Source organism: Chiloscyllium plagiosum, unplaced genomic scaffold (assembly GCF_037043375.1).
Source record: "Chiloscyllium plagiosum isolate Xiang-an unplaced genomic scaffold, Cpla_swu_hap1 HiC_scaffold_29, whole genome shotgun sequence".
NCBI classification, from domain to species: Eukaryota; Metazoa; Chordata; class Chondrichthyes; order Orectolobiformes; family Hemiscylliidae; genus Chiloscyllium; species Chiloscyllium plagiosum.
Window position 1 is genome coordinate 71,043,773 of NW_028270167.1, and position 72,089 is coordinate 71,115,861.

The window sequence follows — 72,089 nt, forward strand, 5'->3', positions numbered from 1 at the left end:
GTTCTGTCTCCACAGAGGAAGCAACAGAAAATCTTTTGGAAATGGGTTGTAGGTTTGCTCGCTGAGCTGTAGGTTTGGTATCCAGACGTTTCATTGCCTGGCTAGGTAACATCATCAGTGACGACCGCCAAGTGAAGCGAAGCTATTGTCTCCTGCTTTCTGTTTGCATGTTTGTCCTGGATAGGGTTCCTGGGATTTGCGGTGATGTAATTTCCTGTTCGTTTTCTGAGGAGTTGATAGATGGTATTTAGATCTATGCGTTTATTTATGGCGTTGTGGTTGGAGTGCCAGGCCTCTAGGAATTCTCTGGCATGTCTTTGCTTAGCCTGTCCCAGGATAGATGTGTTGTCCCAGTCGAAATGGTATTTTGTTTGATCCGTGCGTAGGGCTACGAGGGAGAGAGCGTCGTATCTTTTTGTGGCGAGCTGGTGTTCGTGTATCCTGGTGGCTAACTTTCTTCCTGTTTGTCCGAGGTACTGTTTGTGGCAGTCTTTGCATGGAAATTTGTAGATGATGTTGGTTTTGTCCATGGGTTGTACTGAGTCTTTTAAGTTTGTTAGCTTTTGTTTGAGAGTGTTGGTGGGTTTTTGTGTTATCAGGATTCTGAGAGGTCTTAGTAGTCTCGCTATCATTTCTGAGACTTCTTTGATGTATGGTAAGGTGGTTAGGGTTTCTGGCTGTGTTTGGTCTGCTTGTCGTGGTTTGTTCTTGAGGAATCTGCGGACTGTATTTTTTGAGTATCCGTCCTTTTTGAATACTTTGTATAGGTGGTTCTCCTCTGTTTTCCGAAGTTTGTCTGTGCTGCAGTGTGTGGTGGCTCATTGGAATAGTGTTCTGATACAGCTTTGTGTGTGCGTGTTGGGATGGTTGCTGGTGTAGTTAAGTATTTGGTCAGTGTTTATCGGTTTTCTGTTCACGCAGGTTTGTAGTTCTCTGTTGTTCTTTCGTTTGACTGTGACGTCCAGGAATGCGAGTTTGTTGTCGGTTTATTCCCTTTGAGAGAACTTCATGCCTGTGAGGGTGTTGATGATGCTACATGTCTCTTCTATCTTGTTTCCTTTTGTGATGACAAAGTGTCATCTACGTAGCGGATCCAGATTTTTGGTTTGATGGTTGCTAGGGCTATTTGTTCTCGTCTTTTGGAAATTTTAGAGTACAGGGTGACCGGCGAAAGTGAGGAACTTCAAAAAACTAGAGATATGCATGTGTATGTATTGGAAGAGTTCATGGAAATGAAGGTTGGTAAGCTGCTGGACAAGATGAGTGATGAATTTAGAGGGCTACAGAGATAGCGTTGGAGAGTTGAGCTCGATGGATAACACTTTTTGGACCAGGTAGAGACACTCTTATCTAATATTTTGGGAGGCTGATTAGCTTCAATCTTGAGGTGCTCAATGATCTCTTTCTGCACTGTCAATTCCTTAATTCTATGAGGGAGGAAAACGTTCATCAAAACACTTTAGATGATGGAAAAGCATCCTATAGACTGCAAAGTAACCTGTCTGAACGCAAAGTGGAAAAGCAGAAAGACAACAGATCGATAATCTGACGTCGGGTATGAGGGAAATATTCGCATTTTTTTGTAATTAACGATATCCAGACCCTTGGTGAATAATGATATGATTTAGCAGAGTCAGCCGAGATTCATGAAGGGAAATTATTTTTGCTAAAAATACTGGAGTTTATAGAGGATTTTGGTTGTGTCATCGACGAATGCGAAGCACTGGGATTGGTGCATTTTAATCTGAGAAGACATTTTCACATGGTTGCGCACAGGTGAGTGAAGAAAGTAAGCCTGGAGGGTAAGGGGGAATATACTAAATGCATTTAGAATTGAATGATGGAGAGAATACTGAGAGCAGAGCCCTGTTCTGTTCTGAAGGCTACTACTCATTGGTATCGCATGCACGAGTCGTTGAAACACCACGATTCACAACGCAAATAAATGATTTGAACAACAAATGATGTGACCATCGTATACAGTCCTTTTCGTTTTGTATTTCTTCGAAGGTGAGAAGTAGGGAAGCGCTTTTCTCGAAACGAACCTTGATGCCCTTGGTTATAAGTCACTAACAGAATTCATGCAGGCCATCTATGAATCAGTACAGTGAATTATATGCTATCCTTCATTACAAAATGAATCGAGGTAGGAGTAAAGGCACCTTCGTACAGCTGTAGAGAGTTCTTGAAGCAGTGTTTGGGGTATTCTGGACAGAGGTTCGCTCCTTTATAAGCAAAAGTCTCCACATCACAGAGACAGTGCAAAGGATTTTCACCAGACTAATCCCTGGGTTGATGGTACTGTGAGGAGAATGTGAAGGAACTAAGTGTTCAATTTGTAGCACTCTGACAGAATAAGAGATGATGGTATTAAATGTTGAAGATTATGGACTAACACTCATTATGTCGAGTGAAAGACATTGATAGCATAAGAAATTGCATTTTCGCGATAATGACTTGCCTGATAGTTTACGTATCTCTGTGGGGTCCCCATATTAGGGGAGACAGAGCTCCAGGCTCTGAATACACTCTCACTATCTCAATGTGCAGTTGGCTTGTGACTCTTCACTGAACATCATGTTGTTCATAAATCTGTCAGCAGGCATAATGCCTTATTGCTGAAAGAGGTAGCAAGTCCCACCAGCTTCTGACCACCAAACAGAACACCAGCCTGTCCTATTGGAGATGGAAGTTGCCTCCTTGAAGACTCGGCACAAAACACCAACTGTCATTCCTCACCATCAGCAAACCACTATAAAGTACCACGTGTGTACCATTAACACTGGAGCCAGGAGGAACAACATGGGGCAGTCTGTCCATCTAGTCTTTGCTTCGTGGTTTGTCATGTTGGGGCGTTGATATCATCCTGCTATTTGAGGGTCCTGAAAGACTGAAGCCTCCTGATCTAATTAAAGAAGCTCAAGGACATGATTTGGCTACCGCTGGTTCCTGTTTAATAGCTCAACATTTTGACTAGTTTCTTTCTCTTCCTGTTTAAACAGCAGGAGGGAGAAAATGGACTATCCCTCTTATCTAATATTTTGGGAGGCTGATAAGCTTCAATCTTGAGGAGCTCAATGATTTCCTTAATTTTTCTGGGGAAATATGCACTGTCTAGCAGTACTATTACATGTATTTTATTCACACTTTAACAGCACAAGCCTGAATGTTGTCCAATCTTGCCGCACATGAACATACACCACTTCAGGAGATGAGGGGGGCACATTGTTGTGAACATTGTGCAATCTTCAGTGGCTATCCGCACTTCTGATCTTATGATGGGCGTAACATATTGATGAAGCAGCTGAAGATGTTTATGTCGATTAATCTATCCTGAGGATCGCCTGCAGAAATGTCCCATGTCTGAGATGGTAGATGTCCACGAACCACAAACATTTCCTTCGTGCTCTAAATCACTCCAACCAGTGGGGAGATTATTCCTGGTTGCCATTAAGTTCAATTTTCTTCAAGTTTCTTTATACCAACCTCGGTTAACTCTTGCTTGATATAAGAACCTGACACTCTTTCCTTGTGTGCATATATTTTATTCATGTCAATAGGTCACGGTGTACGTGCGGTGAGTGTTTCGTTTTTACAGAGGGTAGTGACGGACGGGACATCTCCTCTCCAGAGAGTTAGGGGAGATCGATCACTGCGAATTTTGGAAGACAGGTATTGGTAGATGTTTGACATGTCAGGCAGTTCAGGAGTTGGGGCCGAAAGCAGATCAGCCATGGTCTGATTGAAGGGAAAGTTAGGCTTTAGAGGCTGAGTGACCTATACCTGCTTCTCATGTTCTTTCATTCTGTTATTAGTGGTTTCACTGTTTTTATTTTCCCAGAAGTCCTGTGAAGGAATTTTGCAGTCAGAGAGACCGAACGATTTTGAGTATTGTCTGGGTGCGGCAGCAGGCATGTATTCATAGTGAATCTGGGTGTACAACGTGGCTAATAAATGTAGGCAGGGGAACTTCTGCAAGAAGAAACGAAACGAGGGGAATGTTTCACTGTAACACCTACTCTTCCCCCAAGAACGTTTTCCAATTCATATCAAACCATGCTTTACTGTGAGCAGGGGCTGAATTTTCTCCGCTTTTTTTCTGTGCATCAGTTACAAGGAGAAAGTGGTCTTCAACTGCTCCTGTCTAGCAATTTTGAGGAGCTGACTGAAATGAGGTGACGTAGAACTGAGGAGCAGGAGTTGTTCTATGTTCCACCTGTCACAAAGATTGTGGCTGATCAAATTGTGGCTTCACTTTCCCATCTGTATTTCATTATATCATCGAGTCACTTTTCCGAAAAATATTTAACTAACGCACAGCTTTGAATAAATGTACACACACAGGTATCATAGACTTGTGGAGAAGAGAATTCCCATCAAACGGCCCTTTGAGAATTTCTCCTGATTCCTCTTCCTACTGTAGTTGGAGAGTCACTGTTTCCTTTTCTAGTCCCACTTCTCCATAGATCCCAACAAATTCGATATGTGACCAAATGTGTCTTGTGGTAGTTGATATCGGTCTCAGACTGGGTCAGGTTCAATGTTACTAGCAAGTCATGCAGATTGTTAATTTTTTTAAAAAATAAGTTCTAAAACAAAGTTTTCGAGCTACGATGGAAAGATAAATGAGAAACAGTTTGGACATCAATAATATGTGCATCAATATTTATTTTTCTGAGAAACAGAAATGTGCACAATCCTGCAAAATATTAGTTCAGAAGATCTTCCTCCAAATAATAATAAATTTTATGACAAAAACAAAATTGCGATTGTCTCAGTTGTTATTCTACCTCTGAAGTTATTCTGTTCACACACGCTACTAGCATTGGGGTGTCTTCCTGGAATAGTTTGATTTAGCTGAATTTCCTTTGGTGCAGGCAGTAGATATATTCCATTGAATCCTCAACAGGGATCCTACACAAGTGAAAAATATGTCTGATTGGATTTCGGCTCTCGTACGTTGCTGTTACGTGAAAATCAACCTGAACCATGTACAGTCTCGTTGAAGGTTCCCCTCACTGCATGACTCCATCATTGGTCTCTTCTCAAATTAGGAGTGATTCATAGTTTAAAATGAAAATGCCTGTTTACATGTGCCTGCATGAATTTATTCACAATAAATGCATGTTTTCATAGTACCTGTCATAAAATTAATGTATTGTTTTCTTAAAATTGAGTCCTTAGTTTAATTTTCTCATCCATCGGCGATGCTTCTGATGCACTCTCTTCAGGTTAGAAGGTTCAATACGAATATGTTCCACTTTCATACCTGAACTGTCCTAGACTTGTGTAGGCCACGAGGGATGTAGATATGGTAAACAGCTAAAGTTATTTTCAGAGGCTATAAACTCGAGGGCATAAATTAAGGTGATAGGAGCAAGATTTTCATGCAGAGGGTAGTGTGCGTATGGAAAGAGCTGCCAGAGGAAGTGGTAGCGTTGGATACTTTTACAAACTTTATGAGGCATTTGGATGGATATATGAATACGAAGGGTTTAGACGATAATGTGCCGAATGCGGCAAATTAAATTACATCAGATTGAAATATCTGGTCTGTGCAGATGAGCTGGACCGAATGGACTATTTACTAGCTGTATGACTCTATGCATCCATCAGGCCTTCATTTTAGTAACGAGTAAAGTGCAACATCTTTGAAAAGCTTCTAAATCAATTGCATATTTTTCGAACAGTATAGGGGTTCAGAACTACACACAATGCATTAGTTTATAATCTAAGCATTGCCATTAACAAATGCAATAAAACATCCCCATGATTATTCCTGATTGCCCTTTGTATGAAACAGCATCATTGCATATACTTTCTTAATCACTTCCTAAACCTCCTGACTAAGTTTAAGTGATTCTTGTACTGCAACATACAAATCCCTGAGTACCACAGAATATTCCTTTTTTTTTCTCCGTTTAAGCATTTTAATATAGTTTTGTACGTCCGTCACAGCACGAATCGTTGTTATGCCTTTACTTCCGAAGATTTTCTCACTAACCTCCCCTGTCTTTTTTTTACCCATTACAGAGTCTCCATATCCAATTAAATGACTATCTTAGCGAATAAACTAATTGAGCTCTAATCCAATAAATCCCCTCATCCACGTCATGGGTATAGATTATAAATAGTTGATAGCCTCACACTGATTCCTGAGGCACTCCACTACGTCACCACTTCACATCATGAAAATAAACATTTATAGTGAATATTTCCTCCCTTAGTATTCACCAGGGCTCACCTGTTGCAGGGCAACTGAGTAGAAACTTTGGTTCCCCCCACCCCCACCCCATTGTATTATACTCTGTAATACAATTGAAGGGCTGAATTATTTCAATCTATTCTTGTGTAAATCAAGAATAGATTGAAATATTGAGAACACCACATATTGCGCAATCCTAAAGAGAAAGCTGTATCTCCATCCCTTTCTGAAATGGGAATGCCTTATTCTCAAAGATTGTTCCCTTCAAACCATACATTGCCCTTTTGAAACACAACAATTAGGAACAGATATAGACCATTCAGCTCCTCAAACCTGACCACACTCACATTAATGCACTTCACTCAACTGATTTCCAAATTTAGCCTCCACTTAATTCACAGAAAGACAATTCTGTACACCATAAGTTCGTATGCGAATGATAAACTGGAGCAGAATTAGGCTATTAGACTCATCATTGCCGAAATGTTTCTCCAAGTTATTCACCTGCCTTCTCCGACTGACCATTGATTGCCTATTAATTGTTGTGTACTCTTAGTCTTACCAGATCATCGGGTCTGCTCTTTTATTAGCGAGTAACGACTGATGGTGATTTCACCTGAGGGCCACCAGACCGCAGGTGAGGGAAATGAAGGCGAAGGAGGGTCCTTCATGTGGAACTCAAACCAGTAATGGGAATTGATCCCACAGTGTTGGCGTCATTCTGCTCTTAAAACAACAATTCAACCAACTGAACTAAATTAATACATATACCTTGTGTGTTTGTGGGTGCGCAATGGGGTGAGCGGGGGGGGGGGGGGTGTTCATATGTTTGTGTGTCTGCGCCCATATTTGTGTGTATCTCTTTGTGCATGTGCTCTGTGTATTTGTGTCAGTGTCTCTGCTTGTGTGCACTTCTGTCTGCATCTCTGCAGTCTTGTTTTCCGAGTAATTCCACCTGTCTCTCTGTCTGTCCGTTTTTTAATATATTCGTACGACAGTACACTCTGCTGGCGACCCCACACGATTGCATGAGTGGAAGCTTTTCTTCGAGAAGACACCAAATGATGTGAATCTCGAACATTGAACAGGTGTTTGGTTTTCCAAATAGTATATTTGGAAGCACAGAGCAGTTTTGCCGATAGTAAGCGATGTTGTTCCTGCGATATTCTGACCACTATTGAGCCTTTTTTTAGACTTTTCGATACTTTCTAGTACAATGTTTAAGCATTAGAAACATTACAATTTACTGAGTGTGCAATAAATTATCTCATCCCCTGAAAACATGGTTCAGTCGGAGGTGCACAGTTCTATTCTGACAGATCCAAGTCTATTTGCAATTCTTCCGTATGTGCGTGTGTTTGTGCACGCGCACGCGCTGTCAAATTGGATGGTGCTGTGACCTGCAATCCTCCCTCTCTGCATCCCAGACTGAATCATTGAGGCTTATCACCCTCTGCCCTTGTCTCTGTGTGCGACGTTGAATCTCTTTTAGCATCACCGAGTCTACCAGACCTGCACCGACACACAGACTCACGCAGAGACGAATACACATATAAATGTACCTACACTTAAACACGTTGAAACAGATGCACAAACAGTAATACAGAAACACAGGCATACACAATAATGCCTTAACATTTATACCGACGTAGGGAATCTGTAAGTATATCTTTTGATCTTCGGTTATTTTCTCACTATTTCACTCGCTGTGCCGTGGTTTCTCAGCATTACTCTTACTCAGATGTTTGAGCTTGTCAGTCTGTCTGTTCTTTTGCGTGGAGCACGATATAGTACAATTTCCATGCTTGCAGATATGTGACAGATGAGGATCAAAGCAGAGCAGTGGAAGTTGGTGCACTTTGGTAGGAATGACTTTGAAAGACAACATAAAACAAACTGTATCTTTTTCGACTAGGTCCAAGAGCACAGGGTCCTGGGTTTATATGAGCACAGATTATTGGAGATTCCAGGACAGTTAGGGAGAGCAGTAAATACCACAGATACGTTTCAGTTTCTGAGCTGTTTACAGTAGGATGCGCAAGAGAGTTACAACGTGCTTCCTTCCTGGGAGTTGTTGGAGACAATATGTTATGAGCACACCCTCGTGCCCACTGAGACAGGAAGTATTCCATCTGTACCAACTCGACACACAAGGTAGATGGCATGAGGGCCACACCTTCTGAGGTATTCCGTGGGTAAACGGAACTGCCAGTGGGTTTAAAGTGAGAATTCTCCCTCAATGAACATTGCTTCTGACTCAATTGTAGGGCGTGGATATCTCCGAATCTCCACGCGAGGCATCCTAGTCCTCTCCAAATTGTACCAGGGTCCCCTCCACATGGTGGCAGGAAGGGGGTGAGGACACAGATATCGGGCACTCCTACACTTGGCTTGGCACTTTCCGTCTTATTCCATGCTCTTTCTCCTGGAATGGGAGATAGGAAAGTAGGGAGTGAGGGTGGGAGTGGGTGGCCGTGCTATTTGTGTTGGCATATGAATTGGCATAGTGTCGGTACGTAGTCAGTTCGCAGTGTTGAATCCATGCAGTATTATTAATGTGGGAGGATAGCAGAAGGTTGTTGGGGGATTGAAGAGAAAGAGAGAAAAAGAGAGAAAGATAGGAAAGATGCTGTATGCAATGCAGAGTGCTGGAGAATGAGTTGTTCACGGGACAGGTGCTATAACAGATATACAGTGAGCATGAGGGAGCAGACCGAATACGTTGGAGGTTGTTGATGATAGTCTTGTATTGCTGGGTGTTTCTTTCGACTGCAGATACTGCACTAGGCTGGGTGGAAAGCTCAGACCATGCTTGGTGGGTCTGGTGGTGTGGCCCCCTATGGGAAGAGAATGGTCTTCTTCTATGCTAGCCCATCCACCAGGATTTCTGTGCCCCCGTCGACAAAACTTTGTGTTATTGCCGCTTATCTGGAATGCTCACGGTAAACTGTGCAGGATAGCTCCCAACTGAGAAACCTCCATTGTCCTTTAAAGGATAGCGCTAGAGCCAGGAATTGCGGGATATTCAGGAGCATCCGGGAGATGGTGAGAATCATCAGCCATTATGGGTAGGAGATGTGAACTGTCATTGAATGAGAAGGACACCATGGAGTGTGTATGTAGTTACTGAAGTGAGTTCAAAAGGAAACTAGCGAGGCCTCCTGCAGACGATTCCCTGTCACACTCAATGAAAATATGACTGAGATAAAGTATTGTTAGATTCAACCCAAAGAAACTTAGACTTTTCTGAGCCCACCCCCCGTTTCAAAGCTGCAGCTGCTTGTCCATTACTCGCTGTCACAGAGAAGGAGCTAAACGTGACTTAACTTTGGGGGTTGGGGGGGGGGGGGGGGAGGGGGGGTCACTATTTCTGGCAAGTCATCATAAATCTATGAGTTTTAAAATAGAGGTGGAAACGGGCGAACTGGATCTGAAAGGTAAAGTTCGAAATTGGAGGAAGGTCAAATTTGATGATAATCGGCACGAACTTTGAAAATACGATTGGACCTTATAGTGGCAGGTAAGTGGCCAGCTGGGAACGGGGACGCCTACAAAAACGAGATGTCAAGAGTTCCGAGTCAGTATGCTCCTGTTAGTGTGAAGGGTAAAGGTGGGAGGTGTGAGAAATGCCGGATGACTCGAGAAGTTGAGGCTCTGTTCCTGGATAAGTGGGAATCAAATGTCAGATATAGACAGCAGGAATCCATTTTTTTTCAATGTTCAGTCATGGGATGAAGGTGTCATTGGGTAGGCAGAATTTATTGGCCATCTCTAATTTCACATAGGGCAGTTTAGAGTTTAACAAATTGCCGTGTGTCTGGAGTCACATGTAGACCAGACAAGGTAAGTATTGCAGTTTGCTTCCTTAAAGGACATTTGTGTATCTGATGGATTTTCCAAACAATTGAAAATAGATTAATCATCGTCATTAGACTCTTAATTCCAGATTTAAAGTGAATCGCCAGAGGAGTCTAAAGGCAGTAGGAATGCACATCGGAAGGAAATCAGGAGGGCAAACAGGGTACATGAAGTACCTATTGCAAGTAAAGTTAAGGAGAATCCAAAGGCATTCCAGAAATGCGTTAAAGAGAAAATAGCAACTCGGGAGATCAACAACGTTGCCGATGTGCAGAACTGCAAGAAATGAAGGAGGTATTAAAAAAGCACATTGTATCATATTGACTGTGCAGGAGGATATTGACGCTAGAGAATTCCGAAATAATCAATGACATCTTGGAAAGTGTCTGGATTACAAAGGGTTTCCTAAAACGTATAAAGTTGGAAAAATCTCCAGGACCTGATCAGATGTACCCTTGAAGTCGTGGAAAGATAGGGAACTGAATGCTGGGCCCGATGCTGACATATATAAATCATGGATAGCCACAGGTCAGGTGTTTGAAGACTGGAGGTTGGCTAAAGTGGTGTCATTACTAAAAGAATATAAAAAGGGTGATAAGTAAAAGCGGTGAGCCTGACGCCAGTGGTGGACAAGTTGTTGGGGGACGATTATGAGGCACAGGATTTGCATCGATTTTGAAAGGCATGGACCGATTAGGAATAGTCAACGCAGATTTAAACATGGGAAATCCTGTCTCGCTAACTTGACTGAGATTTCTGAACAAGTGACTAAGATGCTTCATTGAGGCAGAGAAATGTACATTGTTGAAATGGACCTCAGTAAGAGATTTGACAACTTTCCACATGGTAGACCAGTTAACAAGATTAGTATGGAATACAGGGAGAACTAGCGATTTAATTAGAAAATTGATTTGAAGGTAGGAGTTGAAGGTTGTCGTGTAGAGTTGTTTTTGGATTGCTAGGCCGTGAGCAGAGGTGTGCCACAAGGATTGGTGCTGGTTCCACTAGTTTGCATTGCTTATATAAATGTATTGGATGTGATCATAGGAGGAACAGTTGGTAAAGTTGAAGATATCACCAAAATTTATGGTGTAGTGGACAGGGAAGAAGGTTACCTCAGAATACAACAGAATCTTGATTACATGGGCCAATAGGCTGAGAAGTGGCAGATGGTGTTTACTATACACAAATGTGAAGTGCTATATTTGGAGAGGCAAATCATTGCAAGACTTATACACTCAATGAGTAGATCCTGCGTCGATAAACAAAGAGACATGGGATTGCAGGTTCATAGCTCCTTGAAAATGCAGTCACAGTTAGACAGGATTGTGAAAGGCTTTGGTATGTTTGTCGTTATTGGTCAGGGCTTTGACTATAGGAATCGGGACGTCATGTACAGGACAGTAGTTCCATCACTTTTCAAATACTGCATTCAATTCTAGCTCTCCTGTGGGAAAGAGCTGTGAAACTTGAAGAGGTTAGAAAATATTTACAAGAATGTTGCTGGGACTTGAGCTTTAGAGAGAGGTTGATTAGTTTGGGGCTACGTTGCTTGGACCGTAAGGGGCATGGACAGGGTGAATATTAAAGGTCTTTTCCCCAAAACTAGAGGATTACAATCTAAGGTGAGGGGGTAAAACAATTAAAAGGGACCTAAGGAACAACTTTTTCATGCAGTGGGTGGTGTGTGGTTGGAATGAACTGCCACAGGACGTGGTGGAGGAGGGTAAAATTACAACAATTAAAAGGCATTTGTATAGGTATATGACTACAAACGGTTTAGAGCGATATTGGCAAAATGCTGGTAAGTGTCACTAGATTGTTTTAGGATATCTGTTCAGCAGGGATCAGTTGGATAGAAGGATTTATTTCAATGTTATACATCTCCATGACTCTCTGACTCTGTCTGAGCTCACACCAAAATTCTGTTTATGCATCATTACTGGAAATACTGCAAAATTCTGTTGAAATGTCTTATTTCCAGCATACTGAAACCTGTGAACACATCCTTCGACAATGCTCTCTCCCAGTGTCTCTCCCGCTGTCTACTTTCCAAACCCTCACATTTGTTGTTAATCAAACTGACATTCAGTTTTAATATAAATAACTGTCCTGTAGCATTCCATGGCCTTTAGTGATGCTTACCCTAGTGATTCCACTTTTAAGAAGCTGAGGAAAATTTTATTTTTTAAAAATATAGCTTGCGGTTTCTTTGTTTTACACAGTGCTTCATATTGGACAGTGGGATTTCAGCAGCTTTCAGACACGTCTTTGTAACTTGTGCTGAGCCTATTTACTGAAAGCCCGTGATAACCACTCTTTGCTGGTCATTTGCTCAGTTGCATGACGAATCGCTTCAACTGTGTTTGATTCAGAGTAGGATTCTAACTTGTCATTCAGTGACATCTAATTTACTTGGGTTATTGAAAATTTACTAGAAATGCTGGGGATTGTTTCCTTGGAAGTTGTGTTTTAAGCTGCTGTGTACATTCAAGATGCTTAGACCATTTGGTGACCCACTCTGGAGAAGTTATAAAGTGATGAGGTTGAAAGCATGAAGTTGAAAGAATACTTTTAAGAGAAAGTTGAAAAGCTGTCATGTGGCTGACTGCAGGCACAAAGTGTCCTGAATAATTTGAAAATGAAACATTTTGGCTGTTGTGTAAGAAACCTTGTTGCCTTGTTGTTTTCATAGCATTTCGAATTCAACCAGCCTGTTTAAATTATGCCCCAATAATGTCCCAATACTCTAAAAGGCAATCGAATTTGAATTTTACTGTTTTGACAGTATTAAACCAATGAGACGATCCAGTGTTTTGGGGTATAAACGCCAACATTACCGACAGTTAGCAATAAAAAGAGCACCTTCTGCCATTGAACGACTGCAACTCTCTCTAAAAGGAACCTTTTTACCCATATATATTAAAAAAATCTGTAGCAGAAGGCCGAAGACGACCCGGGGCCTGCAGAGGAGGATCAACACTGCTACCTGGTTTTGAAAATTATAGGCTGTAAATTTAATAGGGGCTATATTGGATCAGTATATTGTTACAGAGTAGAAGTTAGCTAAATATTTAATACAAAGGAGGCTCGGAGTTGGAATATTTTCTTATTTAATGATCACTTTTGGAGTTAAAGAATAGCATTTTAAGTTTTTTCGTTAAACAGTCGTATTTTGATTCGTACTCTGTCACCCACGCTTTAACAGATTACGAGGCAAGATGAGCTTTGCTGTATGCGTGGTTTAATTAGCAGAAGCTTTTACCGCCGTGTTGCAACAACGGAATGGATGACAGTTGGTGAGGGAGAGACCATAAATCTTTCAATCATTTTAATCCTTGTATTTGTGAATAGTGCCAGATCAGTGCAGGGTTGTTTTTGCCCCAACCTGTTTATAAAACAAGACAGAGATAAAACAACAGACCAGCTGTATAAAATGTCTGATGGGGCCATGTCTCGAGGCCACAAATCAACGTAAAATGTTTCTTGTTCACTGACTTTGTGCAATGCTGCTCCAAGTTTTAATCCCCAGTTATTAAGGCCTTTCAGAACATTGAGACATCTTTCAGAGCACCGAGACTGCTTCACAGGAACTCGGAGAAACCAATCTGACACCATGTGCCTGTAACAGAGGAGGTGATTCAGCCCACACAGGCCTCATACCACTTAAAGAGGTGGAAAGCTAAAATTTGGCACATTTGACAAAAGGAATGGGTCAAAACGTAGAGAAGTGGTGCTGCAGCTGTACGAGGTGTTAATGAAATGACACCTGGAGTAAATAGTGTTGTTTGTTTTTCTGTAACTGAGAAGGATGAGAGCTCCAGCAAATACTGTTTACTGGCTGTTCATCATTCATGGATTGCTGCGTCATGTAATGCCTCGGCCTGCTACACACGATTAGGAGAAGACCATTCAGCCGATTGAGCCTGTTACAGACGAATAGGATAAGGCCATTCCATCCAGACCGAGTAAATGTTCCCTTTTATTATGATATAAAAATTCTGTAAAGAAGGGGTTAACTGAACCCATTTGTTCAGTCATGATTTGAAGACGCTGGTGTTGGACTGGGGTGTACAAAGTTAAAAATCACCAAGTTATAGTCCATCAGAATTTATAGCAAACGTTTACAGTGTGATGTAATTAGAAATATTTATTGAAAAAGATCCAGATTATTTATTTCATATGTAAATCGCAAAAACATTTAAAAAGAAACATTCTCTGTTTATAACACGGTGCTTAGTATCTCCATGTTGATTACCCAAACCTTTGCCTATTGTTGACATTTAAAATGATTTCCTTCGTGTGTATTCTATCTCAAAAAACGGTTTTCATATCGATAACCAAAAACACACCCACACAAATGCACATAATGTATTACCTTATACTGGTGCAAATGAGATACAGAACCACACATTTATGGGAGTTCATTTACTGTCACTCGATGGATTGCATATCCCTCCATGCAACGCATTTCTCAAATGCAAGCATATGAGTGATATATGGCAATAGTTTGCAATGTTCCCCATGCTGGGCAGATAGCCCAATTTATGGGGTACTGCAGTAGAACGGTCTGCACAGCTCTCCATTCTGGCTGGTACCTTGCCCCGTTAATGGTGTCTGGGGAGGTTCTATGAGGCAAATTCAAAATTTGATGTGACAAACCATTTCTACTGATCTGACAATGTCTTTATTGAATTTTCTCATCCTTGTGATTGGGCCAACCATTGTCTCACTTCTCCACTTAGTTCTACTCTCCTGTCTCTTTATCCATAAGTTCACAACATGTTAGCCGTTAATTAATCACTTGTCTTTCTGTGTCTTTCCCTGATATTGGCATTTGACTCCCCATTGTGCCGAGTGTTTAGATTAGATTAGATTACATTACATTACAGTGTGGAAACAGGCCCTTCGGCCCAACAAGTCCACACCGACCCGCCGAAGCGCAACCCACCCATACCCCTACATTTACCCCTTACCTAACACTACGGGCAATTTAGCATGGCCAATTCACCTGACCTGCACATCTTTGGACTGTGGGAGGAAACCGGAGCACCCGGAGGAAACCCACGCAGACTCCACACAGTCAGTCGCCTGAGGCAGGAATTGAACCCGGGTCTCTGGCGCTGTGAGGCAGCAGTGCTAACCACTGTGCCACCGTGCCGCCCATGTTGGCATGTTGAACATCAGAAAACAATGAAATGGTGTGTGTCGGGTCGTTGTTCACTTCCCAGTGTGTCCCATATGGTGCTCCATGTTGGACATAGGGCATTCAGCAGCTTTGATTTATGTCTTTGTATCTTGGTCTGTGCCTGTCCACGGACCGCCTGTTTATCCCTCTCAGCTGATTGTGCTGTCAGTAACACGAAGAAGTCCCTCGAGTATTATTCTAAAGCGCCAAGCATTTATCTTGCAGATTAGGGACTTCTGGCTGTTTCCTGTTAATGAAAAGTTAGTGCAGGTGCTGGGGATGTTATGTTGGAGGTTGTACTGTGAGCAGCCTCAGGTACTCAGGGAGACAAGCAGAATCTATAAGGAGAGTCACGACGCTCTGTCTTCCCTTCTTGTGGATCGTTTCACGGAACATCTCTCGGTCACCCGCACCCACCAACCCCACCGCCCTGTTGCTGAAGACTTCAGCGCCCGCTCCCTCTACATCAACGACATACAGGTCCAGCCAACCGTTGCTACTCGACGCCTGGATGAAGAATGCCTCATATTTCGCCTTGGGACCCTACAAACACACGGGATCAATGTTGATTTTAACAGCTTCCTCATTTCCTCTCCCCCTACATTATCCTAGTCCCAAGACTCCATCTCGACACCGCCCACCAGAACTGTCCATCCCTCCTCCCTCAGATCTATCACCTTCTCCTTCACCTTAAAACACATATCGCCTTCTCAGCTACCTTTCCCCCAACCCCCAACCCCGTCCCATTTATCTCTCAGCTTTGTTCCACAAGCCTCATTCCTGCTGAAGGGCTGATGTCTGAATCATTGGTTCTCCTGCTTTTCGGTTGCTCCCTGACCTGCTGTGCCTTTCCAGCAACACATTCTCGACAACACAATGATGTTTGTGAATAAATAGTTTGCGAGAAACTTTTTGTGTTGAAAGTAATAGTTATAGACAAAGTTAACATGACTGTCCGATGCAGTTTCGAGAAACAATGAATACAGTGCATTTGAGATTTTAGGAAAATTTTTCATAAAGTCCCAAGCCAAGAGTGCAAAATCAAACCGTGTGGTAATGGGGCTAATACATGAACATGATTTTAGAATGGGCGAGCTGACAGGAAGCAGTGCATCGATTTGAAGGTATCCTTTTTTGTATCAGAAGCATCATGGGATACCACAGACAGTGGTACTTCGGCCACAGCTATTGCCAGTACATCTCAAACATTTGTTTGAGAGGATCAAATGCAATATTTTCAAGTCTGCTGATGACACTAACCGATGTTGGATGATAGTGGGTGAAGAGGATGTAAGAAAGCTCCAAGGTGATTGAGACAAGTGGAGTGACTGGGTAAATACGTGGCAGATGAAGAGCATTGTGTGTAGATCTGATGTTGTGCTCTTTGGTGGCAAAAATAGAATGGCAAAATACCATTTGAAAAGTCATTGGTGAAAGAATGTTGTTAGAATAAGATGAATTATGATCATTTTCCTGTTTTCTGCTGCAAACCCCTCCGAGGACCATGCAGGATAGTGAGTTCTGAAGCCAGAAGTCAATACTGGGAATGGCATTGGCACGCTGACCAGTGTATATAGACCCACATGGGTAGCTGTAGCACAGAAAAGGATCTGGATCTCTTTTCACTACAGTCAGCGAAAGCAATATTGCAGGAACAGAAAGCAGTTAAGAAGAGAAATGTTGTGTTGCACTTCATTTCCAGGCGATTTGAGTCCAGCCGTGGGGGTATCTCACTGCAACAGTACAGGGGCTTGGTGATACCTCCTTTCGAACATTGTGGAGGATTGTGTGAAGTTTTGGACTACGTAACTAACAAACGACAAACCAGACATTGAGGGAGAGCAGCGAAGTACAGCCAGGCTGATTTCTGGGATGACAGGATTGTGTGGGAGTAGAATATGGGGCGAATGAGCCTGTATTCCTTGGGGTTTAGGAAAATGAGTGGAGATCTCAGTGACATATATAATTCTTTGACAGGGTGAGACCGATTGGAATCTGGGATGATAATTCCCCTGGCTAGGACGTCTAAAACAAGTGCCCACAGGATTAGGTACAGACAGGTCACTCTGCATTGAGATGACAATAAATGTCTGTGCTCAGAGACTGGTAAACCTGGGGTCTCTCTCGCACATATGTCTGTGGAAGTCAAGACACTGAATATAAATGAGGATTTCTATACACGAGAGGGAGAGAACAGGTGTATGTTGTGGAGATAGAGCATCAGCCATTATTTTTGGATTATGGTAGAAAACTCAATGAACCAAAGGGATCAATCAAATGTCAATTTTTACAGTTTTATAATAGTTAATCATATGAAGGAATATGCACATTGTGTGGGCAAAGTGTATTGATGAGATATTCTCAAATGAACTAGAATGGGTAGAGGCTCAATGTGTTGAATGACCTACTCCTTTCCCGATGCTTCTGTTCAGTCTGTGGGAAAGCTCGGAAAATGTTGTCACAAGCAGCCATGTGTTCGCAGGGAGGGCTCTGAAGGTCTACAGGACTGTGTACTCGGATGCTTGTTTCCAATTCTGAGCCTGGTGATGGGTGTGCTATCCTGTCTATCTTTGAAGACCCCAGAGCAATGTGGTACAATTGATGGTCTTGCTTGGTCCTTTCAGAGACTATTGAAGAGTTCAGCATATGTCTGTGTGTCTGACGTCATATTTAGGCCAGACCAGGAAAGCACGCGAGATTTGCTTCCTGAAAGTACATTGGGGAATAAAGTGGTGATTCCAGTCGACGCTGAATTCAGGGTCACTGTTACTGACACTAGACTTTAGATCTCGGTATTTTATTAATTGTTTTTAACTTCCATCAGCTGTCAGAGCATTAGCCTGGCCTGGATTAGTAATCCAATAACATTTCCACAACAGCACCATCTCAACCTGGGAACCTATCAGAAAACACACTGAGCAGGTTATTTCAGAGCAGCTTGACAGCTCTGTCAAAAAGAACTCCCACCAATATTATTGTCTTGATGGGACTGAAGCGGTGGTATTGGTCAAATTGTAATTATTCTCCTCTTAGTGGATGGGACACAGCTAAATAACTTTCCACGTTGTAAGGGAGTTGTGAGAGTTGAAGCTGGAATGAAACAGTTTTCCCAGAGACAACATGCAACAGAAGTTTTCAGTCCTATTCCAGGAATGGTGTCACAGCCCATTGTCTTTGTTATACCTATTATGTTCCGCTGTTTCTTCACGTTAGATGCAGTGAATCAAATTGGTTGAAAACGCGAATCTTTGATTCTATAGGTATCAAGGCGAGGGTGAGGTGGATCATAGACTGAACACTTCTGGCTGATGATAGTGCAAATACTGCATGCTTTGCTTTTATCCTGATGCGCAGGGCTATTCCATTCCTAAAAATGGGATATTTGTGGAGGCATCTCCTCCAGTAAGCTGTTTATATTTCCATCACCATTTACGAATGTATGGGGCAGGACTGAAGAGTTTCGATCTGATCTGTTGGTCTTGAAAGCATTTCACCTTCTCTTTCAGATGTTAGTTCTGCTGTTTGGAATGCAACCAGTCCAGTCCAATAACATTAACAGATTGTGATCAGGTTTCAGTCCACACGTTTCTAACCAGCATGTGTAACACACTCATCGCTGAATCATAGATCGGCTCGTTGGTAATGGTAGACTGAGGGAGTATACCGGGCAAAAGGCTTGAGGTCGTGGTTCAATACCATTTTGCTGCTGCTGCTGCTGCTGTGGCTTGGTTACTACATCAATGTTAAAAATGTTATTTTCAACGTAAGAGGAGCGCGATCTTTGAAGTGGATATTGTCCTAGAAATGAGCTGAGAGCAGCAAAGCATTGGTGATGAAAGAGATTTATAATGTCATAGGGTCTTAGATTCACACAATATGCAAAGAGACCCTTCTGCCCAACGTGTCCATGCTCACCAGGTTTCTTAACGTGAACTAATCCTATTTGTCTGCATCTGGCATATAGCCTTCCAAATCTTTCCTACTCATGTATCCATTGAATAGTATTTTAAATGTTGTAATTGTATTTCCCTGTACTGCCTTTTCTGGCAGCTTATTACATATACATAGCAGTCTGTGCGAAACAACTAATTCTTCGATGAGTTTCACATCTCTCCCCTCTTACCCTAAACGTGTACCTTTGATTTTGGACACCCCTTCCCTGGGGAAAACACCTTGGCTATTCACCCTATCCATGTCCATCATTATTATAACACTTTGCAAGTTCACCACTCAGCCTGCTATGCAAAAGGGAAAAAATTCCCAGACTATGAAAGGCACTGATCTCGGGATTACTACCGGTACCACATGCTAGCCAGCATACAAATGAAAGAATAGACAGGATGAACACGTGGCTTGGGGATGGTGTAGGAGGTTCAGGTTTGTTGGACATTTGGACCGGTTCTGGGGAAAGTGGGACTATTAAAAATTGGATGGACTACATCTGAACCAGACTGGAACTAACGTCCTTCGGGAAGTTCTGCTACTGCTGTTGGTGAGGATTTAAACTAATGTGACAGGGGGCTGGAAACTGGAATTGCAGAGAAGAAGACAACAAGGTGGAAACTGGAGACTATAAGAATCATGAAGTTAACTTTAGTCAGGGAAAGAGTAGGCAGAGAGCAGATGAACGCAAATAACTGGTGGCCTCAAGTGCATATCCTTTAATGCGAGGAGTATAGTGGGGAAGGCAAATGAATGTAGGGCTTGTTGGCGCCTGGAATTATGTCGTTATTACAGTCACAGAGACTTGGTTGAAAGGAGAGCCTGATTCGCAACTAAATGTTCCAGAATATAAACGCTTCAGACAGGGCAGGGAGAGACGTAAAAAGGGTGGAGAGGAGTTGCATTGCTGGTCAGGGATGATATCACGGCTCTGCAAAAGGTGGGAATTATGGTGGGCTTTAGGAGTGAAGCATTATGGGTGGAACTGAGAAATAAAAAGGTTGCAGTTACATTGTTGGGGCTGTATTACAGGCCTCCCAACAGTGAGTGTGCGGTAGAAGGACAAATACGTGAACAGATTATGGAAAGATGTCGAGCCAACAGTGTCGTGGTGATAAGATATTTTAATTTTCCCAACATTGACTGGCAGACAATTAGTGTCTGAGGTCTGGATAGAATAGAATTTATAAGAAGGGGCTAGGAGAGTTTTCTGGAACAGTATGTCAATAGTCCAACGAGGGAAGAGGCCATATTGGACTTGGTGTTGGGGAATGATCCAGGCGAAGGGGTAGAAGTTGTGTTGGCGGATTTTTTGGGAACAGTGACCACAATTATGGAGGTTTTAGTATACTCAAAGACAAAGATTAGAGTGGTCCTAAGGGAAGAGTCGTAAACTGGGCCAAGGCCAATTGTATCAAAATTAGGCAGGAGCTGGGAAATGCGGATTGGGACCAGCTATTTGAAGGGAAGTCCACATTTCATATGTGGGAGGCATTCAAAGGTAGTGTAAAGATAGTTATGGAGAGGCATGCCCTGTTGAAAGCAAAGGATAGGAAAGGCAATATTCGTGAACCGTGGATGACAGGAGAAGTGGTACGAGTAGCCAAGAGGAAAAGGGAAGCGTACATAATGTCCAGGTAGCTAATAACAGAACGGGCCTTGATGGAATATCGGGAGAGTAGGACCATTCTTAAACGAGGAATTAAGCGGACTAATAAGATTGAAGAATTCATTGGCTGGCAGGCTTTGGAAAAATTCAGATGTAGCAAAGTTGTTGTTATGGGTGATTTCAACTTCCCCAAAATCAACTGGAATCTCCTTAGATAAGATTGTTTGGATGGAGCCGTTTTTGTCAAGTTTGTTCAGGAGGATTACCTTATTCTGTATGTAGACAGGCCAACGAAGGGAGAGGCTATTTTGGATTCGGTGCTCGGAAATGAGCCAGGACCGGTGTCAGTTCTCGCGGTGAGAAAACACTTTGGTGACAGTTATCATAATTGCCTCACATTTATCAAAGCCTTGGAGAGGGAAAGCAGCAGTTACATGTAGGGAAGATATTTAATTGGGGAAAAGGAAATAATGACGCTATCAGACAGGACTTGGGAAGTACAACATGGGAGCTATTGTTCCACCGAAGTGGCACAGCAGACATGTGAAGACTGTTTAAGGAGAAGTTGTTGCGAGTGATGCAAACATTTGTTCCTCTGAGATGTGTAAGAAGGGGTAAGATTAAGGAACCTTGGATGACGAGACCAGATGAACTTCCCATCCATAGGAAGAAGGCAGATTACATGGAGGATCACAGGCTTACTAGAAACGAGCTCAGAAATGGACTGACGAGAGTCAGGAGTGGGTATGAAAAAGGCATTTAACTCATACGTGAGGAATAAGAGAATGATCAGGGATAAAGTAGGGCCGATCAGGGACAGCGTAGGGAACTTGTGCGTGGAGTCTGATCAGACAGGGGAAGCCCTAAGTGAGTCTTTTGTTTCGATCATGACGAAGGAAATGGAGCTTGTTTCGAATGGGAGCTTTGAAGAACTCGTAGACAAGCTTGATCCGATCAAAATCTATGATGCTGAAGTGCTGGAAGCTTTGGCAAACATTAAGATTGGTGAGTCTCCAGGGCAAGGCCAAATTTATCCGAAGCTACTCTGGGAAGAGAGAAATGAGGTTGTTCCACTTTTCAAGAAAGGTAATAGGGAAATCCCTGGCAAATACAGACTAGTTAGCCTTATGGCAATGGTCAGCAAAGTTTTGGAAAGCATTCTGAGGGATAGGATTTATGACTATTTGGAAAAGCATAGCGTGACTAAAGGCAGTCAGCATGACCTTTTGAGGGGCAGGTCATGCCTCACAGATTTTATTGTGTTCTTTGGGAAAGTGTAAGGCAGATTGACAAAGGTCGAGCAGTAAATGTGGCATTTGATAAGGTTCCCCATGATAGCCTCACTCATAAAGTCAGGAATTATGGAAACAGGGAGACTTGGCTATCTGGATTCAGAATTGAATGGATGACAGAAGGCAGAGAGTGCATGTTGGTGGAAAGAATTCTGCCTGGAGGTCAGTGTTGAGTGGATCCCCCAGAGCTCGGTTCTTGGGCCTTTGCTCTTTGTACTTTTTATAAATGAGTTGGATGCGGAGGTTGAGGGGTTGGTGAGTAAATTTTGCAGAAGACACAAAGGTTGGAGTTCCGTTTATAGTATCAAGGGATACTGCAGCTACAGCGTGACATCGGCAAAATGTAGTGCTTGGGTGAAAATGACAAATGGAGTTCAACCAGAACAATATGAAGTGATACATTTAGGAAGATCGAACTCGAAAGCTGAATATAGGATTACAGACAAGATTTTTCGCAGTGTTGAGGAACAGAGAGATCTTGGTGTTCAATTAGATAGATCCCTCATAGTTGCTACCCAAGTGGATACGAGTGTTAAAGAGCATATGGTGTTTTGGCTTTCATTAACAGGGAGATCGAGGTTAATACTACGAGGTTTTGTTACAGCTCTACAAGTCACTGGTGAGACCACACATGCAATATTGTGTCCAGTTCTGGTTCCCCTATTGAAGGAAAGGTACAGAGGCTTTGGAGACGGTGCAAAAGAGGTTTACCAGGATGCTGCCTTGTGAGGGTTTGCCTTGTGAAGAGAGGTTGACCAAGCGCGGACATTTTCCTCTGGAGAGGAGGAAGAGACGTGACCTGATCGAGGTATGCAAGGTAATAGAAGGAATAGATAGAGTCAAAAGCCTGAGACCTTTCCCCAGTGCAGGATTGACTGGTACGAGGGCTCGTAGTTGTTAAGATATTAGGAGAAAGGGAAAGAGGGGATGTCAGAGGAAGGTTCCTGACGCAGAGAGTTGTGAATGCATGGAATGCGTTGTCAATGGTGATGGTGGAAGCAGAGTAATTAGGGACATTTAAGCGACTGCTGGACATGCACATGGATAGCAGACAGCTGAAGGGTGTGTAGCTTAAGTTATTTGATTTTACACTGGGATTAATGCTCGGTACCACGTCCTGGACCAAAAGGCCTACTTTTCTATTTTCAATGTCCCATTAAAAGTGGTAATGAAATAACTTTAGTGAGCGCAATTAATGAGAATCCCAAAGCCTTTTGTTAAGATATAAGAAGCAAGCGGGTAACTGGAGAAACGATTGGTCCACTAAAGGATAAGGAAGGAAGGCTGCATTTTGAACCTGAGAAGATGTGTGAAACTCTGAATAATTACTTGGCATCAGTGTTCACTGAGGAGAGGGACATGATGAATTTCTAAATTAGAGATAGAAGTTTGATTACTCTGGATCACGTTCACATAAGTAGTTAAGATACTTATGTTTGGTGGGATAGAGTTTATTAAGGTCGACAAATCCACAGATCCGGGTGGGATCTATCCCAGGTTGCTGAGGGAGGCAAGAGAGAAAATACCTAGGCGCTGACAGCTATCTTTGTAACATCCTTAAACTCAGGTGAAGTGCTGGAGGATTGGAGAATTTGCTCGTGTTGCCCTCCTGTACAAAAGGGGGTGTAGGAACATTTCGGTTAACTACAGACCAGTGAGCCTGACGTCAGTGGTAGGAAAGTTGCTGCAGAAGGTTCTTAGGGGTAAAATCTATTTATATTTGAAACAGAATGGACTTAGCAGTGATAGGCAAAATGGTTTTGTACGGGGTGATCGTGCCTTACCAACTTACTCGAATTCTTCGAGTAAGTCAACGCCTTGATATATGAAGGAAGGGCTGTAGATGTCATTTACATAGACTTTGACAAGGCGATTGGTAAGGTTTCCATGGTAAACCAACGGAGAAAGTGAAGTCACATAGTGTGCAGAGTGCTCTAGGTATGTGGATAAAGAACTGGTTGAAAAACCAGAGACCGAGAGTAGTAGTTGAAAGGAGTTTCTCAAAATGGAGAAACGTGACGAGTGGTGTTCCACAGGGATCAGTACTGTCGCCAGTGCTGTTTGTGATGTACATAAATGATCTGGAAAAGGGCACTGTTGGTATAATCAGCAAGTTTGCAGATGACACGAAGATTGGTGGAGGAGCAAATAATATAGGACACTGTTAAAGAATACAGGCGAATATAGATAGACTGGTGGGTTGGATGAGAAGTGGTGGATGGAGTTTAATCCAGGCAAATGTGAGATGATGCATTTTGGGAAGTGTAATTTTAGAGCGAATTATAAATTAAACGGAATAGCATTGTGAAAAGTTGATGAGCAGAGAGATCGGGGAGTGCAAGTCCATTGTACCCTGAACGTCGCTCACAGGTGGATGGATTGGTCAAGAAGGCATATAGTATGCTTGCCTTCATCGGACGGGGTATTGAGTATAAGAACTGCCATGTCTGTTAAAATTGTACAAGACATTGGTTCGGCCGCATTTGGAATACTGTGTACATTTCTGGACTAAACCTTACAAAAAAGATGTGGAGGCTTTGGAGAGGGTGCAGGCAAGGCTTATGAGGATTTTGTCTAGTAGGGAAGGTGCTAGCTATGAAGAGCGGTTGAGTAGGTTAGGATTGTTTTCATTTGAAAAAAGGAGATTGAGGCGAGACCTTATAAGGTCTACAAAATCAAAAAAGGTATAGACAGGGTAGATCGAGATAAGCGTTTTCCTAGAGTGAAGGATTCAGTAATGAGAGGTCACGCTTTCAAGATGAGAGGTGAAAGGTTTAAGGGGGCTACTCGCGGCAAATATCTTACACAGAGGGTGGTAGGTGTCTGGAACTCGTTGCCAGCAGAGTTAGTAGAGGCAGGCACGTTAGATTCATTTCAGATGCGTCTCAACAGATAAATGAGTACATGGGGAGCAGAGGGATACAGATGCTTAGGAATTGGGCGACAGGTTTACACGGTGGATTTGGATCGGCTCAGGCTTGGAGCGCAAAGGCGTCCAGGGCTGTAAATTTTCTTTGTTCTCTTTGTTCTATCCAGGCTACTCTGACACCTCAAGATCTCCAGTCACTTTCTCATCATTGCAAATATTTTGCCCCCTTTCTGGTTTATAACATTCTTCGTATATCAGGGCAACACGAATTGTACACAGGACTACAAATTGGTCCTTACTGTCCTCTTGTACAGGCACAGCATCATGTCCCAATTACTATATTCACTGCTCTGACTGATGAAGGTAATCGTACCTATTGCCTTCCACACCACCCTGTCCACGTGTAAGTCCAGCTCTGATTATTCTAAAAAAAGGCAACACCTCATATTTAACGGCAGGAAGCTCCACCTGCCCATCCTCGTCCTACTGGCGCAGTTAATCATGATCTCATTTTCCTTTTAAATGACCTTCTTCACTGCCATTTTACCAGTAATTTGGTGTCATCTACAATGTTACCATCCATCATTTGTATATTCTCATCCAAATAATTTCTCAAAATAACAAACAACTACGGCCCCAGCACTGGTCCTGTGGCACACCGCTAGTCACAACAAATCTCTCCCTGCACCATCTGTCTCCTACTTTAATTTAGAAACAGTTCCTGATCCCCTGTGATCTAACCTTATTAACCAGGCTACCATGTGGCATCTTGTTGGGTCTCACGAAGGTTCACGTAGAAAAACCTATGCTTGAAAAGGTCCTGGGTGTTTATCTAACATTGTGCATTTTCTAAATTCTGGCACTTCCTTTTCTGTAATGTAGCCGCATTCCAAAACATCACTGCATCGATTTATTTCCCTAATTTCCCCAGCTTCCATGTCTTCCTCCAGAGTAAATGCTGACGCGACATTTTCATGGGGTATCTCGCCCATTGAGCAGGGAGTGGTTCTAAGGCATCGGAGTGGGCTGAGGTCGATTCTTTGTGAGTAGTGAGAACCCAGAATAGTCAGAGACAGATATCCTGTGTTGTTGAACCGTTAACTGTGTTTCTGTGCTCCCACTTTTACCAGATTGTCAATAATGCCTTAGATTTTAACTGTTTCTTCTTTACTTTTCTGCTTTATATCAAGATTCTGTATTTTTTTGAGGGGTGAGGAGAATTTTGTGCCTAAGCTTGCGTCATATATGGCGACTTGTACAGTTTTCCCTGTCCTCATGTGACAATAAACCTCATAAACTTAATCCATCTCATATGGGTCCACACAAAGATGGCTGTGTAAGTTTTTAGGAGCGCTATTCTCTCTCTAGATTTTCTTTGCCCTCAATACAATAATATAATCTCTTTGAATTCTCCTTAACCTTAACAGCTGTCTCATGCCCCGTTTTAACCTCCTGATTTCCCTCGTAAGAATATTCCAACACACATTACGCTCAAGGGATTCCATTGATCCCTGCTGCCAATACGTGACATATACTTGCTTGTTTCCCCCTGACCAGACACTCAATAACCGCCATGCCCTGATCCCTATTCCTGCTAACATTGCTGTTCACACGAACAGCACCATGCTATCCCTGAACTCTCACTATCTCGCTTTGAAAGACTCCAACTTGCCAGATGTCCTTTTAACCGCGAACAGCTTCTCCAATCAGCTTTTGAACCTTTCTGCCAAATATTATCACAATTGGCTTTGCCCTCATTTAAGATGTTAACTTGTGGACTAGGCTCATCCTTTTCCAGAACTATTGTCAAACTAATGGAATTACAGTCTCCCATTTTAACAGCTGAACCGCATGCTCTGCCTTAATTCCCAAGAGGAGATAAAGGTGATGTCAAGACCAGATCAGCCATGAACTTACTGAATGGCAAGGCAGCGACTAGGGACTGAATGTCTGCATATGTTTGTGTGTTTGTGTGTGTGTGTGTGTGTGTGTTTGTGTGTGTGTGTTTGTGTGTGTGTGTGTGTTTGTTTTTTCCTGTGTCGACGTGTGCGTGCTTTAGTGTGTTGATGTGTCTATCTCTGCATCTGCGTCTCTGAGCAATTGAGTTTCTGTTGTTTTGCGAGTGAATCCATTGAAATGAGGATCAAAATGCGTCTCCTCATTCTCTCACTCTCTCTCTTTGGCTCTCCATTTTGTGTTCTAAGTGATGTCATGCCCGCCTCTGCTGTACGCCCCGTGCCACTGCACAAACAGCAGCTTTGTTTGGAAAAGCCATCAAACATAATGAATCCCTCACATTTGAATTGAATTGGCTTCAATGTCACGTACACTTTAATGAATGCAGTGGCAACATTGCAATGGCTTCACTTATGGCGCCATCTCAGGTACAAGAAATCTACGTATAGATTCTTACGTATTTTGTCCAAAAATGAAAGAATGAGAACTGAAAGTCCAGAGGAAGAGTAAAAGGGAAAAAATTGAACAAACACGAATTACAGTCCCTGACACACCAGTCTGTGCCAGCAAAGAGTCTCCAGACTGCACCGGGCCCATTCTCCACACTGGGACGGGCCCCGTTTCCAGACTGCACTGGCGCCAGTATCCGGAGTGCATCGAGCCCAGTTTCCAGACTGTTACAGACCTAGTATTTTGTAAATATGGGACCCAGTCTCCAGAATTCCACAGGCCGAGTCGCCAGACAGTGCCGGGCCCAGTCTCCAGACCACACCGGGGCAAGTGTCCAGACTGCATCGACCCCAGTCTCCTGGCCAAACCGTGCTCAGTCTCCAGGCCGCAATGGGACCAGTTCCCAGGCTGCACCGGTCCGAGTATCCAGACTGTACCAGAACTAGTGAACGGACTACACCGCCCTAGTCTCCATAGTTCCCCAGGCCCACGACACACAACACTAGGCCCAGTCTCCAGGCGGCCCCTGGCACAGTCTCCACACTATACCAGGCTCAGTCTCCAGACAGCACCAGGCCCAGTCTCCAGACTGCATCGGGCCCATTCTCCAGGCCGCACCAAGTTCAATATCTAGTTTGTAGTCGGCCCAGTATCAAGGCCACACTGTGCTTTCTCGAGGCCTCCCATCCCCGCGACAGCCCCCTGTCTGTGACTCACTTCCTCCATTCCCATCGGAGGAATTTTAAAATTTTATAAGTTTGTGAAGAAGAATTCTCTCCAGAAAACAGAACAATAAAGGTAGATATAAAGAGTGGGCAGAGCAGAGAAGCTCCGGATGGAACATTCTGACTCTACCACCATCTTTAGGATGTTTGTTTCCTTTTTCGAAGAATGACTTTGGAGACTCAACCCAGTTTTTTTCCAATTCCTTGCAATGCTGTCTCTTAGTAAAAGGTTATGGGCATGTCTATTGCTGGCCCATATGCTGACATTGGGTTTATTTTAGGACTTTACAATACATTCTCACTAGAAATTGGAAAGGATATCAAAAAATATTGAAAGTTAGAGAAAGTGGTTGAAAATCCATCTCAACCTTTTCCACTGTGCTTCACTGAGAGTAGCCTGAATACACTTGTACAGCTGTGGTCTGCGTAGCTCGTGACGCACGACAGATATCTCGCCCGGGTTTATAGAGCAATGCACTGCTGTGGTCTGCATAGCTGCCAGTGTTGGACAGATATCTGGTGTGTCTGGATGAATGCACTGCTGTGGTGGGGATAGCTCCCAACGATACACGCATATCTAGTCCGAGTTTATAGATTAATGCACTGGCGTGGTCGGCACATCTTTCCGCACTCGGCAGACTGCTGGGTTAGACTGAGCAGAGCTCGAACTTCACATTGTGCTGAACAGATATCTCCTCTGAGTTAATGGTTCTCTGTGTTGGATTGAGAATAAGTTCTCACTAACTATTTCAGCTGATCTGGCAATGCATTTAGTTCTCATTCTTGTGATTGGATCCTCCGTCCCTCCCTCAATTAATGTTGCACTGTGACCATGAACATTACATCATGATCGTGAAAGCCCACTGTGCTGGCCTCTTCATTCAGAAGCAGTAAACCATTCGCATTGTCCTCGAGTCTCCACGTCAAAAGAAAGGATGGCCAACGGGATAAAGGTCGTCCCCTTGACACACAGCACAAAACATACATTCCCAGCACTCCCAACCGCTTTCCAAGCCAAGAGCAACTGGGCTACTGAGAACATCAGGGAGCAGACCTTCAAGGAGATGGAGCAACACTTCCCATTTGTGAACGACAGTGTGAATCCTCCAGTACACATGGATCACGAAGTCTGTAATCTCTCCACATTTATAGATATATAGCTTGTTATTCTTCCTGTAAAAGTAACAGGTTCACAGTTACCCACGTTATATTCCAGGTGCCAAATTGTCATCCATTGTTTATCCAATTAGAGATACTGCACCGCGTCCTGCCATCTTAATTTCCTGCCTATCTTAGTTGGAATACTTTTGTTAAATCTTTCGAAAAGGTTGATATTAGTGGTAAATAACTGAGGCCCAAGCACAGGTCACTGCGTCACTGCAGTCGTTAATTTCTGTCAAACTGATATAGACTTATTTATCCCTAATTTAGCCCAGCTCCCATCTCAGTAACCAGTTCTTCCAGTATTCCTATGTAGCAGCTTTGCAAGGCTGAATATTCCCTTCCATGTCCCATGTAACAGGTATTAGAGATTAAAGGTCTGGTTCAATTGCTGAGTAAAAGACTCAAACGGCTGAATGGCTTCATTCTGTTCCTGTTTAAATTTTCTCATGGTCTGAATGGCTTCTTTTAGTATCGGTGTAGTTGTGAATGGTGCTCATAATTTTGGAACCATCAGTGAGCAGCTCACTTCTGATTTTATGATGGAGGGAAGGCCATTAATACTGCAGCTATAGCTAGCCCACAGTGCCTCATGGAGGTGTAGTTTGCATTTGCTCTGTCCAACAGAGGTATGTCCTACTGCACAGGAGGGAGTGCCACATAATACAGTGGGGCGGTATCTTCAATATGAGCTGAGATTTTCCCTTCACCAGGACCGTGTGCTGACTGTTCCTACAGATAATGTTGGGACAGATCCATCTGTGACAATTGTTTTGGTTGAAATGTTTTCCTCTTGTTGGTTCCCCCATCACTTTCCCCCAATCTGGCTGCTATGTATTTGAGGCCTCTCCCTGCTCAGTCAGTGGTGGTTTATGGCGACACACTTGGTGATAGACTTTGAAGTCCCACATCGAGACTAACCATTGTGTCCTTGGCACCCTCAGTGCTTTCTCTGATTTGTTTTCGACATTGAGGGGAACTGTGTTATCACTGAGGAATACTGTGGAGGGCAGTAGGTGTCTATCATCAGTCGCTTTCCTTGACCATTTCCGACCTGTTACCATGAGATTTCCCGGGTTCTGGAATCAATGTTGGGGAATTCCAAGGTATCTCCTTTCCCGACTGTATCCCACTGGTGTGTCTGTCATGTCGGATGGACAGATATCCCTCGTGTTGGTGATGAGGCTTCTTGAAACATTACCCATCAAGCCTGATTCTGTGAGTATGACGGTGTCATACTGTTTCCCGACGGCGTCAGTATGAGAAAGAAAGGCAGAAGTAAAGAAGGGAATAATGATTTTAAAAAGTTGATGAAAGGTACTCTATTGTAAAATATTTTATATTCTCAAAAAGGATTAAGAAATATATATGACTTAATGCCATTGGAGAAACATGGTGATTGGGCGACCAACACTGAGAACTGAACATCCACCTGATTTTAGATTAAGGGGTGTTATACAAAACTAAAGATGAGGTAGGGTAGATCTCCTAACAAAGAATGACATCTGTTTGATTGAAAAGGAGGATCTTAAATGCATTGATCAGGGTATTGCGTGGATGAATTGAGAGCATTGAATAATAATGAGAGATTAAGTAGATTGGGACTATCCTCATGGGTTCTTAGAAGAATGATTGTGGATTTATGCTAACATAACATTGTGAAGGGAGTAGATACGGTAATAGTAGGGAGGATCTTCTCACTGTTGGGTGATACTAGCACCGAGGGGAATTCCTGAAAATGAATGGGAGCAGATTTTGAACAGAGTTGTGGAGGAAAATCTTCACTTGAATCTGTAGAATACCGTGTTGAGTGATGTACTTGAGGCTAGTTTTCTGAATGCTTTTAAAGCAAAGCTAGATTTTGGAACAGTAAAGGAATCAAGGTTAATGGTGAGAGGGCGGGTAAGTGGAGCTGAGTCTATGAAAAGATCCGCCGTGATGTTATTGCAGTGCAGGCTTGAAGGGTTAGATGGCCGACTCCTGCTCCAATTCCTTATGACCTTATGGATTCATCTTATCAATTAATGTTTTTATGCAAAGTGCCAGTTGATTTGGGTTTGGGAGAGATTTCTAACATGAGGCTGAGGGGATCTCACCAAACTCACAAATTAATTGGTGTTTGAGTCCTCACTATGAGAATCACATCGGCCTTCCCCCACTTCTTATTGCACACCATTCCCACCACGGGAGAGCCTGGAATTACCCAGCATCCCAAGGAACCTGTGCATTCTTTGAAACCCCATAGTGCACTATGACAAGCACAGTCATGTGGAGATAACCTGCACAGCCCCTGATATTGAGCCTGTACGTGACATATCTGCCCTCCCCAAACCTTTGGGCATGGGTATGAGCTCCTCTCGGGTGAGAAGGGTCACAGGCAGGACCTCTCCTTCCCCTATGTCCAGCAGTGAGGGCCATGACAACAGAATATGCCTGCCTATAGTCTGAATTTGCTCCCAAGATTAGAGCAGGTATCGGGAGCAACGTACATAATTGTAGGGAGATCATTGTGATTCTCCACTCAGCCAGCACAGGGCGAGCCCCGGGAAGAATCTCACCATTCCCCTTGAGAATGACAAGCACGATGCAGTGAACTGATCTTAACATCAAGGAAGGCCTCAGGGAACATCTCACTGAATCTATAATTAATCTCACCACAACCCACTGCGCTCAGAATATAAAGAAACATTTTGTCTCGAGTTTGGAAATAGCAAGAAGAAACAAACACTGGTGGGAGTTATCGCTCAAAGTGAAATCTGCAAATTGTGTACATATTGTAAGCAGGGCGTTAGATATGCAAGACATTGCTGGCAAAACTCAGCAGGACTCGTAACACCTGAAGGAAGAAAGCAGAGTGAACATTTCAAATCTGAGGACGCTGCATTAGAAGAACTTTTGTTTCGGATATCCAGCATATGCACCCTGTTTTATTTTTCAATCGTCAATTATTGTGCATACCACAGTAGTAATGGTTGACTTAATCTAGGAAGGGGGAGGAGTGAGGGCAGAAGTGCAAGACATGGGTCAGGTTCAGCTGAAGGCCCTGTCCATCAAAGTTTTGGAGGGGTAATGTAAATCCTCGTGCTAGAGAAAAGGTGAGCATGCTGAAAGTACTCCACTGGAACTGCGATCAGCTGAACAGATGTGAAGGTTCCAGAGAAAGTAGGAGAATGCAATCCCTCTACGCTGGTCACGGGAGTAGAATGTGGCTCACTGGTTAGCACTGCTGGCTCACGGCACCAAGGGCCTAACTTTGATTCTGACCTTGGGTGACTGCATGTGTGGTGTTTGCACATTCTCCCTGGGTCTGTGTGGGTTTCAACACTATTTTTGGCTTTCGTCCCACAGTCCAACATGTGCAGTGACCTTGCTAAACTGCTGCGCAGTATCCTGGGTTGTGGTGGATTGGCTGTGGGAAATGTCAGGTTCGTGGGGTAATACATGGGTATATTAGTCGAGATGCTGTTTAGCAGGTCAGTGTGCACACAATGTGCCAAATGGCCTGTTTCTACACTACAGAGCTTCCTTGATTTATATTTTGGTGTATGTGGCTGGCAATATATCCCAAGATCCTACCTATAACTTCTGCTCCCAGTTGCCTCATCAAACCATTACACCTTAAGTTTGTCGAATATAAATTCCATTAGCAAGTCCTCGACATTTTGGCTCATCTAATCAGGGTCCCGTTGTACTCTGAGTTAACCATCTTCTCTGTTCACTAAATCACCAATGTTGGTATTACCTGCAAACCCACGACGCACTCCTACCTTATTCACATCCAAATCATTTATGTTCATTACAAAATCTATTAGATCGTTATGGTACTCAGCAGAAAACAGGCATCCAGTGCAAAACAAAAACTCTCCACAAACATTTCCTTCATCTCTTACCTTCGGGTCAATTACCTCCGACTCTCCCTGTATTTCATGTAATCTGATAAGTGCTACCCAGTTTACCATGAGGAATCTTTTTCAACACCTTACTGAAGACCATATGGACAACCCATACTTCCGCCGATTCAACAATGTACTTCGTCACATCTTCATAAATCTAAATCAAATTAGTGAAATATGATTTCCCACACACAAAGCCATATTGACTATCTTGCTCAGTCCTTGCCTTTCCAAAAACAAGTTTCTCAAAATCCCCTGGAGCAAATTACCTACCAATGACATCTGGCAGACCGGTCTACAGTTCCTGGCTTTTCTTTCCCAGTTGCTCTTAAAACTCGCACAGTATAAGCCACCCTGCCGTCTGCTGGCAGCTTACCTGTGACTGTCCATGATACAAGTATCTCAGCGAGAGGCTGAACAATTACTTTCCGAGCTTCCCAATGGGTTCTGTGAAACACCTGATTAGGTTAGAGAACATCGAACAGTACAGGCCATTTAACCCTCGATATTGTGCAGGTCTTTCATGCTTCTCTAAAACCAAACTAACCTGCGTGTCTTTCATTGTACTACGTTCCGCGTGCATATCCAGGAGTGGCTTTAACGACAGGGAGTTCCAACTCTATTTTGATTTAATCCCTGCCCTCCCCTTCATGGTTTGATCACGCAGCATTGCCCTTTGCTGTGAAGGGCACTGCTGGTCACTGGCCACTTGGGTGTTTCTTTTCTTCCTAGTCGTGGAAATGGAATAAAGATTTGTACACCTTGTGTCTTCCACTGTCTCACACCTCCACACGCACAAAAAAGAACAGGGGTGTCAGTGGTTCTGTCACCCTGAGAGCTGCCTCTGAGAGAGCTCGATCAGTGTCAAGTACTCTGTCTGGTGATGGGATGCCGGCCTCTGTGGAGTTATTTCATTAGCATCAAGAATAAAGCACATTCCCGAAACTTCATTCTGTTACGGCACGGGGGAATACCCCTGCAAAAAAGGGGAAAAAAAGACAGGGAGTCATTCACCTTAATGCATTTTAAGATGGACAGCTCCTCATCTTCTGTCATAGGAACGCTTGTCAAGATATCATTGTTCATTTCCTCAAGTTATCTGCATCACATATCCTTCTCCACAGTACATACGAACGAGAAATATTTATTTAGTGTCCCCCCAAATCCTGTGGTTCCACATGTTGGTCGCCTTGCTGAACCTTCCGAGGGCCTAGTCTCTCCCAGTTACTCGTTTGACCTTAATATGTTCGCAGAAACTCTTTGGATCATTGCTTCCCATATTTTCCAAAATAATATTATGTCGCCATGTTTCCTTCCTGACTTCCCTCTTGAGTATTATCCTACTGCCCTTGTACTGCTCGATGGATTCAGTGGAGCTTTGCTACCTACACCGATCATATGCGTATTTCTTTTTGTTGACCAGAACGTCCATCCTTTTAGCCATCCAGCATTCTCTACACCTACCAGCCTTACCCTCCTCACGAAAAGAAATATACTGTCGCTATACTCTTTAATCTCATTTGTGAAGGCCTCCAACCTCCATGCCGATAGCTTCTCTCAAGCATCTTTTCAAAGTGCCAGCCTAAAACGTACAAAGTTGTCCTTACTCAAGCTTTAACATTTATGTCAGGACTAATTTCTCCATAAGTATTTTAAAACTTATATTTACTGCATAACAGACTAAAGAGGTAGAATGGTTTCCTCCTGTTCCTCTGTGACAGAGTCAAGGAGCTGAATGGCCTCTTTCTGTCGCTCTGTAACAGACTCGAGAAGCTGAATTACCCTGGTATAACAGGCAAGAGAGGCTGATGGCCTTCTCCTCTCCTTCTGCAAATGGCACATGGGGACAGAATTGCTTCCTCCTGTTCCTAAGCAGCAAATCAAATGCTTTGGATGATTCCTCGAGATTTTCGAACGATTGGTAAAAGGGCACTTAACAATAGGAACGAAATTACAAAAGGCAACGGGGAATAAATCTTGTTACCCTATTTTATGGTCTCGAGAAAATGCCCACCAGGCATTTTGTGCAGGTGGTCTGTTATTTTATCTCTGTCAGATACAATCCTGCAGTGTTCTGACAGTGCTCCTACATACAGGGAGGAAAGATTTAAAATATTGAAAATTTATGGTCAGCCAACCTCATCCATTCCATCCAGATCGAGGAAATGTTCCTTTCGTTGTGGTACGTAAAGTGATATAAGGAAGGGGCTAATTTCACCTATTCCTTTGGTGACTGTGATCAATGTCAATCTCCAAATAATCTAAGCATTCCAGTGGAGGGTTTCCATCTTTTAACCATAAGTCGGCTCCATTCAATGTGTTAACCCATCGGATGAGCGGAAGCATCACCAACAGTACTAACAGGAATTCGCAGCTTCACAGAGAGGGCGGCTGGAGAGATCACAATCTGAGAACGTTAGACTAGGATGTTACAACAATTGAACAGAATCTGAGAATATAAAACGGAAACTTTCAACAATGGACAGAAGTTTATCCTGGGATATTTGGCTTCCTTCCACATATCATGATCGAAGGTCATTATCATGTTGGATCGAATATGCACTTTACATTATTCAATATTTTGATTATGCAGTCCGAGCTTTCTTTGGTGTCTCTGGTAAGTCTCACAGTTTAGTCATTGATTCTATAAACTATGTTTGACTCTAACACTGTTCTTTTCAATGACACTACCATCCTTGCCGCTCTTAGTGTTCCTGCTGAGACACTGAAATCAGATATTCACTTTGCATACCAGTACTAACTGCATCCGTGAACTTGATAATTCACTATCTCCTTCATTGCTTCGCGAGTGTTACTATGGGTCTCTACGTTGACCTGTTCAATTTCAACTGTGAAACATGTTTCATTGTATCGCGTCCCTTGATATTTAAATATTGGGAGCATAGAGCACTGTTTTCTATTCTGATTACAAACTTAATTTCCTTCCTTTGACTCCATCCCATCCCTGACCAATATCTGAAGCTGAAACAGATAAATGACAACTGTAGTGATCCCTTTGGCCCTGACTTGATTCCTGATACCATAAACTGCCCACTCCTAATTGTAATTACTGACACATATAGGATATACTTCACTGGCTCATCCCATCTGCTATTTGAACTTTACGCTATGATAGACTGTCTTAATAAAGTCAATAATCAGCTGCTAGTACTCCCAACTTCAAACCTGCAGATGTAAATCTGTGTCGATTCCATGCGGCTCTTATCTGAATCTCAAAAAAATCCCCATTGTTCTGTCATTCCTTTGCTCACTGAACTATGTTGTTATTGGCTCTGGCAATGCCTTTACTTTAATACTCTCATACATATCCTCACATCTGTCCATGAACTGTTTCTCACTCCCTCTCTGTCCATCATCCCAATCCCGGCAGTTATTTATATTTAAACTAATATTCTCCATACGTGCTCTATCTTAGACAATGATTTTCACATCTGTTATCGCCTCAGTCGTACACACACAGAAACATATTTTTTTGGGAGCCCCATTTATCGTCATTTACAATATGGACTACAAACCTTCCCATGCGTAATAGATATATATTGCACATATAGTAGGAATATATTGTCCAAGGTTTTCAATATTCCCCATGCTGGGCAGAGAGTCTAGCTTACTAAGAATTGCACGAGCATAGTGTGCACTGCTCTCCATGCTAAGCTATCAACCTATCTCAGTTAAGACCGTCTGTGTTTGTTCTGTGAGGCATGGCCTTTATTCAATGTTCTCATTCTTGTGATTGGATCTATCAAGGTCTCACTCTTCCAATTAGACGTACTCCCCTGTGTCTTCCTCCATATTTCAACATGTTCTGTTTCTATCTTAATTGTCTCTTTCTATCTTTAACGCGAATCTTTCTGTTCCTCTGTATCGTACCCTGACCTTGGGTGTTTGGCTTCTGAATATATCGAGTGCTGGCATCGTGAGGCTCAGAAACAATGACATGAGGTTTGTCAGGCTGTTGTTCAATTCCCGGTGTTGGTCGTGTGGTGCTCCATGTTGGATAGGGTGCGCAGCAGCTTCACTCACGTTTTTGAAGGTTGGTCAGTAGTTGTCCACCGCAAGCCCCTGTTTGTCTTCTCAGCTGCCAATGTGGTCAGTAACATGAGGAAGCCCCTGGCGTAGTATTTTAAAGAAACAGGCATTTACCTTGTGACTGGTGGGCTTCAGCCTGATTCCTGTTATTGAAAAGTTAGTAGTTGTGTTGGGGATGATTTGCTGGAGGTTGTGCTGTAAGCTGTCTCAGACATTCAGGGAGACCTGAGGACTTGATGATCCAATTCTGGATTAAGCATGAAGACTGTAATTACAGCATCTGGATGTGAAACTTGAACAACAAAGGGAGCAGAGGCTGCAGAGAATGGAAGCTCTGAAATTACAGAGTGAGTATGGGGAAAGGTATCTGCTATATCTGTCTGTGTTTTAATGTAGACATACATAATCTGACTTTCCCCTTACACACACTCACAGTCTCTCTCTCCCTCTCTCTCTCTCACACACACACACACACACACACACACGCATATCCCTCCAACCCCTCCCACTGACACACTCCACCCCCGCTACACTCTCACGCACATACATGTAAATCTGCAGTGTGGATTTGGATTTGCAGGCTTGCTTTTGCAGCTGCATTCTAATTTGTTCAAAAAGCACGCAATTTGTCAGCAGTCAATGTCGACTTTATAAACTCCTATGTAGGAAATAAAGCCAGTCTGATGCCAGGTTAAGACACAGACAGACTGTAAACAAGACCTCACGCTTAAAATACATTGTCAGACCGGAGGTGTCACGCCCTTTGGATTGATAATACTTGAAGTTATCTCCAGGCATTGACTTGAAGAAAATTGTTGGATTCTCATCATCAAAGAAAAATCTGTCCCTCCATTCTAAATATTGAAATGTTTAAGAGCTATATCAGATGTGTTCATGTCATGTGCATGAATTGTATGAGGTCTTGGCGTTTTCCTTATCAATTCTGTGTTAAGGCCTGCCTCTCTGACTAACACCTGATGAAGGAGCAGGACTCTGAAAGCTAGCATTTTCAAATAAACCCGTTCAGTTTTATACTGGTGTCGTGTGATTTTTGACCTTGTCCAAACTAGTCCAATAACAGCACCTCCACATCATGGTTTTTTTTTATTGGTCAGCCAATCCTCTCTCCAAGAAATAAAATTTTCTTAACCCTCTGTGCTCTTACCTTGCATTTGAATCTTTTATGATGCACGTTATGCAATGCCTTCTGGAAGGGCATATATAATACATCTATCGGATCCCTCTTATCCACCATGCTTGTCACATTAAAAGAAACTCAGCTAAATGATTCAAGAACAATTTATCCATTAAAAAATCATTTTGTTTAGGATGGATTAAGGGCTGATTTTGATAATCACCTTACTAACAGAATCTACCAATTTGACTTCAATTCCAATAATTTGCTCACTACTTTTCATTCCCTTCTGAAATTGGTTATTCAAAGTTCTTCCCTTTCTATAATCTCCACATTCCCTTTCAATTCCTGTGTAACAGGCACAAGCCGGCAAAAAGTACAGCTCCAATTGCCGTGAAAGTGGCATGAGTGATTGATTGGACTCATTCTGTTCCTACTTTACACACTCGAGTGTTGAATGGGTTTCTTGGTGTTCCTACATTATAGTCTTGACACGCTGAATGTCGTCTTGCTGTTCCTATATCATGGTCTCAAAGTGCTGTATTTCCTTCTCCTGTTCCTCACCAAGCTACTCAAGACATGAATGCTTTCTGCGTTTTCTTCATGAGAGGACTGGGGACATATGGAAACTTGCTGCAGCAGTGCACCGTTTCAAGTGGCTGAAGTGTCTCCTCATGTTTCTTCATAACAGGCTCATAACTGAACAGTCTCCTCCTATATCCCTGAAATCGCAACAACCGTGTGATTGGACTTCTCCGGTTCCCATAGAACATAAATGTGGATGAATTGTCCCCTCCTCTTCACATAAAAAAAAAACTCAAACGGTTTCATGCCAGTCGGCTATTCTTGTGCAATTGACTCAATTAGCTGAATAGCCTTAACCTCGTGTGAAAATTTCCAATCACTTTGTGGCCTCATCCAGTTCTTGTGTTGCAGCATTTAGAAGGTTGAATAGCCTCATCCTGTTGTTGTGTAACACAGTTTAGGTTCTGCATGGTCTATTATGGGTCCTGTGTTGGAGTGTGAAGGTCCTGATTGGCCTCTTCCTGAAACTCTCTATCAGGATCCAGACACGAAACATTCTCCTTCTACATCTGCTGTAACATTTTCGAATAATCTCCTTCTGCTGTTCCAGGTTCGAGAAGTGAAACGGATTCCTGAATTTGCTGTATAATTGTTTTCCATTGCTGAGTCCTAAAACAAGACCATTGTCATTCTTGCAAACATTAAGGGGTATTGGATCAACCTGCTCACCCCTCCCTCCTAGGTTAACGTGACGCTGTGGCTTAGTTTATTGAAATTCCTCCTTAATAAACAGGTAGATCTGAGGTTAAGAACGTAGCAGCGTCTGCACCTCACATGTGCTATTCCTTGTTAAACCTCTCTCAAATACCATGTTGCTGTTCCATCAGGTTGTTGATACAACTTCATGGTGCAGAAGGTGACGGTTACTTGTTGAACGTGTGTCGTGGAAATTAAATCGACATTGCTCAAATGCTAGCAAGAGGAATGCAAAAGCTTTACTGTAACCTCTGCAGGGGGCCCAATACACTTTGCAAGATGCTGCATGTAAGGGGCGGAACAAATTGCACATATTATGTTTATACTACATTTCACTTATCCTTATCACACGCTCAAGGACAAAAACTGGGAACATTCGGCTTTTGGTATGATTGCGTAGGTTTCCCTGACTCCTGTTGAATCTGACTGCTTTCCAAGACTTGCAAGGTGAAGTTGTCTGCTTGCAGAATCGAGCAATGTCAAGCTGTCTACTTAACATTTTAGCATGTTAGTTTTATCGAAATATTAGATTTAGCAAAGTATTCTCTTTCAGATTTCACAGCAAATATTAATTTGGCTAATTTTCCATTACATCTCCCCCCCTTTTGGTATTTTACAGCAATGACAAAAGCAACAACAACAGAAAACTAAACAAAGCTAGATAACTATACATCAAAATTGCTTAGGTAGCACCAAGCTTTTCCTCAGACACCATCTAACTTTTACACAGCTATGTGTTAGTATCATCACTTGCCCTTGTGTGCTCTGTACAGACGTTTTCACACGTCATTCTCGTCAACGTCACGGTATGGTGTGGTCCTCGCAATCGGATCCTCTGTTGAGGGGCCACTGAATGTTTTACTATTTGGAATCCCACTGCACTCATAAGCAAACGGCATAGCCAGGTACACAAACAGGGTCCTATACAAAGCATTATGAGTATCGCCAGTCCTACAAGTAGTAGAATGTGTAGGATCCAATATCCCCAATCCTCCCCAAAGGGAGGGTAGCCATTTGTGCAAATACACGTTTCTCCACTGCCTTTCACCATATGGAAGGCTGTGGTCGGAAGCGTGTCAGCCTTGGGACTGCAGTTGGCCTTGAGTTCGGGGGGTGGCGCGAGGTTTGCCATAATTTCTCCCCTTATCAGGGGCAGGGTAGTCACCGCCACGGAAACACAAAGCTCGCATTTCTCGCCAGGCTCTCTGCAATTCGTTCAGCAGTCCACCGTTGGGCAGTGTAGCCAGCAATGGCTGGAGTGTATCAAAGTAGCCAACGTCTAATTTCCTGTGTTGTATTAGGGCCAAAGCATATGCTCTGTTCCCTTCACATCTAGCAATGTTCCTTCGCATCTCCGAACCTATTGGCGTCGCATTTACGCCATTAACCTCCTGCAGGGCCAATTCCACTACCGAGTTAGCGGACGACTCCCTCCGGTTAGGGCGTAACATTAATGCCCTCTGCCCTGCTTGGGGTTAGGTCCATGATTTGGTTTGTGTAGTTGCCATGCCCCGGTGCTACTATCTTCTGGAGGACCTTCTGCACTGCATCTCGGGGCGGGGATGTGGGGAGTGACTAAGCCACTATATTCACCTGCCTATCGATCTCAGAGAAGGTTCTATCCATTTCACCAGACTCCCTCATCGCTCTTCTGAAAATTGAATATTATCACCCGTGCCCAGGCACCTCCTACCTAGTTCTCGGTCATGTGTCCCTGCAGCCGTGGTAGCTACTTCTAATTGCCAGTCACTGGCGCCACCAGAATCCCTGCATAAATATTTATTATCCACAATATTGTCATACTGGTTTGTAAACGGCCATGGGTCGCATGTGAAAGTTCTTCTTGCACCATCAGTAAGGATTACCATCTGCGTCTGTGTCCCTGACGCCAGTCATACAAGGGCGATTGCAAAGAGTGCGAGCTGGGGCATTCCCATAAGCGTACGACGTTTCTAATTACTATTTGCATGTAATTGGTTCCTGTGCTGTCCGATGTCTCCTCAGGCCCAGTTGCACGTTTGCAATGGCTGGCGTGTATCCACGTCGCTCTTTCGGCCATCTTAACAGCTGTCTGTGTCGTGAGGAACACTTGAAACGGTCCCAGCCAACCCCGTCACTTTCAGTTTTTCTTCCTGAAGCCTTTCTCCAGGTTCTAGATCATGCAGCTTTCTTTCTGCTGGTTGAGCTAGTGCTGCTTTCACTTCATTCCGCATTTGAAACAAAAGTGTAGAGAGTTTCATACAGTAACAGAGCATTTCACCCTCACAGTGGTCTGTTATCTGTCTTACCGTGGGTCTTGTTCTAATTCCTGTATTGGTAGCCTACCAAACAAAATCTCAAACGGGCTAAAATTAGCTCTCCCTCTTCTCCTAGATCTCAAATACATTAACATAATTGGAAGTGCCTTTGTCCTTTTAACCCATAGTTCCTCACAGCATTTTGTCAAATTATTTTTTAGGGTAGCATTTTCTCTTTCCACTGCCCCACCGCTCGCTGGGTGATAGGCACAGTGTTGCTTAATCTTTATTCCCAAATAATCAATGATTTGTTGTCGGGCATTATTGACAAATGGAGTCCCATTCTCACTACTAAGCCTTTCAGGATTGCCCCATCTCGGAATTATTAAAGTTAGCAAATCATTGGCTACTGCACTGGCATAATGTTTAGAAGTGGGGAACGCTTCCACCCATGTGGAAAACATATCAACATATACCAGATAATACCCTTTCCCTTCGCGGAGTGTTAGTTCAATAAAATCCATCTGGAAATGTTCGAAGAGTCTTTGGGGTTGGGGGTGTGCTGCCTGACTCATCTGCACTCTCCTCTACACATTATTAGTAGCACAGATAACACATCGTTCACAATATTTCTGGGAGTAATGATTAAACCCCTTCGTGTAACATTGTGCCGAAATACTGACATGCATCCCCCTTTGACACATGGTCCTTACCGTGTGTTAGTTTGGCATAGAATGGAAGTAATGATCGTGGTAGGCAAGGTTTACCATTGGGGCCACACCATCCCTCTTCCCTCACGATGGGCCCTGCTTTTGTCCACTCTCGCTTTTCTTCCAGCGAGGCCCGTGACTGTAACTCCCGTACGTCTGTTGTTGGGGTACAATTTTTTTCATAAACATATCAAACTGTTCACTGCTGCGTTGCCGTCCTCACAGCTGAACCTGCACTTGCATTGCATTGAGAAGTAAAATCGTTATTTTTTCGTGTGGGCTTCATATGTACACACATCGATTGATTTAGGCAATACAACCGCTTCCACGAGGTCAGAAATCAGGTCACGTTATGTGACGATCTTTCTGGTGGAGCTCAAGAAGCCCCTGTGTTTGCACGGGTTTGCAAAATTATGTACCTCCCGGAATGCGTATCTGCAATCGGTGTACACATTCACGGTCTTCCTTTAGCCAATTTACATGCCTCAGTCAAGATAATCAGCACTGCCAGAGCTGACAGGTGAGAAGTGAGTAATCCCGCTTTGACTTCCTCGTCGGTAGTCACTACAGCATTCCGATTACAATTCTGGCTTGTCTCCTTACTCCTGAATGCTGACTAATCCACAAAAACCTCCATATGCGGATTCTGAAGTGGTGAATCCTGCAAATGTGGTCTAGGGCGGAAAGTTAATTAGTCACAGCGACACAAGCATGTGGGTCTCCGCCTCCTGATGTGGGGAGAAGGCTAGCCGGGCGAAGGGCGTTACATCTCTTTATTATAATGTTAGGCATCTCCAATAACGCAGTATTGTATCCGAGCCAATGTGCTTCCGACATGTGTGCTGTCTCTAGCTCGGAAAGCAGTCAGGATACTGCATTTGGGATCAGTAGGGTTAATTCACCAGAACCGACTATGTCCCTGGATGCTACAACAGCCTTTTCAGCTGCAGTCATGGCTCGCAGGCATTTCGGCAATCCTGCTGCTACGGGGTCCAGCTTAGCCGAAACATAAGCTACCAGCCTCAATTTTCCCCCATGATCGTGCAACAGCACAGATGTCATGCAGCCACGCTTCTCATCTGCAGTTTTTACATAAGCCTTGTTTGGATTCGGAATCCCCAGTGTAGGTGTAGTTTGGAGCGCCTTTTTAATTCAACAAATGTACTTTCGGTTTCTGGGGTCCATTGCAACGGACTCAGGCTCTTAAAACTTTTCTCATCGGCTATGTCGCTTAGGGGCGTCTCAGGGGGTGCGGATTGTGGAATAAACATTCTACAGTAGGAGCACATGCCTAAAAAGGATAGCACTTGTTTCTTCGTGTGAGACTTAGGAATTTGCTGGATTGCTTGAACTCTGTCTTGATCAATGGCCTTCCCTTGTTCAGATATTAAGTGACCTAAGAGCTTCATCTGTTTTGCACAAATTGTAGCTTTGTGAGACGAGCTTTCTGCCCTTAACTCGCTAGATGGCAGAACAATACAAGTGCATCCTTTTCACATTGTTCCTCTGTCAGTGCTGCTATTATACTGCAGAAGCGCTGACCCCAGGCTTGAAACTAGAGTCGCCAGACTCCTGCGTAAAACTTCATTACATATGGTGCGGGACTCATAGTAACCTTGACAAAGTCACGTGAAGCTATATGATTTCTCTTTGAATGAAAAAGCGAATCAGAATTGACTATCTGCGTGTACCGGTACATGAAAAAGGCATTGCTAAATCCACAACAGAGAACCACTTACTGTCCGGTGTAACTTGAGTTACTATTGTACAGGGATTGGGAACAGTTGGGGCGTGCGGGACAACAGCGTTATTGACAGCCTGCAAGTCTTGACCAAACCTCCATTCCTTCAGTTCAACTGGAATGTTTGCCTTTTTGACCGGAAAAATGGGGGTCCTCAACGGTGAGTTTTCACAGTGGATTATGACTCCAGCCATTGGGAGAGATTTAAAGACTGGGGTAATTCTTTCTATGGCCTCGGGTTTTAACGGTTATTCTGCCCTGCAACACGATAGTCGGACTTCAGGGTTATTCTTAGGGGTTCACAGCTTCGTATGTTTGCCTTTTGCCCACAACACAGTAGAAGCCGTTTTTAATCTTGGGTCCGAAACTTCTATCTTAGGGAAACGCTAGTCTACCCTCCAACGCTCTTCAGGACTAATGGGGGTTATTTGGACTGTGCGATCTGCCTGAGTGAGCCAATTTATTTTCTTCCTATATGTCTGCATATCTGCATTGAACCAGGTACCCACATCGTCCCTGAAGACCCAAACTTTGTGCCTTTAGCACCCATGGTCCTAATTCCTGCCACCTGTCGCTGGAAGTCTTCATCAATAACACGTGAGGAAAAAGAGCCTTACACATCAAAAAGGAATTGTGTGCTTGCCGTTACAGATACTTTAGGTAAGTTCATACTGACTGCACATCTGTGATCATTCCAATAAATTTCGCACAATAACAAATGATCTGGTTTAACGAATCTCCTGAACCAATCCTTTCCATATGATTCGTCAGGACCATCGTGATGTATCTGTGCTGTGCAGTGCAGCATGTCCCCAGCAAGAACATCGGTGTTAATAGGATTAACATGGTCACTTATTTCCAGGGCGAGTGAATCACTCACTGACCTTATCTCTCTTTGGCTTAATCGCTACTCATAGATATATATCAAGGGTCGTGGGTCGTATTTTACAGCCTGCACGGGTAGGTATTCCCTTTGAATTACGTGCAAACACTTGGGGTCCTGAGGAAATCCAAGCCAGACTCACTATGAGATCCCGAGCCATCAAATGTAAAAGGACAGAATTCAGATACCAAAAATGAGCGTTGGAATGCTTACCCAGTACTCGGTTCACAAATTTGGGGAGACGAAAATTTCTCTCATATCACGATTTCTGATGCACCCATTATGTTCAGTGGCCTTCCACTCATCTTTATTTCCGTCGTTTCTCTGAATTGGCTTAATTTAAGGACTGAATATGTTGCCCCTGTATCTACCAAAAAGGTAACTGGTGTGCCTTCCACATATAACACGGAGGTAGGCATCGACATATACGCATCAGAGTTATAGTGAACAAAGAGTCCGCACTTCGCAGTCTCAGTGCTCAATATGGCCTTCGGATTTGTTTCAGTGCCTGTACGTTTAGCAGTAGAGATTAGCATAAGGGAGCCTTCGTTGCCAAGCATAAGGGAAAGAAGCTTACCTGTACCTTGTGGGCTGCCCACCTTCACCTCAGCATTCCCCTGTCAATTACCCTGCTGTCCAGCCTCCAGAGCCAATTGGGATTGTCTGGACCGACACTGTCTCGCCCAGTAGTCCATTGCTCCGCAAACAAAGTACCCGCCAGAGCCACCTCTGCCAGCGTCTCTTCCATGACCCCTTCGTCTTCCTCTTCCGCGACCTACACATCTGTCTCTCTCCCTGCAGCTCCTCCCTCCAACGGTTGACCATTCGCATCATAGTATGCAAAGGTTTATGTGCTTGTTGTTCCATCTTTAGTTTCTGCTTATCCATCGCTTGGACCAGCATGTTTTTCAGCATAAATCAAATGTTGTTCTGTCAAATTCAGCTTTCTAGTGTCCCAGGTGTCTTTTACATTTTTGACTGTTTCGTCTTTGATTCCATTGATGACGATGTTCCTCAGGTGTGCTTCATACGGTGTACTTTCTGCTGTCATCATGTCCTCGGGTGGTCTCTGTCAACCATGGGCGTTATGGACTTCATTGAGGCGCGTAGGGCACTGGGAGACTGTCTCACCTTCTTGTTGTTTACACATTGCAACTTTGGTCACGTCCATTCGCACTGGGAATGTCTCCCAACAGGCGGCTGTCGGCGTGGAGCAAGAGCATTTAAGTCTCTGTTCTCTTACGCTTGCAGGTTAGTTGATTTGGCATGGACGTTTACGGCTGACCATTTATACTTGATTTTGGTGACATCGGCACCAATGTTTTTCCCAGGAGATGTCTCATCGCATGTGACCTGGGACGGAACTCGACACCGAACTTTGTTACTTTTTCAGTGAGGAGAAAGTGAGGTCTGCAGATGCTGGAGATCAAAGTTGAAACTTTATTGCTGGAACAGCACAGCAGGTCAGGCAGCATCCAGGGAACAGGAGATTCGACGTTTCGGGCACAGGCCCTTCTTCAGGAATGAGCAGAGAGTGTTCAGCAGGAGAAGATAAAAGGTAGGGAGGAGGGACTTGGAGGAGGGGCGTTGGAAATGTGATAGGTGGAAAGAGGTCAAGGTGAGGGTGATAGGTCGGAGTAGGATGGAGGCGGAGAGGTCAAGAAGAAGACTGCAGGTCAGGAAGGCGGTGCCGGGCTGGAGGGATTCGGCTGAGACAAGGTGGGGGGACAGTCTCCCAGTGCCCTACGCGCCTCAATGAAGTCCATAACGCCCATGGTTGACAGAGACCACCCGAGGACATGATGACAGCAGAAAGTACACCGTATGAAGCACACCTGAGGAACATCGTCATCAATGGAATCAAAGACGAAACAGTCAAAAATGTAAAAGACACCTGGGACACTAGAAAGCTGAATTTGACAGAACAACATTTGATATATGCTGAAAAACATGCTGGTCCAAGATGAAGAAACTGTTGAAGTCCAAGTTCATCCCCTGTGGTTGGAGGGTTCCCAGTCGGAAGATAAGACGCTCCTCCTCCGACCGTCGCGTTGTTGTGGTTTGGCGGTGGATGAGTCCAATGACCTGCATATCCTCGGTGGAGTGGGAGGGGGAGTTGAAATGCTGTGCTACAGGGTGGTTGGGTTGGTTCGTCCGGGTGGCCCAGAGGTGCTCTCTGAATCGCTCCGCAAGTAGGCGGCCTGTCTCCCCAATATAGAGGAGGCCACACCGGCTGCAGCGGATGCAGTAGATGATGTGGGTGGAGGTGCAGGTGAATCTGTGGCGGATATGGAAGTTTACTTTGGGGCCTTGGAGAGAAGTGAGGGGGGATGTGTGGGCGCAAGTGTTGCACCTCCTGCGGTTGCAAGGGAAGGTGCCGGGAGTGGAGGTTGGGTCGGTGGGGGGTGTGGATCTGACAAGGGAGTCGCGGAGGGAGTGGTCTCTACGGAAAGCTGATAGGGGAGGGTAGGTAAATATATCCTTGGTGCTGGGGTCTGTTTGGAGGTGGCGGAAGTGACGGCGGATGATGCGCTGTACATGGAGATTGGTGGGGTGGTAGGTGAGGACCAGAGGGGTTCTGTCCTGGTGGCGGTTGGAGGGGCGGGGCTCAAGGGCGGAGGAGCGGGAAGTGGAGGAGATGGGGTGGAGGGCACCGTCGACCACGTCGGGGGGGAAATTGCGGTCCTTGAAGAAGGAGGCCATCTGTGTTGTACGTATTTTGAACTGGTCCTCCTGGGAGCAGATGCGGCGGAGACGAAGGAATTGGGAGAATGGGATGGCGTTTTTACAGGGGGCAGGATGGGAGGAGGTGTAGTCCAGGTAGCTGTGGGAGTCGGTTGTTTTGTAGTAGATGTCCGTGTTGATTCGGTCGCCTGAGATAGAAACAGAAAGGTCTAGGAAGGGGAGGGAGGAGTCCGAGACTGTCCAGGTGAATTTGAGGTCGGGGTGGAAGGTGTTAGTGTAGTGGATGAACTGTTCAACCTCCTCGTGGGAGCACGAGGTAGCGCCGATACAGTCATCTATGTAGCGAAGGAAAAGATGGGGGGTGGGGCCAGTGTAGTTGCGGAAGATGGATTGTTCCACATACCATACGAAGAGGCAGGCATAGCTGGGGCCCATGCGGGTGCCCATGGCTACTCCTTTTGTTTGGAGAGACCGAACTGGTCCTCACCCTGAACAACTTTTCTTTCCAATCCTCCCACTTTCTCGCCGTCTGACTTATCATCCGTCGTGGACTGATCGTGAGCAGGCCCTGGATGTCTTTCAGTCTTGGAGTGGCCACCCTCATTTTAGGCTTCTTACTTCAGTTGGTTGAAGATACGATAGGCTATTGGTGATTCAGCACACCCTAAGACGGCGGCCATTGGCTTGGAACCTTCAGCAGGTGGATCTCATAGGGGGACTGTAGGACTGGGAGGGCAGTCATCAGGGTCAGGATCTGGAACAGACTAAAGACACTGTACAGCTTCATCAGGTTGTTTTCCGTCTGTTCCAGATCCTGACCATGATGACTGCCCTCCCAGTGCGAGTGTGTATAGGCGCATCTGATCTATCTTTTACTTGGTATTTACTTTCCCTGATATCAGCCTCAGCCTTCCACATTTTATAAGTACTCCAATTCATAGGTTTTATTCTTCCCTTCCGTTTCTCCTTCCCTCTCACCTCCAACTGTGACTTCAATATTTCCAACTGCCTTCAACTAAAACTGCCACACTCCGAAAAACCACATTCCTTAATCCACAATTCTAACTCTTTTACAGACTCTGGGCCATAATTATTTCACATGTACTGTACTTTTGGTTGACCATTCCAAGTCCTCTCTTTTCGTTTGCTCTTGCTGGAGCCCATTTAAACGTTACTGGAAAAGTGTTCAGCTGTCTCTCTCTCTCTTTCTTTGTGCTGTTATCTTTTCCTTTTTGACTTGCTTTTACCTCTGGAGGTGCCTTTTCACATTGGGCGCGTCCGCCTCAATGCCTTGGATTTGGCAAACCAAGGAACCACATGTCCGGTACGTCTTTGGCGAGTCTAAGTCAGGCAGTGGTGGTTCCAAGTCTCAAACTACCCTTCACCTTGCTGTCTCTAAAGCACTGTAGAGACAGCAATCCCTTACGTTGAGTTTTACTCGAATACCGTGCGAAAGTTCACTGGAACCTCTTCCTGCTTTATTTATTCTCTTATAATAATTTTCTATATTGGATTACTTAAGCTACGACTCTTACCCCGGCCCTATTCGATTGAAACCCCGGCGATGGGACGATCCACAGATTCCCAGTCCTCTCACGCAAAAGGGCCTATTCAGCGCTCGAGAGGAAGTGAAAGTCCTACAACGCGCTGGCGCCTATACCTCCTGGGAATACTCGGATTCTTACCCAGTCGTAGGGTACCGGACGAGCCCCCAAGTTTACAGTCATGGAAATTAAATCGACTTGAATCAAATTCTAGCAAGAGCAAAGAGAACGCTTTGTTGTAACTTCTGCAGGGGGCTCAATACACTTGGCAATTGCCGTATGTCAGGGGCTGCACAACTTTCACATATTCTTTTTGTACTACATTTCGTTTATCCTGCTCGACGACAAGAACTGGGAACATTCGGCTGTTGATATGAAGTTTATGTTTTCCCTGACTATTGCTGATTCTGGCAGTTTTGCAAGACTTGTAAGGGCAAGTTGTCTACCTGCAGAATCCAGCGAAATTTGGCTATCTACTTAAAATTTTAGCAATGTGTTAGATTTAGCAAAGTAATCTCTTTCGGTTTACACAGCAAATGTTAATTTTGTTAATTATCTATTGTACGTGCTTCCTGTGTTTGAAGGTAACAGCGCTCCCACTCCCATAAGCTGGGCTTGTCCCCCCATCAGAAAATGTTGTGTTCAGTTGAGGTGATTGTGCACTTCCCTATGCAGCCAGAAATGTAATAATGTCCTCAGGAGCTCGATTCAAATCCTGTTCATGCGTTCAGTTTTGCGTGGTGGTGAGGCCGAGCAACGTAAGGTGCTATTTGTAAGCTTCACTGTGAAATTCGCTCTGAGGGCTTGAATCCCATCACTGCCACTTGTGCTAATTGTGTGTTATGCTGAATCTTAGCTATGTTTAAATTGAACATGACAAAAATTTAATCTGTTTCTTGCAAAGTGATCTATGATGAGGGACAACGCAGAGCCTTCAGGAAGTCAGCGGCCACACTGTGATTCTGTAAAGTGGTAGTTCTTACATTCACTTCACGTGGGAAAAGTCCCGAGAAAGAAACAAGTGTGTGCTGCTCCTTCATTATGTAGGCAAGTTCTAAGACCGACAGAATGTAGCTCAGACGTTAGCACTGCTGCCTCTCAGCGCTACAAACCCGCGTTAAATTCCCGCCTCAGTTAACTCTCTGTGCTGTGTTTGCACATTCTCCCTGTGTCTGTCAAGGTTTCCATTGATATTCCAGTCCCAAAATTTGAAGAATAAGTAGATTTGCTATGCTAAATTAACCAGGATGTCCGGGAATGTGCAGGAGAGATGCACTAATCATGCAAAGTGCAGGGTTACAGGGAATGTTTGAACGAGAGCAGTGTTTAGGATTGGGATGTGATGGTCTCCTGAGGCTCAATGTGGGATCGATGGGTCAAATGACCAGCTTCCACACTATAGGGATTCTATGATTAAAATCTTCACCGTGGAAATAAGTTAAGGGAACAATCTCTTGGTTAATTCAAATATCCTTTCTTGAGTGTGGAGATGAAATCTGTACACGCTACTCCATTTGAGATTGCACTAAGATACTGTACAGCAGCAGCATCAATTTACTTGCCTGCTGTAAGGTTCCCACCCAGGTTAGAGCGGTCTCAGTTGTTTGGGGGAATGCACAGCATTGTTGAAATATTTTGCTCTTCTCTGCTTCACGAGCATACCGGGAGAATTGGCGAAAATGTCAGAATGATACTTGTGAAGAACGTGTAGGATGCGGCGAGATAATATCAATGTTCAAACATGCCTTGGCCAAACATTTCGCCTGAATAAGCTATTAATTTTCCTCGATCCCACGTCGCTCAGATTCCAGTGGAGCTTAGAAACAGCAATGATAATCAAATATTGATGGGAGGTATTTATCAATGTCAATGCTGTGACAGAAATGCTGCGTATGTTACAAAATAGGAAAATAGAAATGCATGATTTTGGGCACTGCAGTAATTATGGAGACATTAGAATCGCATCAGCAATATGAACCAAAGTTAATGTTAATGCTGGGAAAATGGGTTTCATGAGTGTGTATGAGATGCTTTCCTTGAACAATATGTTGAACAGTGAACTCGAGATCAGGCTGTTAAGAAGTTGCTGTGCGATCAGAAGAGCTATTTGAAAACCATGCGGAAAAGGAGCCTTTGGAAATAATCATCTTAATATATTGAATTTTACATGACGTTTGAATACAAAATCTTTTTTTAAATTAATATGCGTGTAGCTGACTGGAATCATGCATGCATGAGCAACAGGTAGCAATTTTAAAAGTGCATCATAAAGATACACTGGAAGACAGGCCCTTTCTGTTGATTAGAATCCCTACAGTGTGGAAACAGGCTCTTCGGACCAACAAGTCTACACCAACCCACCCAGACCCATTCCTCTACACCTAACACTATGGACAATTTAGAATGACCAATTCACCTAACCTTCACACATTTAGACTGTGGGAGGAAACCGGAGCACCCGGAGGAAACGCACGCAGATACGGGGTGAATGTGCAAACTCCACACAGACAGTTGCCCGAGGCGGGAATTGTACCTGGGTCCCTGGTGCTATGAGGCAGCAATGATAACCACTGAGCTACCGTGCCGCCCTTCATTTATCAAAACACTATAAGTTGCACAGTATACATATATCCTCAAGGCGCATATGGCAAAAGGGTAAGGTGACTCAACCATGATTAACAGACAAAGTTAAAAAGTGTATTATATCAAGGAAAGTCGATCAGAAAAATGGAAGACAATATGGATTCATTGGAACGAAGGAGGACTAAGAAATTGATAAGGGCATTAAAAAGACATAAAGAATGCAAAATAAAAAAGAAACATAAGGACTGATGAAAAGCTTCTGACAATATTTGAAAGGAAATTTTAAATCCACTTGAAATGTTAAGCAGTGGGAACAAATATGGATAGGATAATATATTGCTGATAAAAGAGAAATTGCAGGGAAACTAACTCGTTACATTATGTCTGTCTTCGTGGAGGAATTTCTAACATCTCCCAGAAATACAAAGTGACCATGAGACTTGTGTAACTATAGACTAAAATTGTTCATATTAGTAACGAGGCGTGTTTGAAAACATAGCCGGGTTAGTGATTGATAAGTCTGACAGAACAAATGTACGTCATAATGAAATTTCAGAGATAGAGGCAATACACAGATTGATTGCATTGGGTAACACAGTACTTCTCCTGTGCAATTTGGAAGATTATAAATGCATTCCACGATCCAAAAAGGGACGAAGAGGACAAGTGGGGAAGTATAGACCAAGTAACTTGTCATGCAAAGGAGGGAATCTGTTTAAATCTGTTATAACAAATGTGGTATTGGTCATTTAGAAAGTAATAGCAAACTTCAAAAGAATGCATATATGAAAGGGAAGTTGCAATTTTCAGACGTTTTTTCTTGAAGATATCGCTTGTAGATATAAACAATGGAGACCAACAGATATGCTATAATTGTATATTCAGGAGGATTTTTTTAAAGAAATGCCACAGCAAACTATTAGAAAGAAACTGAAGAAATGTGTATTGGAGAAACATGTGGAAACATGAAGATAGATTTTCGGTTTACCTTTATTTAATGGGAATCAGAATGTAGATAACGAACAGTCATCCAGACTGGAAGCATTAGTTTGCTCTCTCTCCGTTGGTGCTCTCTGAACAGCTGTGATCTTCAGCATTTTTTTGTTTTCAGTACTGATTCCAGCATCTACAGTAATTTACTTTTATTAAAGGTAAATGTGTCTTCCCTCGCTTACGCCGAGTGTTGCTGAGACTGTGCCTTTAATACTGTGTAAAGTTTCGGTGTCCTGATCTAGGGAAAAATATACTGGCAACATATACTGAAAGGACATTCTCCAGATTAATCCCACAGATGGCAAGATTTTCTGGTGAGGGAATTCGGCCTGTGTTACCTCGAGTTTCAACGATTGAAAAGCAATCTTAATGAAAACGAGAAAGTTCACACAGAAAGGGCTGAATAAAACAGGGAGTTGGAGAATTGGTAGCAGGCAAGATTGAGGAGAGTCCTAAGATTTTCCACAAGGACATCAAGCAGAATAATATTACAAGTGAACAGTTAGAACGCATTAGAAACCATCTGCGTGTGAAGGAGGAGGCATGGACAGAATTTGAGAAAATGGAGTGGGAAGCTATTTATCAAATTCATATAAGATGTGAACTTCGATTGATGGTTTTAGCTGGTCTAAAAATTGGATAAAAATGATCCGGATGTTTTTTTTATCCCAGGCTGCTGTTGGAGATAAGGAAGAAAAGACCTGACCAATTTATATATATATATATATAGAATCAGGTGACAGGAGAGAGAAGCTCGAGGATGGATGCAGTTACACTGTACTGGAAGGGTGGTGCAGAAAGACCAGGGCAATGTAGATCAGTGAGTATCAGTTCACTTTCAGGGAAGCTATTGGAGAATAAAAAGAAGGATAAAATGGATCTCTATTTGAGAGGCAATGTTTCATCAAGGACAGTCACCATTGCTTTATCGGAGGGAAGTCATGCCTAATGATTTTTATTGGAATTTTTCAAGGAGTTCTTTTAATGGTTTTCTCACCAAATCCATTGACAAAGCCCCGCCTGGGAAACTGATAAACTTATTATAATCTTATGGTATCAAGGTTAAATTATCAAGTTAGATCCAAAACTATCTCAGAGGAAGGAGAAGGAGGGTGGTGGCAGAAGGCTGTTTGTGTGACTGGGAACGTGTAACACAAGGATCAGTGTTGTGTCACTTCCTATTTGGGGTACTCTAAAATATTGGAGATGTGGATGTTGAGTGTGGTGAGGGGATCTGGTTAATAAGTGTTTGTTTGATGGTGAGGAGGAAGGTCTTATGTAACAGGAACATGTAGATGGAATGGCCAGATCAAAGACAGATGCCATGTAACACTGATAAATATGAGGTGATGCACCTCAGAGGTAAAAACGCAGACAGGGGAGTACTCAATGAACGGCAGCAAACCTGGAAGTCCAGAGAGGGCTTCTGCACTGATCCCTGAGTGTGAGAACATGCTGTGTGACAGGAATTGGGACTTGGGCCTCAGGTATTCCCAATATACCTCAAACGTAGGGTTGTTGGACCCAAGTGCAATATTTCCAAGCCTGCTTACAGCACTAAACGGTGTCTAACTGCGAGTGGGTAAGAAGGATATCAAAATGCTTCAAGGTGACTGAGACAAGTGGGGTGAATGGACAAGTACATGGCAGATGAAGACCAATATGTGTAAATGTGATGTTGTGTACTTTGGTGGGAACAATAGGACAGTAGCCTGCCATTTGAAACGGGGTAGGTTAAAAATATTGTTTTATAGGACTTATGCAGATTTTCTTCTTTTAATCTGCACAGACCCTCGAGGTTCATCCACAGCTGTGGGTTCTGGCGCCAGAGATCAGTACTGGGAATGGCATTGACACAGTGACTAGTGTACATACACCCACTAAGTGGTTAGCTGTAATATTGGAAATAATCTGGATCTTCTTGTACACTCGTCACTGAAAGCAACATTTAGGTAGATAAATGGTGTATTGACCATAATTTTAAGGGAATTTGAAAACAGGAGTAAGGGTGTCTTACTGCAGCTGCAATTTGGTGAGAACCCTTGTCTAACATTGTGCAACATTATGTGCAGGTTTGATTTCTGTCCCTAATAAAGGACAAAACTGACCTTCAGTGAGTGCAGTGAAGGATCTCTGGGATATCAGGCATGTTGTGGGAACATACTTTGTGTGAACTGAGCCTGTATTCCAAGGGGTTTAGGAAAATGAGTGGAGATCTGAGTAAATAATATGGACCTGTGACGGTGAGGCAGATTCGAAACAAGGATGATAATTCCCCTGGCTGGGACGTCTGAAACATGAGGCCACATTATGAGGTACAGCCAGGACACTCTGCATTGAGACAAGAATGAATATCTGCACCCAGAGCCTGTTGAACTTGGGGAATTCTGTCCCACTCAAGCCTGTGAGATCAAACGCACTGAATATGCATAGACACTAAATGGGAAGAGATAGCGCAGGACCATGGATTGACGATAAAGGATCAGACATCATTACATTGAATGGGGCTACAAAACGACGGATCGAAGGGACTGCTGAAGTTAATGTTTAATATTTTTCCATTGGTTGATAACACTGAGGGATGCATACATTTTGGGGGAGAAGTGCATGAGGGAGATATTCAAGAACTGTAATGGGGGATGCGTAACGTATTGAATGGCTTACTCATTTCCCGATGATTCTGTGCAGTCTAAGGGAAAGCTCTGTAAAGGTTGTCACAAGCTGTCAGGTGTTAGGAAGGAGGCCTCGACAGGGTCGTTAGGACCGTACTTCCCGTTCCTTTTTCCGATAGGGAGGCTAAAGATCGGTGCTGTTTCCGGGGTTAAAAGCAAAAACCCGAAAAGTACAAAACTCGATGACGGAGCAGCGCTCCGACAGCAAGTGCTTCCAATTAAAACTATTGGCCTATAAGCTGGTGTTGTGTGATTTTTAACTTTGTACACCCCAGTCCAATACCGACATCTCCAAATCATGAATTCCATCTGGTTCTATCCTTTCGACCTCGGAGCAATTTGATACAATTGATCGCCTTGCTTGGCCGTTTCTGTGCAGCTCGACAGCTGTCAAGAAGAACTTCCACGAATTTCACTGTCGTGATGAGTCTCTGGGTGTGGTACATGTTCTTATTGAAATTATTCCCCTCTTGGAGAATAGGACATAGTTGAGTAATTTTCCACATTCCCAGGGAGAAAACAGAGTTGGAGCTGAAATGAAACAACTTCCCCAGTTATGCAGCACAACTCTTCAGTCCTATTGCAGGAATGATGTCAGGGCCATTGACTTTGTCAAGTTACTGTGTTCTGTCGTTTCTTCACGTCACGTGCAGAAAATCGAATTGATTTAAGACTGGCATTTGTGATGCTGTGGGCATCATGCGGGGGTTAGGTAGATCAATGATTAAACGCTTCTGGCTGGGGATGTTGCAGATACTACATCCTTTTCTTTTACACTGAGCTACAGAGCTGTTCCATTATTTTGGATGGGGATATTTGTGAGCCATCTCCTCCAGTGAGTTGTTTAACCGTCCATCACCACTTATTACTGAATGTGGCTGGACTGTTGGTCTGTTGGTCTTGGGATTATTGTGCCCGCTCTGTCAGATGTTAGTCCAACAGTTTGGAATGTAAGCAGTATGTGCGAAGCTTAAAGTTTTGCCATCAGGTTTAGGTACACATGGTTCTGTCTGGAATGTTCACCCACACTTATCACTGAACCATAGATCGCCTCGGTAGTAATGGCAGACTGAGGGATTATCCCCAGAAGAAAAAGATGCAGATCGTGGTTGAATATAAGTATGCGTCTGCTGCTGCTGAGGTCTGTAGCACCACATCAGCATCAGGAATTCGCTCTACCATGTTTCTTGAACGGAACTAGTTCCATTTTTTCTGCTTTTGGCACATACTCGGCCAAATCTTTCCTGTACATGTACCCATCCAATTGTCTTTTAAAAGATGGAAAGCCTTCACTGGAATGCTTAGATGATTTGGAGATTGACATTGATCACAGTCACCAAAGGAATAGATGAAATTAACCCCTTCCTTATATCACTTTACGTATCACAACAAAAGGAACATTTCCTCGATCTGGATTTAGATTTAGATTAGATTACATTACAGTGTAGAAACAGGCCCTTCGGCCCAACAAGTCCACACCGACCCGCCGAAGCGAAACCCACCCATACCCCTACATTTACCCCTTACCTAACACTACGGGCAATTTAGCATGGCCAATTCACCTGACCCTGCACATCTTTTGGACTGTGGAAGGAAACCGGAGCACCCGGAGGAAACCCACGCAGACACGGGGAGAACGTGCAAACTCCACACAGTCAGTCGCCTGAGGCGGGACATTGATCACAGTCACCAAAGGAATAGATGAAATTAACCCCTTCCTTATATCACTTTACGTATCACAACAAAAGGAACATTTCCTCGATCTGGATTTAGATTTAGATTAGATTACATTACAGTGTAGAAACAGGCCCTTCGGCCCAACAAGTCCACACCGACCCGCCGAAGCGAAACCCATGGAATGGATGGAATGGACGAGGTTGGCTGACCATAAATTTTCAATATTTTAAATCTTTCCTCCCTGTATGTAGGACCACTGTCAGAACACTGCAGGATTGTATCTGACAGAGATAAAATAACAGACCACCTGCACAAAATGCCTGGTGGGCATTTTCTCGAGACCATAAAATAGGGTAGCAAGATTTATTGCCCATTGCCTTTTGTAATTTCATTCCTATTGTTAAGTGCCCTTTTACCAATCATTTCAAAACCTCGAGGAATCATCCAAAGCATTTAAATTGCTGCTTAGGAACAGGAGGAAGCAATTCTGTCCCCATGTGCCATTTGCAGAAGGATAGGAGAAGGCCATCAGCCTCTCTTGCCTGTTATACCAGGGTAATTCAGCTTCTCTAGTCTGTTACAGAGGGATAGAAAGAGGCCATTCAGCCCTTTGACTCTGTCACAGAGGAACAGGAGGAAGCCATTCTATCTCTTTAGTCTGTTATGCAGTAAATATAAGTTTTAAAATACTTATGGAGAAATTAGTCCTGACATAAATGTTAGAGCTTGAGTAAGGACAACTTTGTACGTTTTAGCTGGCACTTTGAACAGATGCTTGAGAGAAGCTATTGGCATGAAAATGGGAGGCCTTCACAAATGAGATTAAAGAGTCTAGCGACAGTATATTTCTTTTCATGAGGAGGGTAAGGCTGGTAGGTGTAGAGAATGCTGGATGGCTAAAAAGATGGGCGTTCTGGTCAACAAAAAGAAAGAAGCATATGATAGGTGAAGGTAGAAAAGCTCCACTGAATCCATCGAGCAGTACAAGGGCAGTAGGATAATACTCAAGAGGGAAATCAGGAAGGAAACATGGCGACATAATATGACTTTGGAAAATATGGGAAGCAATGCTCCAAAGAGTTTCTGCGAACATATTAAGGTCAAACGAGTAACTGGGAGAGACTAGGCCCTCTGAAGGTTCAGCAAGGCGACCAACATGTGGAACCGCAGGATTTGGGGAGACACTAAATAAATATCTCTCGTTCGAATGTACTGTGGAGAAGGATACGTGATGCAGATACCTTGAGGAAATGAACAATGATATCTTGACAAGTGTTCCTATGACAGAAGATGAGGAGCTGTCCATCTTAAAATGCATTAAGGTGAATGACTCCTTGTCTTTTTTTCCCTTTTTTGCAGGGGTATACCCCCGTGTTGTAACAGAATGAAGTTTTGGGAATGTGCTTTATTCTTGATGCTACTGAAATAACTCCACAGAGGCCGGTATCCCATCACCAGAGAGAGTACTTGACACTGATCCAGCTCTCTCAGAGGCAGCTCTCAGGGTGACAGAACCACTGACACCCCTGTTTATTTTTTTGACACTCCTGTTCTTTTTTTGTGCGTGTGCAGGTGTGAGACAGTGAAAGACACAAGGTGTACAAATCTTTATTCCATGTCCACGACTAGGAAGAAAAGAAACACCCAAGTGGCCAGTGACCAGCAGTGCCCTTCACAGCAAAGGGCAATGCTGCATGATCAAACCATGAAGGGGAGGGCAGGGATTAAATCAAAATAGAGTTGGAACTCCCTGTCTTTAAAGCCACTCCTGGATATGCACGCGGAACTTAGTACAATGAAAGGCACGCAGGTTAGTTTGGTTTTAGAGAAGCATGAAAGACCTTCACAATATCGAGGGCTAAATGGCCTGTACTGTTCGATGTTCTCTGACCTAATCAGGTGTTTCACAGAACCCATTGGGAAGCTCGGAAAGTAATTGTTCAGCCTCTCACTGAGATACTTGTATCATGGACACTCACAGGTAAGCTGCCAGCAGACGGCAGGGTGGCTTATATTGTGCGAGTTTTAAAGAACAACTGGGAAAGAAAAGCCAGGACCTGTAGACCGGTCTGCCAGATGTCATTGGTAGGTCATTTGCTCCAGGGGATTCTGAGAAACTTGTTTTTGAAAAGGCAAGGACTGAGCAAGAGTGTCAATATGGCTTTTTTGTGTGGGAAATCATATTTCACTAATTTGATTTAGAGTTATGAAGATGTGACGAAGTGCATTGTTGAAGGGGCGGAAGTATGGGTTGTATATGGTCTTCGGTAAGGTGTTGAAAAAAATTCCTCATGGTAAACTGGGTAGCACTTATTAGATCACATGAAATACAGGGAGAGTCGGAGGTAATTGACCCGAAGGTAAGAGATGAAGGAAATGTTTGTGGAGAGTTTTTGTTTTGCACTGGATGCCTGTTTTCTGCTGAGTACCATAACGATCTAATGGATTTTGTAATGAACATAAATGATTTGGATGTGAATAAGGTAGGAATGCGTCGTGGATTTGCAGGTAATACCAACATTGGTGATTTAGTGAACAGTGAAATGGTTAACTCAGAGTACAACGGGACCCTGATTAGATGAGCCAAAATGTCGAGGACTTGCTAATGTAATTTATATTCGACAAACTTAAGGTGTAACGGTTTGATGAGGCAACTGGGAGCAGAAGTTATAGGTAGGATCTTGGGATATATTGCCAGCCACATACACCAAAATATAAATCAAGGAAGCTCTGTAGTGTATAAACAGGCCATTTGGCACATTGTGTGCACACTGACCCGCTAAACAGCATCTCGACCATGTATTACCCCACTAACCTGACATTTCCCACAGCCAATCCACCACAACCCAGGATACTGTTTAGCAAGGTCACTGCACAGGTTGGACTGTGGGACGAAAGCCAAAAGTAGTGTTGAAACCTACACAGACCCAGGGAGAATGTGCAAACACCACACATGCAGTCACCCAAGGTCGGAATCAAAGTTATGCCCTTGGTGCCTTGAGCCAGCAGTGCTAACCAGTGAGCCACATTCTACCCCTGTGACCAGCGTAGAGGGATTGCATTCTCCTACTTTCTCTGGAACCTTCACATCTGTTCAGATGATCGCGAGTTCCAGTGGAGTACTTTCAGCATGCTCACCTTTTCTCTAGCACGAGGATTTACATTACCCCTCCAAAACTTTGATGGACAGGGCCTTCAGCTGAACCTGACCCATGTCTTGCACTTCTGCCCTCACTCCCTCCCCCCTTCCTAGATTAAGTCAACCATTACTACTGTGGTATGCACAATAATTGACGATTGAAAAATAAAACAGGGTGCATATGCTGGAGATCTGAAACAAAAGTTCTTCTAATGCAGCGTCCTCACATTTGAAATGTTCACTCTGCTTTCTTCCTTCAGATGTTACGAGTCCTGCTGAGTTTTGCCAGTAATTTCTTGCATATCTAATGCCCTGCTTACAATATGCACAAATTTGCAGATTTCACTTTGAGCGATAACTCCCACCAGTATTTGTTTCTTCTTGCTATTTCCAAACTCCAGACAAAATGTTTCTTTATATTCTGAGCGCCGTGGGTTGTGGTGAGATTAATTATAGATTCAGTGAGATGTTCCCTGAGGCCTTCCTTGATGTTAAGATAAGTTCGCTGCATCGTGTTTGTCATTCTCAAGGGGAATGGTGAGATTCTTCCCGAGGCTCCCCCTGTGCTGGCTGAGTGGAGAATCACAATGATCTAGCTACAATTATGTACGTTGCTCCCGATACCTGCTTAATCTTGGGAGCAAATTCAGAGTAGGCAGGCATGGTCTGCTGTCATGGCCCTCACTGCTGGACCTCGGGGAAGGAGAGGTCCTGCCTGTGACCCTTCTCACCCGAGAGGAGCTCATACCCATGCCCAAAGGTTTGGGGAGGGCAGAAATGTCACGTACAGGCTCAATATCAGGGGCTGTGCAGGTTATCTCCACATGACTGTGCTTGTCACAGTGCACTATGGGGTTTCAAAGAATGCGCAGGTTCCTTGGGATGCTGGGTAATTCCTGGCTCTCCCGTGGTGGGAATGGTGTGCAATAAGAAGTGGGGGAAGGCCGATGTGATTCTCATAGTGAGGACTCAAACACCAATTAATTTGTGAGTTTGGTGAAATCCCCTCAGCCTCATGTTAGAAATCTCTCCCAAACCCAAATCAACTGGCACTTTGCATAAAAACATTAATTGATAAGATGAATCCATAAGATCATAAGGAATTGGAGCGGGAGTCGGCCATCTAGCCCCTCAAGCCTGAACTGCAATAACGTCAGGGCGGATCTTTTCATGGACTCAGCTCCACTTACCCGCCCTCTCACCATTATCCTTGATTCCTTTACTGTTCCAAAATCAAGCTTTGCTTTAAAAGCATTCAGAAAACTAGCCTCAGGTACTTCACTCAACACGGTATTCTACAGATTCAAGTGAAGATGTTCCTCTACAACTCTGTTCAAAATCTGCTCCCATTCATTTTCAGGAATCCCCCTAGGTGCTAGTATCACCCAACAGTGAGAACATCCTCCCTACTATTACCGTATCTACTCCCTTCACAATGTTATGTTAGCATAAATCCACAATCATTCTTCTAAGAACCCATGAGGATAGTCCCAATCTACTTAATCTCTCATTATTATTCAACGCTCTGAATTCATCCACGCAATACCCTGATCAATACATTTAAGATTCTCCTTTTCAATCAAACAGATGTCATTCTTTGTTAGGAGATCTACCCTACCTCATCTTTAATTTTGTATAACATCCCTTAATCTAAAATCAGGTGGATGTTCAGTTCTCAGTGTTGGTCGCCCAATCACCATCTTTCTCCAATGGCATTAAGTCATATATATTTCTTAATCCTTTTTGAGAATATAAAATATTTTACAATAGAGTACCTTTCATCAACTTTTTAAAATCATTTTTCCCTTCTTTACTTCCGCCTTTATTTCTCATACTGACGCCGTCAGGAAACAGTATGACACCGTCATACTCACAGAATCAGGCTTGATGGGTAATGTTTCAAGAAGCCTCATCACCAACACGAGGGATATCTGTCCATCCGACATGACAGACACACCAGTGGTGGCGACACGGTGGGATAGAGTCGGGAAAGGAGATACCTTGGAATTCCCCAACATTGATTCCAGAACCCGGGAAATCTCATGGTAACAGGTCGTAAATGGTCAAGGAAAGCTACTGATGATAGACACCTACTACCCTCCACAGTATTCCTCAGTGATAACACAGTTCCCCTCAATGTCGAAAACAAATCAGAGAAAGCACTGATTAGTCTAGGACACAATGATTAGTCTAGGTGTGGGACTTCAAAGTCTATCACCAAGTGTGTCGCCATAGGCCACCACTGACTGAGCAGGGAGAGGCCTCAAATACATAGCAGCCAGACTGGGGGAACCAACAAGAGGAAAACATTTTAACCAAAACAATTGTCACAGATGGATCTGTCCCAACAAATCTGTAGGAGCAGCCAGCACACGGTCCTGGTGAAGGGAAAATCTCAGCTCATATTGAAGATACCGCCCCACTGTATTATGTGGCACTCCCTCCTGTGCAGTAGGACATACTTCTATTGGACAGAGCAAATGGAAGCTGCACCTCCATGAGGCACTGTGGGCTTGCTGTAGCTGCAGTATTAATGGCCTTCCCTCCATCATAAAATCAGAAGTGAGCTGCTCACTGATGGTTCCAAAATTATCAGCACCATTCACAACTACACCGATACTAAAAGAAGCCATTCAGACCATGAGAAAATTTAAACAGGAACAGAATGAGGCTATTCGGCCGTTCGAGTCTTTTACTCAGCAATTGAACCAGACCTTTAATCTCTAATGTCTGTTACATGGGACATGGAAGGGAATATTCAGCCTTGCAAAGCTGCTACATAGGAATACTGGAAGAACTGGTTACTGAGATGGGAGCTGGGCTAAATTAGGGATAAATCAGTCTCTATCAGTTTGACATAAATTAACGACTGCAGTGACGCAGTGACCTGTGCTTGGGCCTCAGTTATTTGCCACTAATATCAACCTTTTCGAAAGATTTAACAAAAGTATTCTAACTAAGATAGGCAGGAAATTAAGATGGCAGGAGGCGGTGCAGTATCTCTAATTGGATAAACAATGGATGACAATTTGGCACCAGGAATATAACGTGAGTAACTGTGAACCTGTTACTTTTACAGGAAGAATAACAAGCTATATATCTATAAATGTGGAGAGATTACAGGACCTCGTGATCCTTGTGTACTTGAGGATTCACGCTGTCGTTCACAAATGGGAAGTGTTGCTCAATCTCCTTGAAAGTCTGCTCGCTGATGTTCTCAGTGGCCCAGTTGCTCTCAGTACACACCGGACATTTTTATTGGCTTGGATGGCGGTGGGGAGTGCTGGGAATGTATGTTTTGTGCTGTGTATCAAGGGGACGGCCTTTATCCCGTTGTCCATCCTTTCTTTTGACGTGGAGACTCGAGGACAATGCGAATGGCTTACTGCTTCTGAATGAAGAGGCCAGCACAGTGGGCTTTCACGATCATGATGTAATGTGCATGGTCACAGTGCAACATTAATCGAGGGAAGGACGGAGGATCCAATCACAAGAATGAGAACTAAATGCTTTGCCAGATCAGCTGAAATAGTTAGTGAGAACGTATTCTCAATCCAACACAGAGAACCATTAACTCAGAGGAGATATCTGTTCAGCACAATGTGAAGTTCGAGCTCTGCTCAGTCTAATCCAGCAGTCTGCAGAGTGCGGAAAAATGTGCAGACCACGCCAGTGCATTAATCTATAAACTCGGACTAGATATGCATGTATCGTTGGGAGCTATCCCCACCACAGCAGTGCATTCATCCAGACACACCAGATATCTGTCCAACACTGGCAGCTATGCAGACCACAGCAGTGCATTGCTCTATAAACCCGGGCGAGATATCTGTCGTGCGTCACGAGCTACGCAGACCACAGCTGTACAAGTGTATTCAGGCTACTCTCAGTGAAGCACAGTGGAAAAGGTTGAGATGGATTTTCAACCACTTTCTCTAACTTTCAATATTTTTTGATATCCTTTCCAATTTCTAGTGAGAATGTATTGTAAAGTCCTAAAATAAACCCAATGTCAGCATATGGGCCAGCAATAGACATGCCCATAACCTTTTACTAAGAGACAGCATTGCAAGGAATTGGAGAAAAAAAAAACTGGGTTGAGTCTCCAAAGTCATTCTTCGAAAAAGGAAACAAACATCGTAAAGATGGTGGTAGAGTCAGAATGTTCCATCCGGAGCTTCTCTGCTCTGCCCACTCTTTATATCTACCTTTATTGTTCTGTTTTCTGGAGAGACTTCTTCTTCACAAACTTTTAAAATTTAAAAATTCCTCCGATGGGAATGGAGGAAGTGAGTCGCAGACAGGGGGCTGTCGCGGGGATGGGAGGCCTCGAGAAAGCACAGTGTGGCCTTGATACTGGGCCGACTACAAACTAGATATTGAACTTGGTGCGGCCTGGAGAATGGGCCCGATGCAGTCTGGAGACTGGGCCTGGTGCTGTCTGGAGACTGAGCCTGGTATAGTGTGGAGACTGTGCCAGGGACCGCCTGGAGACTGGGCCTAGTGTTGTGTGTCTAGTGGGCCTGGGGAACTATGGAGACTAGGGCGGTGTAGTCCGTTCACTAGTTCTGGTACAGTCTGGATACTCGGACCGGTGCAGCCTGGGAACTGGTCCCATTGCGGCCTGGAGACTGAGCATGGTTTGGCCAGGAGACTGTGGTCGATGCAGTCTCGACACTTGCCCCGGTGTGGTCTGGAGACTGGGCCCGGCACTGTCTGGCTACTGAGCCCGGTGATACCTGGAGACAGGACTCGGTAGTGTCTGGATACTGAGCCCAGTCAGGACTGGATACTGGGCCAGGTTCGTTCGGGAAACTAAGCATGGTGTGGTATGGAGACTGGAACGGTGCCGCCGGGAGACTGGTCCCATTGCTGTCTAGCGACTCGGCCTGTGGAATTGTGGAGACTGGGTCCCATATTTACAAAATACTAGGTCTGTAACAGTCTGGAAACTGGGCTCGATGCACTCCGGATGCTGGCGCCAGTGCAGTCTGGAAACGGGGCCCGTCCCAGTGTGGAGAATGGGCCCGGTGCAGTCTGGAGACTCTTTGCTGGCACAGACTGGTGTGTCAGGGACTGTAATTCGTGTTTGTTCAATTTTTTCCCTTTTACTCTTCCTCTGGACTTTCAGTTCTCATTCTTTCTATTTTGGACAAAATACGCAAGAATCTATACGTAGATTTCTTGTACCTAAGATGGCGCCATAAGTGAAGCCATTGCAATGTTGCCACTGCATTCATTGAAGTGTACGTGACATTGAAGCCAATTCAATTCAAATGTGAGTCTCTCTATCCCTCCTCTTTGTCCCCCTCTCTCTCTGCCCCCTCTCTCTCAGTCCCGCTCTCTCTGTTCCCCCATCTCTGCCCCCTCTCTCTCCCACCCACCTTTCTCTCTGTCTCCCCCTCTCTCTGTTCCCCTCTCTCTGTCCCCTCTCTCTCTGTCCCCCTCTCTCTCTGTCCCCCTCTCTCTCTGCCCCCTCTCTCTCTGCCCCCTCTCTCTGCCCCCACTCTCTCTGTCCCTCTCTCTCTGTCCACTCTATCTCTCCCCCCTCTCTGTCCCCCCATCTCTCTCCATCCCCCCACTCTCTGTCCCCCTCTCTCTGACATCCCATCTCCCCCACTCTGTACCCCTCTCTCTGTTCCCACTCTCTGACCCCCTCTATCACCCCAAATCTCTGCCTCCCTCTCTCTGTCTCCCCTCTCTCTGTCCCTCTCTCTCTGTCCCCCTCTGTCTGCCCCCATCTCTCTCTGCCCCTCTCTCTCTATCTCCCCCACTCTCTGTTCCCCCTCTCTCTCTGCCCCTCTCTCTCTGCCGAGGAGAAAGTGAGGTCTGCAGATGCTGGAGATCAGAGATGGAAATGTGTTGCTGGAAAAGCGCAGCAGGTCAGGCAGCATCCAGGGAACAGGAGAATCGACGTTTCGGGCATTAGCCCTTCTTCAACCTCTCACCCTCGGAACGCGCAGCCCTCCACTCACTCCGTTGCAACCCCAACCTCACTATCAAACCGGCAGACAAGGGAGGCGCGGTAGTAGTTTGGCGCACCGACCTCTACACCGCTGAGGCCAAACGCCAACTCGCAGATACCTCCTCCTTCTGCCCCCTTGACCATGACCCCACCCCCCACCACCAAACCAACATCTCCCAGACCGTCCATAACCTCATCACCTCAGGGGGATCTCCCACCCCCGCCTCCAACCTCATAGTCCCACAACCCCGCACCTCCCGTTTCTACCTCCTGCCCAAAATCCACAAACCTGACTGCCCCGGCCGACCCATTGTCTCCGCCTGCTCCTGCCCCACCGAACTCATCTCTGCATACCTCGACACGGTCCTGTCCCCCTTAGTCCAAGAACTCCCCACCTACGTTCGGGACACCACTCACGCCCTCCACCTCCTCCATGATTTTCGCTTCCGCGGTCTCCAACGCCTTATTTTCACCATGGACATCCAGTCCCTGTACACCTCCATCCCCCCATCACGAAGGACTCAAAGCCCTCCGCTTCTTTCTTTACCGCCGTACCGACCAGTACCCTTCCACTGACACTAGCCTCATTCCTGAAGAAGGGCTAATGCCCGAAACGTCGATTCTCCTGTTCCCTAGATGCTGCCTGACCTGCTGCGCTTTTCCAGCAACACATTTCCACCTCTCTCTCTGCCCCCCTGTCTCTGGCCTCCTCTCTCTCTGGCCCCCTCTCTCTATGTTCCCCCATCTCTGCCCCCCTCACTCTCCCACCCACCTCTCTCTCTGTCTCCCCCTCTCTCTGTCCCCCCTCTCTCTGTCCCCTCTCTCTGTCACCCTCTCTCTCTGCCCCCTCTCTCTCTGCCCCCCCTGTCCCCTCTCTCTGTCACCCGCTCTCTCTGCCCCCTCTCTCTCTGCCCCCCTCTCTCTGTCCCCCTCTCTCTGTCCCCCTCTCTCTGTATCCTCTCTCTCTCCCCGCTCTCTGACGCCTCTCTGTCGCCCGCTCTCTCTGTCCCCCTCTCTCTCTCTATCTGTCCACCACTCTCTCCCTCTCCCCACTGTCTGTCCCCCTCTGTTCCCCTCTCTCTCTCCCACCCGCATCTCTCTATCCCTCCTCTTTGTCCCCCTCTCTCTCTGTCCCCCTCTCTCTCAGTCCCGTTCTCTCTGTTCCCCCATCTCTGTCCCCCTCTCTCAGTCCCCCTCTCTCTCCCACCCATCTCTCTCTCTGTCTCCCCCTCAATCTGTCCCCCCTCTCTCTGTCCCCCCTCTCTCTGTCCCCCTCTCTCTGCCCCTCTCTGTGTCCCTCTCTCTCTGTCCACTCTATCTCTCCCCCCTCTCTCTCCCCCTCTCTCTCTGTCCGCCACCCTCTCCATCCCCCCACTCTCTGTCCCCCTCCCTCTGTCCCCCTCTCTCTGTATCCTCTCTCTCTCTCCGCTCTCCGAGCCCCTCTCTGTCGTCCGCTTTCTCTGTCCCCCCTCTCTCTCTATCTTTCCACCACTCTCTCCATCTCCCCACTGTCTGTCCCCCTCTCTCTGTCCCCCTCTCTCACCCACCCGCATCTCTCTATCCCTCCTCTTTGTCCCCCTGTCTCTCTGTCCCCCTCTCTCTCAGTCCCGCTCTCTCTGTTCCCCCATCCCTGTCCCCCTCTCTCTCCCACCCACCTCTCTCTCTGTCCCCACTTTCTCTGCCCTCCTCTCTCTCTGTCCCCTCTCTCTCTGTCACCCTCTCTCTCTGTCCCCCTCTCTCTCTGTCCCCGTCTCTCTGCCCCTCTCTCTGTCCCTCTCTCTCTGTCCACTCTATCTCTCCCCCCTCTCTCTCCCCCTCTCTCTCTGTCCGCCACCCTCTCCATCCCCCCACTCTCTGTCCCCCTCCCTCTGTCCCCCTCTCTCTGTATCCTCTCTCTCTCTCTCCGCTCTCCGAGCCCCTCTCTGTCGTCCGCTTTCTCTGTCCCCCCTCTCTCTCTATCTTTCCACCACTCTCTCCATCTCCCCACTGTCTGTCCCCCTCTCTCTGTCCCCCTCTCTCACCCACCCGCATCTCTCTATCCCTCCTCTTTGTCCCCCTGTCTCTCTGTCCCCCTCTCTCTCAGTCCCGCTCTCTCTGTTCCCCCATCTCTGTCCCCCTCTCTCTCCCACCCACCTCTCTCTCTGTCCCCACTTTCTCTGTCCTCCTCTCTCTCTGTCCCCTCTCTCTCTGTCACCCTCTCTCTCTGTCCCCCTCTCTCTCTGTCCCCCTCTCTCTGCCCCCTCTCTCTGTTCCCACTCTCTGACCCCCTCTATGTCCCCAACTCTCTGCCTCCCTCTCTCTGTCCCCCTCTCTCTGTCCCTCTCTCTCTGCCCCCCTCACTCTGTCCCCCTCACTCTGTCCCCCTCTGTCTGCCCCCATCTCTCTCTGCCCCTCTCTCTATCTCCCCCACTCTCTGCTCCCCCTCTCTCTCTGCCCCTCTCTCTCTGCCCCCCTGTCTCTGGCCTCCTCTCTCTCTGGCCCCCCCTCTCTCTCTGTCCTCCTATCTGGCCCCCTCTCTCTGTCGACCTCTGTCTGACCCCCACTCTCTCTCACCCGCCTCTTCCTGTACCACCTCACTGTCCCCCTCTCTCTGTCGCCCCCTCTCTCTGTCGCCGTCTCTCTGCCCCCTCTCTCTCTGCCCCCCCCTCTGCCCCCTCTCTCTCTGTCCCCTCTCTCTCTCCGCCGCTCTCTGACCCCAACTCTGTCCCCTTCTCTCTCTGTCCCCCCTCTCTCTCTGTCCCCCTCTCTCTGACCCCCTCTCTCTCCCCAACTCTGTAACACTCTCACTGTCTCCCTCTCTCTGCCCCCTCTCTCTGTCACCGTCTCTCTATCCCCCCTTCTCTCTGTCCCACCTTTCTCTGTTCCCCCTCTCTTTGTCCCTCCCTCTCTCTGTCCCCCTCTCTCTCTGTCCTCCTCTCTCTCTGTCCCCCTCTCTCTCTGTCCCCCTCTCTCTGTCGCCTCTTTCTGCCCCCTCTCTCTCTGTCCCCCTCTCTCTCTCTGTTCCCCTCTCTCTCTAACCCCCTCTATCTCCCCCGCTCTCTGTCCCCCTCTCTCAGTCGCCCTCTCTCTGACCCCCACTCTCTCACACCCGCCTCTCCCTGTACCACCTCACTGTCCCCCTCTCTCTCTGTCACCCCTCTCTCTGTCGCCGTCTCTCTGTCCCCATCTCTCTCTGTCCCCATCTCTCTCTGTCCCCCACTCTCTCTTCCCCCTCTCTCTGTCCCCTCTCTCTCTCCCCTGCTCTCTGACCCCCTCTCTGTTGCCCTCTCATTGCCCCCGCTCTCTCTGCCCCCCGACCCCTCTCTCTGCCCCCTCTCTCTCTGCCCCCTCTCTCTCTGCCCCCCTCTCTCTGTCCCCCTCACTCTGTCCCCCCTCACTCTGTCGCCCTCTCCCTGTCCCCCTCTCTCTATCCCCCCTCTCTGTCCCCTCTCTTTCTCCCCTGCTCTTTGACCCCCTCTCTGTCGCCCTCTCTCTCTGCCCCCTCTCTCACTGCCCCCTCTCTCTATCCCCCTCTCACAGTCCCCTCTCTCTCCCGCTCTCTGACCACCTCTCTGTCACCCCCTCTCTCTGCCCCCTCTCTCTCTGCACCCTCTCTCTCTGCCCCCTCTCTCTGTCCCAATCTCTCTGTCCCCTCTCTCTCTCCCCGCTCTCTGACCCCGTCTCTCTGTCGCCCTCTCTCTGTCCCCTATCTCTCTGCCCCCCCTCTCTGTCCCCCTCTCTCTGCCCCCCCTGTCTCTGACCCCTTCTCTCTCTGTCCTCCTCTGTCTCTGTTCCCCTCTCTCTGTCTCCTCTTTCTGCCCCCTCCTCTCTCTGTCCCCCTCTCTCTCTCTGACACCCTCTCTCTTTGACCCCCTCTATCTCCCCCACTCTCTGTCCCCCTCTCCCTCTGTCACCGTCTCTCTGTCGCCATCTCTCTGTCCCCTCTCTCTCTATCTCCTCCACTCTCTGTTCCCCCTCTCTCTCTGCCCCCCTGTCTCTGGCCTCCTCTCTCTTTGGCCCCCTCTCTCTCTGGCCCCCTATCTCTGTCGCCCTCTCTCTGACCCCCTCTCTCTCTGACCCCTTCTCTGTCCCCCGCTTTCTGTCCCCCTCTCTCAGTCGCTCTCTCTCTGACCCCCACTCTCTCACACCTGCCTCTCCCTGTACCACCTCACTGTCCTCCTCTCTCGCTGTCGCCCCTCTCTCTGTCGCCGTCTCTCTGTCCCTCTCTCTCTCTGTCGCCCTCTCTCTGTCCCCTCTCTCTCTCCCCCGATCTCTGACCCCCTCTCTGTTGCCCTCTCTCTGCCCCCACTCTCTCTGCCACCCCGACCCCTCTCTCTGTCCCCCTCTCTCTCTCTGTCCCCTCTCTCTCTGTCTCCCTCTCTCTGCCCCCTCTCTCTGTCTCCGTCTCTCTATCCCCCCTCTCTCTGTTCCCCCTTTCTCTGTCCCCCCTCTCTCTGTTCCCCCCTGCCCCCCTCTCTCTATGCCCCTCTCTCTCTCTGTCCCCCTCTCTTTCTGTCCTCCTCTGTCTCTGCCCCCCTCTCTCTGTCTCCTCTTTCTGCCCCCTTCTCTCTCTGTCCCCTTTCTCTCTGTCCTCCTCTGTCTCTGTCCCCCTCTCTCTGTCTCCTCTTTCTGCCCCCTTCTCTCTCTGTCCCCTCTCTCTCTCTGACCTCCTCTCTCTCACCCCCTCTCTCTCTGACCCCCTCTATCTCCCCCACTCTCTGTCCCCTCTCTCTCTGTCCCCCTCTCTCTCTGTCACCCTCTCTCTGTCGCCATCTCTCTGTCCCCCTCTCTCTCTGTCCCCTCTCTATCTATCTCCCCCACTCTCTGTTCCCCCTCTCTCTCTGCCCCTCACTCTCTGCCCCCCTGTCTCTGGCCTCCTCTCCCTTTGGCCCCCTCTCTCTCTGGCCCCCTCTCTCTGCCCCCTCTCTCCCTGTCCTCCTATCTGCACCCCTCTCTCTGTCGCCTCTTTCTGCCCCCCTCTCTCTCTGTCCCCCTCTCTCTCTGACCTCCTCTCTCTCACCCCCTCTCTCTCTGACCCCCTCTATCTCCCCCACTCTCTGTCCCCTCTCTCTCTGTCCCCCTCTCTCTCTGTCACCCTCTCTCTGTCGCCATCTCTCTGTCCCCCTCTCTCTCTGTCCCCTCTCTATCTACCTCCCTCACTCTCTGTTCCCCCTCTCTCTCTGCCCCTCACTCTCTGCCCCCCTGTCTCTGGCCTCCTCTCCCTTTGGCCCCCTCTCTCTCTGGCCCCCTCTCTCTGCCCCCTCTCTCCCTGTCCTCCTATCTGCACCCCTCTCTCTGTCGCCTCTTTCTGCCCCCCGCTCTCTCTCTCCCCCGCTCTCTGTCCCCCTCTCTCTGTCGCCCTCTCTCTGACCACCACTCTCTCACACCCGCCTCTCCCTGTACCACCTCACTGTCCCCCTCTCTCTGTCGCCCCTCTCTCTGTCGCCATCTCTCTGTCCCCCTCTCTCTCTGCCCCCTCTCTCTCTCTGCCCCCTCTCTCTCTGCCCCCTCTCTCTCTGCCCCCTCTCTCTCTGCCTCCTCTCTCTCTTTCCCCCTCTCTCTGTCCCCTCCCTCTCCCCCGCTCTCTGACCCATTCTCTGTCGCCCTCTCTCTGCCCCCTCTTTCTCTGCCCCCTCTCTGTCCCCCTCTCTCTCTCTCTATCCCCCA